Source organism: Pteropus medius, unplaced genomic scaffold (assembly GCF_902729225.1).
Source record: "Pteropus medius unplaced genomic scaffold, Ma_sr-lr_union100, whole genome shotgun sequence".
NCBI classification, from domain to species: domain Eukaryota; kingdom Metazoa; phylum Chordata; class Mammalia; order Chiroptera; family Pteropodidae; genus Pteropus; species Pteropus medius.
In genome coordinates, this window is record NW_024349519.1 from 28,529,349 (window position 1) to 28,597,681 (window position 68,333).

Below are 68,333 nucleotides of genomic sequence, written 5' to 3' on the forward strand. Positions count from 1 at the left end.
TTATTTTTACCTCCCTCCAGGCCGCCTGGGCGACAGGAAGTAAGCGCGCGGCCCGCCAGATGTGGGGAGCCAGGCAGCTGGGAGCAGCCACAGCTGGACTGGCGGCGGGCCGCAGGCGGTGGGAGGCGGGGTGTGCGAAGGGTGGATCCCAGGCCTCAGGTCCCCCTTTGTTCCCCGCCGCCCCGGCATCTCTTCCCAGGTCCCCTTTCCCCCCAACCGCCCCCCCTTGCTCATCCCGTTGGTGGCCTGGCTGTCTCCCAGCTTTGCTCCAGTCCCCTCGGTGCTCACGAGGCTCTCGGGTCCCGGGCGGGGAGAGGGACCCTTCTCCTCACCCTGGGGACCCCTGGGTCCCAGCGGAGTGAGGGTGGGAGAGGGAGACAACCCATAGCCGCCCCGCCTGCCACTTCCATTGTTTACTCGTCGGCTGCCTCCTTGGAAACTTAACCCGCCCGCGGTAATTTTATTTGGGAACTTCGGCCAGTTGCCATAGCAACCCCAGTGACGTCGGAGGGGCTGGGGCCCGAAATCCCCGGGAAAAGGAGGAATGGGATTAGTGGGGGAGACCCCCAGGAGGGATCCTCCTTAACCCTGCGCCTGCCGAACCCCAGTCAGAGCAGAGAGGGCCGCCAGATGTGACACCTCTTGGGCACCCCCATTCTGGCCCGGTGCCAAGTCGGGGTGGCAGGCCAGGCCCTGATGTCATCCGGTGTTGGGTGGGTGGTGAGTCAGTCCCCCGGTGGGGGCTGGGCCAGGCCTGGGGGCTATTCCCATCTGACTCACCCCTTTGTGCCCCCGAGCAACACCCGGACTCTGCCCTGGGGATGACAGGCACTGGGCTGGGGGTCTCCCCAGATCCCTGGGGCCTCTCTGCCCTTCTGTAGGTGGATAGACAAGCACTTTCCCGGAGCTCCGCACCAGTCTGAGGTGTTGAATGGAAGGGTTATTGGCAGTGAACTAAGGCCACTGCCTCAGGTCCTTCTCCTGATGGGGGGAGTGGCTGGTGCCCTAGTGAGGGGGCAGGTGGTGGGATCCCTGCTCAGTCCATAACACAGCTTGTCTCCAGGACAACAGTAGGCAGGGGCCCTGACTGACAAGGAGGACAGCCGCCAGCCCAGGATCAGGCTGGGAGGAGCCACCCTAACCACAGTGACGTGGGACTTCCTCGGCAGGGCCTGTTTGATGTCTCTGTGTGGTGCGTTGCCATGGGGCCCTGCAGGCCAACCCTGGAGTGTAAGCCAGGATGACCTACCAGGCAGCTGGGTCTGTCAGGGGCCCTCGACCCAGGCCCCTACCCCATCCCAAGCCTGCCGTGTGTATCTGGCGTTCCTATGTTCATATCCCATCCCAGGCCTTGAGCCAACATTTAGGTACATCTCACCTTAGAATCCAGGAACAACTGCAAACTATACATTTTCAGGCCCATTTTACAGACAAAGAAACTGAGGCTCCGAGAGATGTGATCACTGGCCGAAAACATTCAGCTAGAAAGTTGGGGAGCAAAGATTTGAAACTTGGTGTTTCTACTCCCCTCCCCTTATCCATCACACTGTTCTCTCCGCTGTTTCTCAAATGCCCTGGGTGAGTTCCTGCCTCGGGGCCTTTGCACTGGCTGTTTCCGCTACTTGGAAGTTTTCCTCCAGATGTGTGCATGGCTCCTCCCTCACCTCCTACAGTCTTTCTTCAAATGTCACCTCCTCCTCAGGGTGGTCTTCTCTGACCTGGCCCCTACCCCCTCGTGCCTCATTTCTTTTGCTCCCTTCTCCTCCTAGCATATACCATCCAACAGAGTACAGCTGACCCTTGAATAGCGCAGGAGTTAGGGACACCGACCCTTCACGCAGTCAAAAATCAATGTATAATTTTTGACTCTCCAAAACTTAGCTGCTAAAAGCCTACTGTTGACCAGAAACTTTATCAATAACATAGTCAATGAACACGTGTTTTGTATGTTACATGTATTATATACTGTATTCTTACAATAAAGTAAGCTAGAGGAAAGAAAATGTTAAGAAAATCATAAGAAAGAGGAAATACATTTACAATATTTATTGGAAAAAAATCTGCATGTAAGCGCACCTGCACAGTTCAAACTTGTGTTGTTTAGGGTTCAACAGCATATATATCTTCATATCTATCTGTTTATTGTATGTGCTTCCCCCATACGTGACAGCCCCTCGAGGGAAGGGACTTTCTTGTTGTCTACTGTGTCCCCAGTGCCAAGAACAACACCTGGCACACAGCAGGCACTCGATGAATGTTTGAAGAATGAACAAATGGGTGTGCATGTGCGCCCTGTGCCACCTGACCTGTCCTTACCCTGGTCCTGAACCCCCACCCCTCCCTGTCATGACAAAGGATTGATTGGCGGTTTGGAGAGCTCCTATCCCTGGTGGCTGCTGTCCTGGGTAAACTGGTCAGCTCAGGGCCAGGGAATGGGGACAAATGTTAAGGGATTAGGAGGAATGGCTGGGCCCAGCAGGAGGACCCTCCAAGCTTGGACTGAGTGATGCTAAATGAGCTGAGGTGTTCTGAGCCACATGCAGAGGCATAGCTTACAAGGTCAGGGGCCTTGACACAGGTATCCCAGGAGGCCAGCATGGAGGAGGCCTTTCCTCTAAATGTAAGCCTGATTGGGCTAATGAGGCGAGGGGAGGGTTCTGGATGCGAGACCTTTTTCTGGGGTGTAAAGGGAGCATTCTGGATGGGCAGCGTGGAGGGGGTGCCCCATTGTAATTTTATCACTTTCTACTTCTGGAATGATGTGTGTGTGTGTGTGTGTGTGTGTGTGTGTGTGTGTGTGTCTCCACAGGGAGACACCAGACCCTGGGAACTTCATTCCTCTGTAGCTGTTCCAGCGGCCATGTGGCGAGTGCCCCACCCACCTCTGGGCCCCACCCTGGGTTGGGGAATTCTATGCCACCCCAAATCTTCCCTGGGGCCCCATGGGCGGCTCTGCCCCCTCCTGCCCCAACCTGCCAGATCATGCATCCTGAGCTAGCCTGCCTCTTGGGCCCCACAGAGAAGAAGGACCCAGGAGCCCCCAAGGGCTGGGCCCCATGGGATAGGAGCTAGGTGTGGCTTCTGCCTGCCATGCCCCCCCCCCCCCCCCCCCCCGGCCAATCCACCAAGATCTAGGTGGGAACCGGCTAAGCTGTACTGAGGAAATAAGGGTGCTGGGGTGCTTGGTGACCCAGAAGTATTCAATCAACTCCTTCAGTCCCCTGCCTGGGCCTGCTGCTAGGTCCCCACCCTCCCTAGAATGACTCTTATTGCCCAGGAGGTAGGTGATGAAAAATTTGACCCCCAGCCCTAATTATATGACTTCAGGAATGTTTGAGGTGGGTGGGGGAAAACTGCCTCACCCCCCCCCACCCCAGATTAATGTCCATACAGGTCTGGAAAGAGTCCCTCTGGTTCTGGAACACTACTGGGGCATGATGTTGGTGATCTGGGGCCCACCTGCCCCTGTTCCAACCTGGAGAGGGCAAAGTGGCAGCCGGGCATGCCCGAGGAGGCTGGCTTGGCAGCAAAGGGCACCCCGCCCCTACTTTACTGCATTTTGTTCCCGGCCCCCCACGTGGGCATGGGGCCAGGCCCCAAGGCAGGGCTCGATCCTGGGGAACAATGCCTCCGTGTTCCTCCTGGTGGAAGGGAGGTCTGCGGAGGATGAGGTGGGACAGACAGCAAGCAGGGCAGGAGGGAGCAATCCAGGGAGGGCCTCTCTCCTAGTGATACTGCAGGAGCTACAGAGGCCGGGAGTTTCCCAGAGGCCCTGAGCCGCCCTGGAGCAAGGATGCTGGGAAGCCTAAGAGGGGAGGGCACCTAAATGCAGGGACCACCTAGACCGGGGTCAGAAAGTCTTCAGTGGCAGCAGGAGAGAATTGGATGGAATAAGAGGTGGGACTTCTGAGGCTGAAGAAAGCAGTGTGAGACCGGAGGAAGTGAGGGTTCATGTTTGGCAGGATCCCAGAATACCCAGGCTCCTGCCCTCCCCGGGAGGGGTCCACAGTAGCAGTGTGTCCTGGGTCTGGCACGGTGCCCGACCCACCATCTCCCTTCCTCTGGCCTCCTGGGTGTCTCTTCTTGCCCCAAGGACTTAGGCCAAGACGGGTTCGAAGGTGCAATGGGGATTAGGATGCCTGCTCTCCCCCTACCCCTCTAGGGAGAAACTTCCCTGAAAAAAGGCTGGCCCCGGAATCCAGGACCCAGACGGGGAAGTTGGGCTAGGTTTGGGGCACAGGCCGAGTCGGGACAAAGAGGGCGAAAGTTGGGGCTGAGTTAGAGACGGGACACAGTTGAGGGACCGGAGAGAGAAAATGGGGGAGGACCGGCCCACCTGGGGCACATGATTTAGGCGCCCGCCTCCCCCGCCCCGCCTGCCCCGTCCCACTTCGCGCCGCGCCTGCCCCTGCCCGGCCCGGGGGAGGAGACGGGGAGGTTTTAAAAGCGATTCGGCCTCGCGGCGGGCCGGCCAGTGAGTGGGATGGAGCGAGGCCGGCCACCGCCCCCGGCCCGGGCCCGCCGCCCGCCCGCATTCCCTCCGCCCGCCCGCCCGCCGGGCCCGGGCGGCGGCCGAGCCCCAAGAGCCGCTCCCCTCCCCCGCGGTGAGTCGGGAGGGACCCGGGAGGGAGGCGGTGGCGCCGCGGCCGCAACTTTTCTGCGCCGGACTCGTGGGCGGAGTGGGGGTGCGCCCGGCAGGTCCCCCGGCCCTTTGCGAGCGGGAGGGAGCCCAGCCTCTGGGGGCTGCAGGGACAGCGGAGACGGTGCCTCTGGCGGCGGTGGCGGTGGAGTCCCGGGGCGCCCCCTACGGAGCGGGAGAAGGGCGGCCCAGCCTCAACCCTCTCCCCAGGTCTGGGGGCCCCAAGAAACTCATGAGAGCTGGTGGGGAGGGCAGGTTCCAAGACGACTGTGGCAAGTCAAAGTGGGCAGGGGGTTGGCGGCTGGCTGGGAGGGCATGAACCTAGCTTTGGGTGAGGGAAATGGATCTGTGGGTGCTTGGGCTCCTGTGAGTGTCTGCCTGGGCTTGGTGGGAGTTGAGACTGGAATAGTTGGTAGGGGTCTCCTAGAGTTCTGTGGATAGAGGCAGGGAACAGTGGTTCAAGTTCTTGACATGTCAGCCAGTGAGTGGGGGTGGAAAGGCCTTCCACTGAAGAGGTGCGGTGGGGGCCTAACAGTGCAGACTGGGTTTGGGAGGGCTTGGGAGACCCCTCTCCTCCCTTCTGGATCCACCTGGCCCAGGAGAGAAGGGCTCATGGGAAGGGAGCTAGGTTTGGGAGATTCCTGGACGGCTGACTCCCCAGCCCTGTGTATTTCGGGGTCCCTGTGCCCTTGGGCTGTTGGAGGAGGGTGAAATGCCTAAACTGAACCCACATTCTTCCATCCTAGCCCCAGATTGACCTCTGACCCCAGTACTGGACTTGACTGCCATCAAAGCCTACACTGACTTTACTACGAAGCCGAGACAGGCCCAGACCCAGTAGCTTCCTAAATGCCTTGGAGGTTCATTTGGTTCTTTGTCACCTGTCCCCTCTCTGCTCCAGCCCCAATCAGCTGCCTACCCATGATGGGTGGTATATGAGGGTGGCTGGGGGATGTGGGACCCCTGGAATGAGGGGTGTCCTCTGTCAGCCCTGACCATGCCAGTCTGAGCTAGAGGGCAGTACCTGACAGGTGCCTGGGCTTAGAGGAGAGGTGATGTGAGACACACCCTGCCCGCTCACCCACGCACCCTGCCCAGACCAGCCTGGTACATGTGTTCACATGCTGCCATCCTTGTGCCAGCTCTGCCTGAGCACCCAAGGGGGCACCCCCTGCTCTCCACCCTTGCAAGATGTCCTCTAGGAGCTCCCTCAAGGCCCCAACTGGTAGGCCTTGTCTGTGGGCCTGGTGGGGGCCCTAACTTAGCTGCTGGCCTGGCCCAGGGCTGGCACGCAGAGCACATGCGTGACAGGGCGTGTCTGGGGGTTTGGGCCTGTCTGTGCTGGCCCGGCCTCTGAGTCTCCGCAGACCCTTGCTCAAGAGAAAGAACGAGCAGAGATGAATGCTTCAGGGACCCCCATACCAACCTTTGCTCGTTGCAAGTGGAGGCCAGATGTGTGCAGGCCACAGCTGTAGGGCAGACCCCCATCGCATCCACAGTCCCCGGGTAACTGGCTTCGTGGATGCAGTGGGATGACCAGCTTGTCATGGACCCAGGTGGTGCTTTGATATACCTTAACACATTTTTCAGAGTTTGCCCTTCACCTTAAAGGCCGGGTGGCGGAATCTGTTCGAAATGAGTAATGCTGCCAGGAACGCTGGGCCATCTTAAGAAAACTCCTTCCTGTCCCTCTCTGTCTGGTCCTTCCCCACTTTGGATGCACTCTGTGCCAGGCTCAGGCGTGGCATTTCCTTAGGGTTCCTTTGTGACCTTGAGCCTGGCCCTGAATCCCTCTGAGCTGAGTTTGTCCATCTGTAAATGGGGACCATTGGGAAAGCGACTGGGGAGAAGTGCGCACCCCCTCCCTATTCAGGCGCTCACCATCAGATCCCTTTGGGGGCACTGTGGACGTCTTCCCGCTTGCCATCAAGTATCCTGGCTGGACACAGAGGTGTGTCTGGGGAAGACTTGTTACGCGGGAAGGACGTTCGCAGAGGGCACTGGGTGTGTGAGAATCCTTGGGCAGACAAGGACGCCGCCATGCTGGGCACGGCTGAGTCATGCTCCAGCGGCGCCTTGCCCCAGGGTGCTGGAGCTGGCGCCACCCTGGGTGTGGTCACTGAGCTGTGACCCTGGGTAGAGTGGGCCTGGGTGGTCTGGGATGGGGGCCTGGATGGTGAGGGCCCAGGGACTTGACTTCTGAGATACTAAGCCCCTCGGCCCCTCCCTGGCTTGGGTCTGGTGTCACAATTCAGGACTGTGTCAGCCCCATCCTGAGAATGCCTTGGGGAGCCTAGGGACCCCGAGTCTTGGGCCTAACAATGATCAGAGTGCCAAAGGAGGAGGACAGGGCCTGGAAGCCCGTGACTGCTCTCGAGGCCAGCAGCCCCACAAAGGCACGCCAGGACTGGGACATGGACCTATCTGAGGATAAGGCAGAGGTGGACATGGAGGTAGGGTATACCCCTCAGTTAAGAGCTCATAGCATGAATTCCCAGGGGGCCCCTGGGAATTCCGTCACTGGCCTGAGGGGGATTACAGTTTAAGGCAGGGGTTGCAGTATGGTTTGGTGTGGCTGGGCGTAATGGGGGCTGGGATGTGACTTGCATGGTTCCCCTATTTATAACAAGTGATTCAGTCCTCACTTACTCACCCCTTCCTGAGCCCGCCCCCTTCCCCCAGCCCTGGGTGGGCAATGGGGCCCACCCACTTACCAGTGCCCTGCCTTCCTCCACCCTGGTGCCAGCCTCTGAGGGCTGCCCATCGGAGGGTTGTTATGGTCACGGTGATGGGATCGGGTGAGGGGGGGTGGGTGCTGGTGGTCAGGCGGCCCTTGGCTAGGCGGCCCAGGTTGGCGGCTGGCTCAGGGGCCCTAGCCAGGGAGCCTCTGCGGAGAGTCTGGGCCCATTAGGCAAAGCGTTAGTGACAGGCTGGGAGGGCGGGCGGTGGCGGCCGGCAGGGCGGGGCCTGTAGCCCTTGGTATTTTCCGATCCCAGCTGCTCTGAGAGGGTGGAAAGTATTTGGGGACCAGGCTTGGGGGCGGCGGTGGTGGTGGCGCCCCCGGCGGAAGCAGCCCATATTCATTCTTGGAACATGGGGTTGAGGGGGGTGACAAGATGGTGCCTGTGTGTCCTCATGCCTCCACGCCCTGTCTGCAGCGCATTCTCAGGCACACGTGCATCCATCTGTGCAGCCCAGGGCCCACCCTCCCCCCACGCCTTCAGCTGCCAGGAGCTTGGCCCTCTCTGGACACCATCTCTTGAGAGTCTGAGAGGCAAGGGCCCTGGCTCCTGGGCACCTGCGTGGCAGTGCCCCCTCTATGCAAGACCCAGGCCTTTTGTGCCTGCAAGGATGGGGAGTGGCCTTGGCCCCAGCCCGGGGCTCTGTGCAGGGGAAACCCCACAGGAAACGGGCCTGGCCAAATGGCCGCCCTTCCCGTTCTCGTCCCTGGGACATGATTGTGCTGTCTCACTTCCGGAGGAGGCCCAGGGAGGCCGGCTGCCCTTCGGGGCCTTGTCTGCTCCTGGTTGGTGCCCCAAACCCTGAGGGGTCAGGGCTGGGCTGGGGCCCTATGAGACAGTGGGTGGCCAGTTATGCGTGTGTGTATGGAGGTTGGGGGACAGAGCAGGACATCTCTCCACCTGTCTCCTAGTGGTGGGCACCACCAGATCTGGGCGCTGGGGTCCTACCCGTGAGTGGTGTCCTCATTTCCATTATCCTTCTTGTTTCTTCCTGGTTCCTGATGACAATATAGCACTGTCCTAATTACATGTAATCCTCATGGGATCCTTACCACCACAGTATCCCTGCTTTATAGACGGGGAAAAGGAGGCCCAGAAAGGTGGATTGACTTGCCCAGCCACCCGGCTAGGAAGCTACAGAGCTGGGATTCAAATCCAGCCAGCCTGGCTCCGGAGCTGGCTCTCTCTCAGCCACAGAACCCTGCTTACTGAACACAGGGCTGGTTGCGTGCTGCACCCCCCCTCCCCCCCTCCGCCTGCCCCAAACCCTGCAAAGGACCTGGAGCTTGGTTTAAATATTCTGCCGTCGACATCTTGAAATTCCTAATTTCTGAATGAGGGCCCTGAGCCCCACAAATTCTATAGGTGATCCCGGTTCAGGGCCCTTGCTGAAGGACGTACATACTCTCGGTGAAACCTCACTGTGCTATGAGGTGGAGGCCCTCGGCTCCATTGTATAGATGGGGAAGCTGAAGCTGGGTAGGCATTTGGGAAACCGCTGAGCTTGGCTTTGCACCTCAAACCTGTTCCAGTTCCCGGGTGCCCACTGCTGGCATCTGCTCCAGTGGGGCGAGGGCTGAGGCCTGACTGCCGAGGAGACGGGACCACGGGGGGAGGCCCTGGTGGTTTCCTCCTGCCCTTCAGGCTTCTAGGAAGTGGCGCCAGCTGGGGTGAGATCACTTCCTCAACCGCCTGCCCGCCACCCCCTCGGCTTCCTCTCCCCATGGCCCCATTTAGCCTGCCCAGGGCTCAGTGGTGGTGATGGGGGGTGGATGGGAACAGGGCATTGTTGTGGTGGAGACCTGGCTCTGGGAGTCCCTGAAGCCTTCCTGGCTCAACGGGACCCTCCGGCATCTCTTCCTCTCTGGGCCTGGGACAGAGGGCATGGCTGGGACAGGAGCATCGAGCCTGGTGGTCTAGCTCTCCCTTCAGCTGCTGGTGCACATGGGGAGAGGGTATCCCTGCAAGGCTTCAGAGGACAGCAGAAGTCAGGACATGGAAGGCAGATGTCCTCAAATCTCATTATCTCCTTTGCTCTCTCCTCCCTAGGTGCCAGCCACTGGCCCCGCCCAGTGCCCCCCTAACCCTGTGCCATGGCCGGCTGGGGTTCCTGGGGATGGGATTTGCTGCCTGTCACAAATCACATTGCCAGGGATTTCCAACCGACCCTGAGCCCTGCCTCTGGGGCCATCGCCACCGCCACCAAGGATGCTGCCCAGGGATGAGGTGGCAGAGAGGCCCCCACCGTGTACATCTGGCCTGGGGAGCAGGGCTTAGCTGCTTGTGAGCAGGGTCTGCACCAAGTCGTGTTCACAGTGGCTAAGTTCCGCCCCCCGGGCCCTCACCTCCTCTGGCTCTGCTGCCTCTCCCCGCCTGTCCCACCACCTGGGCCTTCCTGGGCTCTGCCTCCCGTGCCTACTGAGCTGAAACACAGTTGATTTGTGTAGACTGGCTCAGTTCAGCAGGAACAGGAGTCAAGCCCCCTCAGAGCCTATGGCCCCCACCCTCCCTGGGTTGGCTGATGACGGGAGCGGGGTCGGGGGGGGAAATGAGAATCCAGACCTAGAGCTGTGTCTGGAGAAGGGACTTGGGGAAGGATGGGGCAGATGCGGTGGGTGGACCCAGCTGTCTGCAGGTCACCTCTCCCAACTCTGCACTTGGGGACCACCCCCAGTCCTACCTCCAGCTGGGCTGTGCTTCCAAGGAGGCTAGAAGCAGGGGGCAGAGGGGTAGGTAGCTCTTCTATGAAAAAAAAAAACTGTGTCCCCACCTGGGTGACCCTCTGGGCCTGGAGACTTGGCCCCTCCTCTCCCAAGCCTGGTGGGGGCATGGGCCAGGCCCCACCTCTCTAGCAGCCAGTTACCCAAGAGGAAACTGCCTTGGGCCCCCAGACCGTTAAATGCCAACTCCAGGCTTCCGGAACCAGGCGGTCTGACCTGAATGTGCCTGGCCCCTCTGCCGTGGGTTCTGCAGTTTCCTAACTTGGGGAAGGAGCCATGCCCCGCACACAGGGTGGGTAATGAAGCTCTTAGAGACCCCAAAGGGACACAAGCAGGCCTGTTCAGTCCTGGGGTGGTCCCAGAGTGTGGAAGAGCAGAGTGAAGCCCCCAGGCTGTCAGGACTGGCCCAGTGTACCCCTTCCCCACCCAGGGCCAGTGGCAGACAAGCTTGGGGCAGAATCAGTGCTGTGTATAATGCTTGCTGTCCAGTCGAATAAAAGTTGCCCCCCCAAACCTCATTCCTGAAGGTCTAGTGGTTTGTGATTCATTCCTGCCTCCCATCCCTGGATGCTTTTTGGGTGGGGAGTGTGGATTGACCCAAACTTACTGTCCAGGCACCCTGGGCTCCTGACTTCACAGAACCCCTGCCCCGCCCCCCACCTGTCCTAAGGAAGGAGGCAATTTAATCACAGGGGCTGAGAGGGCTCCTTGGGTGTGGAAAGGTGACCTTGTGGGGTGTCCTGGGATTGTGAGGTAACCCTGAAGGAAACCCTGGGGTGTCCTGGGATTGTGAGGTAACGCTGAAGGAAACCCTGGACTGGAGGGACTTTCTGGGCTGATGTGACAGAGAAAGCCTTTCTGGGAGGGATCTAGATGGGGTCATTATGAGTAATGCCACATGCCAGAGACCAAGGGGGGATAGAAATCAACCTCAGGTATGGGTGGGGAATGACCCTGGGGGAAACGCTGCGCATTCAGAGATAACTGGGACCTGATGGTCTTGAGCTAGTGACATTTGGGAGTGTCAGGCCTGGGGGGAAGATTTGGGGTGCCTGGTATCTTGAGAATGCTAGTGGAGAACTTGTACTTGAGGGGGACATTTGTGAATAAGTTTGAGAACTACGTGGGTACCGTAAGGGGAGCCTCGGGTCTCAGAACGGCATTTGGAGGTGGCTGGGACCGACCACAAGGGCTACTACCTCCACCCTCCCAGGCCTCTGGGCGGTGCTAAGGGCGTGCTGGCAGGGTCTGGATCAACCCTCACATACCTGAGGGAACAGGCGGACAGGAGGTGGGGCCGTCTCCAATTGGTCCCCTCGAGCGCAGGGTGGTGCTACAAACCAATCAGTGCCCAATACTGCCGAAGCCCCACCCTCGGCACCCTCTAGTAGCCTGCCCCGCCCAGCCTCCCAGGGAACCCTGTCCTCGCCTGCCCGGGCCCGAGGGTGACCCATGCAGTCCGTCAATCCCTAAAGGAAAAGTCTCGAGAGAGGTCTTTCTTCTTGGGGAGCAACAGAAGGCAATCGAAGGCCTTCTTGCTGTCCCCTAGACCCCACTCTATTTGGAGACTGGGAGCCTCATCCGCGGTGTAGGAGCCCAGACAAGCTCTGGCAGCGCCCCCATCGACCACGCACACCAAGGCCTAGCTTAAACCCAGGGTTTCCAGCTTTGGGCAGGGGTGTCTTCCTCACCCAGCTGCACGCAGCACATGCGACCCCTCCCCCGCGTCTCCAGCTCAGCAACTTGGAGGCAAGTACCCCCAACAGTGGGCTGTAGCCAGGGCACCCCCTAGTGGTCATTCCCAGCGGTGCAAGGGCCATGTAGCCTGGGGTGGGCAGCGGTCTTTCAAGGTACTAAATCAAGCTTTCTCTTCCTAAAATGGGTGCCCTTTCCTTAACCTTTGGAGTCTCAGTCTTCTCGTCTGTAAAATGGGAATGATCCTACAGACTCACAGAGCTATTGTGACAAGTGTAACATGACAAGTGTAAAGCACTCAGTGGAGGACTTGCTCATAGTGACCTCTCCACCCTGCCTGCCATTATGCAGCCTATTACCACTGGATAAAAACAGCAGTCACTCCCATTCTGTCCTCACCTGAAGCTGTGCCCACAGGCCAGGCTCGAGATTTTCTATGGAAGGAAAATGGAGGGGCTCTCGCTGGGGGTGGGGCACGCACCTCAGTCTCAAAAGAAAAAGCTGTGTTCATGCTTTAAAAAACCAAAAGGAAAAAGGAAATACAATATACGGTTCAATAAATAGAAAAAAAAAGTTACAAAATGATGTGATCTTTTGTCCTTAATCACAAGAAGGGAAAAGATAGAGGGATGTGGGGGTGGGGAGGCCAAAGAGACAGCAGCTGAGACTTAAGAGATGCAAATAGAAAAGCAGGTTAAATTGAGAGAAACGTGGAAAGGGAGAGTAAGGTGAAGGGGCAGAGCAGGGAGGAGGAGGAGAAAGGGAGAGACAAGACAGAGCCAGAAAATGCCCACATGCCAGCCTCTTTCCTTTCCAGATTGGGGACGTGGGTCCCTGGCTCACTCGTGCTTGTCTCCCCTGACACCGGGTTTGGAGGACAGCGTGAGCCTGGCTCGGTTCCTGAGTTGTATGTCCAGTGACTAGCAGGTAGGGGGAAGGGACAGCAATGGCCCCCCCAGCCTGCCCCGAGACCCTGGCACCCACAGGAATGGGAGTCCTGACCAGGTGGGGGGTGAGGTATGTGGCCAAGGCCTGAGGCCTCTTCAAATCCTTCAGTAGGGGGAGAACCATTGGTCCCAGCTGGACAGCCTGGAGCGGGTACAGGACTGTGGAAGGGGGCCCCTGAGGCAGTGAGGGGAGGGTACGAAAGGAGATTTAGATACCCTAACACAAGTCCCATGGGCACCCAGAGTGGGGCACCAGGAGGGTTTGCTACATTGACTTTGAGAGCTGGTTAGGGAAAGTCCTGCCTCCCAGCTCTCCTGGAGCCCACATCAGGCCTGTGAGTTTGGGAAGGGGTAGTCTGCCTATTGCTTTTGGGGTACACAAGGCAGGGTCATAACTGCTACCCAAGCGCACACCCCTTTCCAGTGCTCTGGGTGGTGGTATGGCTTCTGATCCTCACATCTCGCAGTCGTTCGCACACTCCTAGGCACGCATGTGACAGGACACCACTCCCCCACATCTAGCTGGGTTGGGGGGACGGCAAGCAAGACCACCTAGCTCCAGCTGGGCTTCTTCCCTGACTTAATACTGAGATGTCACATGGGCCTCCAGTCCAGGCCCCTGATGCAGAATGGGTGCCACAGAGGCAGGGGCAATGGGGGACCCCTCCCACCACCTGCCTGCTGCCCCTCAGCCAAAACGTTCCCGCACCAACAGCATGAGCTTCTTCTTGCCTTTGTAGGTTTGTTTGAGGTTCTCTAAAAACTGGGCAAACTGAAGGTGCCCATCAGGTGCCAGAAGGAAAGTCTCGCGGGCCTTGCCCAGGAACTCAATGAAGTCACCGTAGTGCCGTGGGCTGATGTGCGTGAGGCGGGAGTGGCTGGTGTTGATGTAGGCTGCCACTGCAGCGTCTAGGAGTTGGCAGAGCGGCGCCCGGTCAGTGCCCATTGGCTTGGCCGCCCGGCGGGCCCCTAGGGGACCCAGGCCAGGCGCTGAGAGGGTCCAGCGGCGCAGGATGTCAGAGAGCATGGGGGCACAGTGGATGCTCCGGATGATGAGCGGGACAATGGCAGAGAGCTCGTGCCGGCCTAGGGAGTGGCTGAGGGAGCAGGCCCAGAGCACATCATTGACAGCGGGATGGCTGTCCTGGTTGAAGGCGATGCTGAGCTGAGCCAGGGCCAGCGTGGCCAGCTTGTAGGCCCGCAGTGGCAGGCCACGGTGCTCCATGTAGCGGGCCACGGTGAAGAGGTGGGCATGGCCCAGGCCACCGGCAGCCGCATCCAGCACTATCTGGTAGGCCGCCTCGAAGGCTGCATGGTTCTTCTCACACAGGGTGAGCGCGGGCAAGGCGCAGTTCTGCGGGTCTTTCATGGCGCACTGCAGGGCCAGGGTGCGGGCGCAGGCCCAGAGCTCCTCCCGCCGGGGCGCATCAAGCTGCAGGCGCAGCAGCGTGGCATGAGTGGTGCTTGTCACTGCCACAATGGTAGCCGCTTCCACTGGCGTGAATAAGGAGTACCAGTTTTGCATGATGTTCATCAGGGCTTGTGGGCCTAGGGAACATGAGTGGGTGACATTGGTCAGGATAGGGGGCAGGGATACGGATGTGCATCCAAGGGTTTATTCCCTACACTACCATCCCCAGAAGCCAGGGCTGAAGACACATCCCCTTTGTCTCACCCCCTGTGTTACCCTTCCAAAGGAGCAGGAGCAGGAGGCAGCAGGACTGGGTGGGAACTCTGTGTGTGTGTGTGTGTGTGTACACGTGCACGTGCATGCAGGCGTGTGTGTAGAGGTTAAGCTTTGGTGCCAGTGGCCCTTTTCCAAGCCACTTTAACGTGGCCAGACTCCGAGCTTTTGTCCATCATGGTCCCCACCGCCACCCATCTGCCTGACATTCCCTCTCGGCCTAGCCCTGAGCACAGGATGAGGCCAGAGAAAAGTCTCTGCTTCTCTCTGTGCCCTCCTGATACCACGGGGAGATGGGTGGTGGGTCCCCTAGGGAGCTCTCACCGATCTCTGTGGCACAGCTGACCAGCCAGCGTACCATCTCCCTTCGCCGCCAGGTCATGGTGCTCAGAGTCATCCGCATCACCTGCAGGGTGGGAAGGGGGAGAGAAGGGAGTTACCCAAAACCTTGGGCAGGCAGAGGGAGGGATGTCAGGGATCCTGATGGGCCCAGGGAGATTTGGAAGGTAAGGGCTGAGTCAATAAGCCATACGACCTGGGCAAGTGGCCTCATCTCTCTGGGCCTCAGTTTCCTCATCTGTAAAATGGGGGTAAAAATCGTATCTACCTCACAGGGTTGTGAGAATTGAATGAAATTATGTAGTAAAACTCTTTGCACAGTGCCTGTCGCCTCAAAGTGCTCAGCTAACATCAGCCATTAGTATTACTGCCGTAGTTGGTGTTATTCTGAGGCTCTGTGGATCCTACTCTAAATAATAAGCCAATCTGTCCCTTCTCTCCAGAAACTTCTACGCTTCATGTCAGCAGATTCCCCTCTGTAGCCCCCAACAGAACACCCGCCCTAGACGCCCCACCTCTATAAGCACCATCCTCGCTTGCCTCTACCCCAGGACCCTTCCCCAGTCCTATCTGGTGGATCTTGCCTTCTGGAAGCTCCTAAGCAGAGGGTCTCCTCTTCAAACCTCTGCTCTTGTCCCGCCACCCTCCCCCCAACATTCCTCTAATGGCTCCACCCACCACAGGAAGTTGGAGGGACACAGTGTGCTAATGACTGTGTTTTGGCTAATTCTGTCCGAGGGCCCCTGCTTACTAGTTCTACCTGTGAGGGACCCACCCCACCCAGCAAGCCAGCCCCAGGCTGTTCTTTATCCTCATATTTCACTTGGGCTGCCCTCTGAAGCCCTGCCCCTTCCACATGCCACACCCTACAGTTGGTTCCTCAACTACAGGCTGAACCCATGCAGGAGGATCTCTGCCTTGCCCTGGCAAGACTGGACACTCACCCGCAGGACCCGCCCCCAAGACTTTCAACCACAGACCTCCCCCACCCCCAGAGGTGGCTCATCACCTTCAAGACTGTCTCCCCAAGCCCGCCCCTCAACAGCGACTGGTCCCTCTAGGCTGGATTCCCCTACAGGCCCTGCCTCCAAAGAAGCTACTTATTGGCAGGCTTTGCCCCACCCCACCAGATTTGACTCTGCCTGCCTGTAGTCCTAAACTGTAAGTCCACCAGCCCCAGGCCCCATTTCCAAGGCCAGAAGCCCTAGGTCCTGCTCCCTCTTGTGGCCCACTCTTTCACCTGCAGGCTCCATGACCCTCCTCCCTGGCCTCAGCCACACCCCCAGATTCTCACTTTCAGACTCTGCCACTGAGTCCCTCATTCACAGACTCACACCCAGTGATAACCTCATTTGCTCACTCTCAGGACTTACTGACTCTGCTGCTCTGTGCCCCTGCCTCAGAGGTCTCACTCACTCTCAGGCCCCGCCCACAGGCGGCATTGCCCTCTCCCATCCTCCTGGGGGCCCCCACCTGCAGGCCCAGCTCCAGCGCAATGCCCAGCAGGGTGGTGTCTGGTGGTGCGCTGGCTGGGGTGGCCGTCTTGCAGGCATCCTGCGCCAGTTTGAAGAGCAGGGCTGGAGAGTGGATATTCTGCTGGATGGAGCCCAATACTGCATGCAGCCACTTGGGGTCTCCTGGAGTGGGGGAGGAACAGAGGCACCACTGGCACATCAGGCACTAGCCCCTGTCACTGCCTGACCTGTTCATGCAGGTTCCTCCACACAGGGGCACAGGTCTGTGTGCAGAGGGACATGCACCTGGCAATGATTCTGTGAAGATCTAGAACACTCAGCACTCTCAACTGGTTCACCTCCAGTGGGAGGAAGCCACGTAGGGACCCACTGGACGCCTAACAGTCAAGGGCATGGGGAGCCAGTATGCCAGGGTTCAAACTCCCACCTTGTCACTCACTAGTTGTTTGACCCTGAGCAAGTCACTTTAACTCTCTGCCTTGGCTGCCCCATCTGTGCAATGGGTAATACTAATACAGTGGTGTCTGTCTCACAGGGCCGTGGTGAGCCCATACTTGTAAAGGCCTAACGTGGCAAAAGCTACACAAATGTTAGCTATTGTCACTATTATCACTGGCCCGGATCCTACAATTCTCCATCACTCCTATCCAGCCACATCAGCCTACTCTGTTCCTCAAACAACTAGGCACAGTCCAGCCTCAGGGCCTTTGCACTGGCTGTTCCCTCTACCTGGAATACTCTTCTCAGATGCTAAGGACTTAACTGTATTCCTCCAAATTCTATGTTAAAGCCCTAACTCTCAACGTGATGGTATCTGGAGGTGGGGCCTTTGGGAGGCAATTAGGTTTAGTGGAGGTCACGAGGGTGGGGCCCCCATGATGGGTTTAGTGCCCTTCTTAGTAGAGACCCGAGCTCTCTCTTTCTCTGCCATGTGAGGACACAGTGAGAAGGCAGTTGTCTGAACACCAGAAGAGAGTCCTCACTAGGAACGGACCATGCTGGCACCCTGATCTTGGACTTCCAGCCTCTAGTACTATGAGAAAATAAATTTCTGTTGTTTAAGCCACCCAATCTGTGGCATTTTGTGATGGCAGCTCGAGCTAAGACACCAGATGTTGGCATGGCTGTCTGCACTTTCACGTCTTGGCTGAAATGTCAACCTGATTTATCCCCCTTCATTGCACTTGTAACCTTCTCACTTACCACATAACTATCTCCCTTACCTTATTTATTGTCTGTCTGCCCCCACTAGAATGTAACACCACAGGACTTGGGTCCGTTTTGTCTACTGCGGCATCCTTAAGACCTACCACAGTGCCTGGTCCATCTAGAAAGTGCTCCAGGAAAACTGGTAGAATTTAGTAAAAGGACAAAAGGAGGGAGACAAAGGAAAGGAGGGAGAAGGCAGAGAAGGAGGGAGAAGGCAGAGGAGGAGGACTGGGGGACGGGGGCAGTACCATCCTCACCCTTGGCAGCAGTCAGCATGGCGGAGGCCAGCTCACACTGGCGGGTCTCCAGATGGCCCAGGATGAACCAGCGGGGGAAGTGGTTACTCATGACGGAGTCCAATGGGTTGGGGTGAGGCTCTCCAGCTGGAAGCACTGTCTCCAGTACAGGCAGCCTGGGGTGTAGGAAGAAGCAAACCCACAGTGAGGTGAGGCTGGAGTCTCCATCCTCCCTAGGAGAGAGACGTTTCCTGCCTCAGCCAATGCCTCCCCTTGGGCCAGCACAGCCTGAGGACCTAGAAAAACGGAAGACGACATGTATGCAAGATGTTCACTGCAGTTTTTTTGTTTTTTTCTTTTACACCTAAAGCACTTAGTCTTCCTAGGTGGTCTCCTATCCAAGTACTAACCAGGCCCGACCCTGCTTAGCTTCCAAGATCAGACAAGATTGGGCTTGTTCAGGGTGGCATGGCCGTAGGCTGCAGTGTTGTTTATGCCCATCACGATGCTCTATTCGTGCACCAAAGGCCATGTGGCTGATAGAGATGATGGGATTATTTGTATCCTGAGAGGGCCTTAAAAAATTCTGCTTCTGCAATCTGCTGGTGTACTGTGGGAAATAAGGTATTTTATTGTAAGGGGTGTGTGTGTGTGTGTGTGTGTGTGTGTGTGTGTGTTTGCAATGGCTCCAGATTGGTTCTTTTATAATGCATCCTTACAGTGGTTTGTGTACCATGTAATACAACCAAGCCTTTAAGATACAAGGTACAAATGAAAACAAGGTGCAAAGAATAGGTATAGATGTATCATCTATGTAAAAGGAAGACCGACTTTCAGTTTCCAGATTATAGGTTTGCAGAAATCTCGACTCTTGCAGGATAGATAAGAAAGCGGGAACATTGCTTGCCCCAAGAGAGATTTGGTAGGTTGGGACAAACCGGCCTAAGAAAATACTCTGACTTCTGTGCCACGTAGATGTCTCTCAAATTCAAAATAATATTACACATTCATACGTATATGTTTTTTTGAAGGGCATGATAGTTTATTTTTCAAAACTGTATCACTGATCGTAATGATGAGCATACACAGGATGGGTTTTCACTTGGGTATTAACACTGCAGTATTTTTGTATACTAAAATGTTTCAATAGGACCAAGAATGCTAGAGAAATTACACATTTATATTTAATAATCAAGAGCACAGGGCAGCCGGGAATGCCAGCATGGGAATTAAATTAACCAGCTGTGAGTTCCGGCGGGAGGATGGTGTTGTGAGCATACCTCCCACCCCCCAATCCTGACTGAGAGGAGTCCCCAGCTATCTGCCTGTCCTCACCTCATGGCTCGCAATGCTAGGCGGTAGGCCAGGTCGGGGTCGTGGGGCAGCAGTGCGGTGAACAGGTAACGGGCACAGGTGTGCATGGGCACGCTCTCCCGGAACAGCACCTCACCGAAGCCGCTGAAGGGACCCCCTGCAGGGTCAGCCTGAGCTCAGCCCCCAGGTGTGGGCTTGCTTCTGTGTTTCTTCCCCTCCCCAGATCTTCCCAGAACCCAGGCTGAGTGGGGGATGGGCAGACCCCAGGATAGAGTGGCTGGGACTAGGGCTGAAGAGGTCCCGGCCTTGGGGGAACAGGGCTGAGACAGAAAAACTCTGTAAATTCACAACGAGGAGCCCCTGGTTACCACTGGGTCGGGGACAGGACTCAGATGCAGGGTGAGGTCATGGAGGTGGGGGCTGCACCTGATTAGGGGCGGGGCCAAGCTGGCTCCCGGCTGCAGTAGAGAGCTGGGCCTCAAAAAGAAGGACCACGGGCAGAGCCAATAAAGTACAGCTGGGCCTCAACGACTAGGCTCATTGGCTTCCAGGTAAGCAGGGGGAGGGGCCTAAGCACTCGCAGCTGTTATTGGCCACCAGAATTTGCTAGGGGGCGGGACAAAAGGCTGGATCTCACCTTTTAGGAAATGCTCAGGTAAAGACTGAAAGGGAGGGTTGGGGGCGGAGCCTCCGAATACAGCGGCAACCAGTCTAACTTAAACCAGGGGTAGGACCCTATTTTCAAGAACACCCAGGCCTAGGGGAGGGAGCTCACCTTCCAAAAGCAGCCCTGCCTGCTTGCGCATCACCTGCACAAGCCGCTCGTCCAGCTCCACCTCTTCCAGCAGCGCCAGCAGCTGCTCCTCATTCCGCACCACTTTGTCCTGGGCATACAACCCCTCGGGCAGGGCCCGCTGCTGTCCCAGGCCCAGAAGTGCCACCTCCAGCGCCAGCGCCAAGTAGGACTCCCCAGGGCTCCCAGGCACCAGCACGTGCTGGTAGGCCGCCTTCCGCTTCTCGGAGCCTGAGTCTGTGGGAGACCGGCACCAAAGATCCTGGAGGGGGACCTCCATTTCCGGGACCCTAATGGCCCTTGACCCCAAGCATGGAGACTGGGAGGTTGGGGTATACAGGGAGCCCAGCTACTCCCAGCACTGACCAGGGGGTGGGGCCCATCTTCAAGTAGCAGATAGATCTACGGAGGCCTCACTTTCAGAAGCTAAGCCTATTGGCTCCTGGCATTGGCAGGGGTGGTGGGGAGGAAGGCGGTGGCAAGGGTAAAGGTAGAGCCTCATTTTCTAGGGGTACTAAGTCAGGGGGCTTGGCCAAGGGGGTGGGGATCACCGCACCTCCTCATGGGGTCCCCAGTGTTTGTACCTGGATAAAGGGCGAGGGTCTCCTCCTCCAGGCGACAGGCCTCCAGGAGAGCCCTACAGAGGCAGCCAATGGGGTCCAAGGGGTGGCCCACCCATCCTTCCATGTTGGTGATGCAGGTAGAGCCCTTCTGTAGCAGCTCTGCAGGTGGGAAGTGGAGCTCAATGCCCAACCACCCTCCCAAGCCCCTAGAGGGGACTTCCTCTCCCTGAACCCCCAGCCCACCACCTGCCCCCCACCCCCCGTGGCCATCTTCTCCCCTCTACAGCCCTAGCCTCCTGTCCCACAGCCGCACCCAGGCCTGGCAGGACACCCAGAGGAAACTGGGCACTTTCTAAAACATCCAAACAGTATCATTCCCTCTTCATAACCTTTAATCCCGCCCAAATCGCTCAAGCCCGACCAGCTTTCAGGGCCCCATGGTAGTCACCCACCCACCCCACGTGGCAGTCCATCCTCCAATCTCCCACGAGCTGTGTTCTCTCTTGCCTCTGGGCGCCTGTCCACGCTGTTCCTTCTATCTGTCCTTTTGAGAACTACCCCAGTGGAGGCTGCAGGCTGCTGTGCTTACTGTGCTTCTGAAGTTCAAGTTCTTGAACTCAAGCAGTGGCTTCTATGACTTTCAATCCTGCAGCACTTCCAATGGTTTTGTGAGCCTCAATCCCCTGTATTAAATCTTTTCTGCTCAAGACACCTAGAGTGGTTCGGTTTTCCTGATGGGACCCCAAGTGGTACCCACAGACTGCTTGGGTTGTCATAGCCCCCAGTAGTTGGCATCTACATCTGCAGCTCCCAGGACCCAATGATAACATTAGTGCCCACCTTTTTTCTGCTGCTTGTAGCTCTCAAGCTGGTGCCGCCGCTGTAGCCGAAGTGTGTTGATTATGGCACCTGCTAGCCTCAAGGCCTGGCGGGGGTATCCATGAGCACGCAGGGTGTCCACACGGGCACAAGCAGTGGGGAATGGCTCCCCAAGCCAGAGGGGGCGACCCTGGGGGTCGAACGTCAGCTTGTCGCTGCCCATGTGGCCTGTGAGGCTGGGGCCATAGCAGTCACTGGCCAGGATCCTCTGCAGGTGAGTGTCACTCCAATGCAGCAACCCAGCCTGTAGGGCTCGGCCAAACACGGTGTGGCGGGAACTTGCAGCCACCACCTCCTCCTCCTCCGGGCCTGTGGGAGAGGTGTCCAACCCGGCCTAGCAGTTGGTTCATGGCCAGTTCCCCGCACTGAGTGCTGGCTTGGGGCTAGACTCTGGGTGTATTGATGGACATACATCATTTCCCCAAATCCTTACAGCAGCTTTTAAAGGTTCATGTGAATGTGAGCGTGTGTTGGGTGAGCTACTATAGCCCCTCCTACAGGTAGACAATAACTGTCTGTCCATTCTCCTCCGCCCCACATTCTATTCCTTTTTTTCTCTTTATCTCTCTCCCTAGTCCCCCTTCTTCCTTCTCTTCTCCTGTTTCTTTCCTTCTATTTCTGCCTCTCTCTTCTCAATATCTTTCTTTTTCTTTCTCTCTGTTCCCCCTACCCGTGCCTCCATTGCCAAGAGAAGGCTGAGTCAGGAGACCAGCTCAGAACTACAGGTGTCTTAAGCATTTCGCTTCACTGTCTCTTGGGCTGCCCACTGCCCTGCCCTGGGCACTCGCTCCCTCCTGGTTGGGAGGACAGGCAAGGGCTGGGGCCCCCTTTGCTCTCCCCCAGAGCACCATGATGGGGAGATTGGGCCACCAGCAGAAGTGATGCTTTTTGGGGAGATGGCAGGGATCCCTTTCTTACCTGGGCTGAGGGCCATGGTGGGCTGCAGGCTGGGCCCGTCAAAAGAGTAGTTGCCTTCTTCCAGTGGGCACACGTCCAGCTTGTCCCACTTGTCAAGCAGCTGGAGCCAGCTTGCCTGCTCCTCTGGTTTGCAGTGGGGGCTCAGGACAACGCACACCCACAGGGCCCCTGAGGAGGGAGGGAGGGCAGTGAACATGGGCATGGAGACGAGTCAACATTTATGTCAAATGTCAATAGTAGAAGCATACCTGTCTGGTGTGACTACCACTGCTGGGCACTACCCTCTGCTTCACCCTCACCTTGGGCCTCTGAGGTTACAACTAATGGTCTCTTCGCTTTACAGGTAAGAAAACCGAGGCATAGAGAGGTGAAGTTACTGCCTCAAGGTCACACAGCTGAGAAGTCAGAAGCAGAATTCAAAGCCAGGCCGCCAAACTCGTCTTTTTTTAACCCATCGTGCTTATCACCATGTATCACAGAGGTCAGCCCCTGGTGAAAATCCACCCTCTTTTTGAACTGCCTGCCAGCTAAGATTTATTTTTACATTTTGAATGGGGTGGGGGGGGAAATAAGAATGTTTTGTGACTTGTGAACATTTTATGAACGTCAAATAAATAAATAAATAATGTCTGTAAGTGATTCTATGGGTGTACTGCCACATCCATTCAGTTACATGTGTCTATGGCTGCTTTTCCGCTGCAACGGGCAAAACTGAGGAGTCATGACAGAGACCAAATGGCCTGCGAAGCCGAAACTATTTGACTATCTGGTTCCTGTGGAAAAGGTGTGTCAACCCCTGGTCTGATGGGTTTGTAGTATTTTCTTATCTGTTTCCCTTACCAGGTGTCAACTCCACGAGAGCAGGTATTTAAATCTGTTTCTTGCTGTAGCTCCAGCAATCTGGACAGTGAATGCCTCGTACTGGAGGTGCTAATGAATGGAAGAAGGACTCAGGGGCCAGACCCTAATCTCAGGGAGGACAAGACTGGATGCTGGAACCCTGGTGCCCGCCCATCTCCAGGCCTGGGCCTTACCCAGCTCATCCCACAGCTGCCGGCACTTGTCTGTCATGCCAGCGCCCTGCTGCCGCCACAGGGCCAGGCGTGGGTCCTGCAGAAACTGCTCGGTCATGAGGATCAGCATGCGTGCCCCATTGGAGTCCCGCATCCGCAGCATCTCCCGTACCTGTGTGCGATTGGGGTGATGAGGATGTGGCAGGGCGCCGGCACCAGGGCCTTTCAGCCCCACCGCAGCCCTGCTGTGCATGCCCCGCTGTGTATGCTATGCCCATGCAGCACCTTGCAAAACATGGAGCGCAGCTGCTGGCTGGCACCGTAGTAGCCGCCATTGGACAGCAGCTGCTTCACCTGCTCCTGGATCTGCTCCTCGTCCAGGTGCCAACAGTTGGCATCCTCAATGCCTGCACCCGCTGTGGGGTCTGGGGCACCTGTAGGGAGTGAGGAAAAGCTGAGGCTGTAGTTGGGGAGAGGGGGCCTCTGCCCCTGCCATCATTCGGTCCTCCAAACCACTCGACCCATCCCAAAGTTCCATCCATCATCCATCTATGAAAAGCCACGTATCCATGCACCATCCGTCTGACCATCGTCCCATTTAAAATGTCACTTACCTATCTATCCATCTATCCATCCTTCCCACCCAAAACATCACTAGCTCATTCACTCATTCATCCATCTTACCTGAGAAACCACCCACCAATCTGTCCATTCACCCATCCATCCTTCCATTCATCCATCTCATGCAAAATGCCACCTACCCATTCATCAACCCAACTATTCAACTTGTTCAAAACATCACTAGATCATCCATCCCACCTGAAACATCACCTGTCCTTCTACTCATACATCCATGCCACCCAAAACATCACCCACCCAACCAACCAGACCACTCGACTGTCTATTTACTCCCCATGTCATGCCATGCATCTACCCATCCACACATCCATAACTCGTAGCATACTTACCTATCCCATTAGTTCATCACCTGCCCTATCTAACTTCGATCTGCTCATCTATTATACCCATGCCACTGATTCATCCATCTAACTACCCACCCCCATTTGTTTTTCAACTCATTTGTACCAACCACTCAAAATACCCACCAATCTATTCATCTGTTGATCCACACAACTGCACTATCCATCCACCCAACTAACCTCAACTTTCCATCTATACTTCCCCCATCAAACCATCCATTCATGTCTCCCAAAACACTTACCACCCCATTAGTCCACCCATCTGTCCTACACAAAACATTCACCCACTTAATCCGTCCACCATGTCAGTCCACACATACAAACATTCCATGCACCCACCAACTCATCCCCAATCCATGTACCCATTGGTCCTTCCAGTTTTCTACCAACCCCATCTGTCCACCACCATCAATGTACCTCAGCCCCCTCAGTTACAGCCCATCCTACCCACCCCCACCTTCAATTGCCACCAATTCCCCATTTACCTACCATCTTAGTTAATCACCCATCCACTCACCCCATCTGGTATTCCGCACCATCAGTTCACTCAGCTCCCTATCCTGAACACCTTCTGTATCCACCCACCCTTACCCTCAATTATCCATCCATGTCTGTACCTACTACTCATCCATCTATCCACCCCTCATCCTGCTCCATTCTCCCCACCATTATAGTTAGGCGACTGTAGCCCCAAACCTTCCCAGAGCTCGTAACACCTCCTAGTCTATCTCCCACCAGCACCCACTCCTGACACCCACGTGCTTTTCATGCCCTCTACCCACACAAGCAGGTCCGTCCCTGGGATCTTGGGACACCCTTGGCCCTGGGGCCTGACGTCCTACTGTTCCGTCAACTCTCATTCTCCCCACTGGCTGATTTCCACCATTCATCTGCCCATGGCCATTCAGGATCTTCCACCTAGTAGGCGTGAGACTTTGACCTTAGGTGATGGTACTGCCCCCACCCCTGCTCATGGGTCAAGGGGACCCAAGAATTCCAAGACAATTGCCGGTTCCACGACAAGTGATGTGGCTGTGCGCTGGGGCCTCATTGCCCCCATCGGACCCCTGGGCACCCTCACCGTGCACCAGATTGATCTCGGAGCCCAGGAGGAGGATCTCGTCTGCCAAGCGCTGGGCAGTGGGCAGCACCTCGGTGTGGTGTGCGCTGATGAGGTACTGCACGAACTTCTGCAGCTGGTCCCGGTTCATCTGGGAGAGTGTCTCAGAGATGGGCAGCCGCAGCTCTACCTGGCGGGCATGTCGAATTCTGTACAGCGACAGGGCCACCACGTGGGCACAGTAGAAGAGGTCTCTATTGTCACAACCACAGCTCACAGATGTGATCTTGCAGCGGTCAAAGCTGATGGAGACATGGTAGAGGCGCTCGGGCTCTCCAGGGCCTCCTGGTTCCCGGATGTTACCGCTCAGATGAAACCCTAAAACAAAAACCAAACCATCGCTGCTGTATCACCCCAGGGACGGCGGTACTCGTCCACGGTGCACAGCCAGACTTGGGTGCAAATGCCAGCTGAGTAACCTAGTACAAATCACTTACCCTCTCTGTGCCTCAGTTCCCTATCTGTCAAATGGGAATAAACAGTAACGTCCTCCTCATATGTTTGTAATGAGGATTAAATGAGTTAATAGTTTGCAAGAGCTTAGAACACTGTTGGTATACAGTAAGTCCTAAATAAACAAAAGTATGAATAATATTAAAATAATGTCAAAGATGGTTTTCTCAGCCCTTGAGTTACCATGGATACAGCCCAGGGTCTGGATGCCCTCTAACTTTATGGGAACATGCCAAAGGCCTGTAACACTTGGAGGTGAGGGGCTGATGTGGTAGGCCAGAGGCCAAGTTACCCCATCACCCCTTGCCCCTCCCTGGCCCCTGGGGAGCCCAGATGCCAGGCTCATCCAACTGGTTGGGCAGCTCAGGCCCCAGCCAGCCCATGCTGCGTCATGCGGGGAGACAGTGGCTTCCTCATACCGGCTGGAGGTGGCCGAGCCTGTGGCCAGCTGGGCCATGTCCAGGCAACGGGGCCCCCAGGCTGACAGGGTTCAGGGAGGTCAAGCCCCTGCCTCCAGCTGGGGGATGTGACCTGCCCCCATGGAGGTGTGGTGTTCCAGAGCTCACCTGTTTTCTGGCTCAGCTTCTGCTGGACCCCTTCTGAGCCCCACTGCCTGAGGTCTAGAATTATCTTTCACCTCTAGCTTTAAACCTCAGCCCCTCCCCTTCCCTGGATGTCGCTCCCTGAGGTCTAAGACCACTCCTCACAGCTGGTCCTAAACTTCTACCCTCGACTCTCACCCGATGCTCATTGCCTTAGGTCTGAGACTATCCCTAAATCTCTGATCCCAACCTCCACTTAAGTCTCTCTGCCTGAGGTCTAGGATCATTCTTACCTCTAGCCCTAAACCTCAGCTCCAACGCCTCACTGGGTCTCTCTGCCTGAGGTCTGGAACCTCCTCTGATTTCCCGTTTACAGCTGTTCCTTGATGCGGCCTTGGTCCTGTCTTCCTCCCCGTCTCACCACCTCTTCCCCACTCTCCAACTAAGTTGTCTGAGCTAAGAAACCACCCGTCCCCCCACTCGCCCTAATCCACCATCTCAGCCTGCTGCCTGAGGTCTAGGCACACCCCTGTTCTTTAGCTCACAATATCGTGTCCAACCCTCCCCAGGGATCTAGAACCTTCCCCCGGCCAGGCCTTCCTCCAAGCCTGCTCTGGGTCTCCTGGCCTCCCTGGCAGGGGTGGGGACACGCACTCACCTACTTGGAGCACGCGGTCAACAGCCCCGCTCTGCAGCAAGTGCAACCCACGGGTGAAAGGCACCCGGGCATCATGCTCGCCTTCTGGGGGCTGGTAGCCCAGCGATGAGTACATACATATCTCCCGTTCGCTGCGTGGAAATGACCAGAACACAATGCGCTTTTGGACTGGCTCTGGCACCCGAGAGAACCGCTCCTCGACCTGCAAGAAGGGCCGGTGGATTAGAACCCCAGCTTGAGTCCTGGCTCTGCCACTTACAAGCTGTTTGACCACAGGCAAGTTGACTTGCCTCTCTGAGCTTCGGTTATGTGAGATGGGGATGTTAACAGCACCGGCCTCCTGGGGAACATGATTAAATGTGCATTAATCTACACGAAGTGCTTACAATAACACTAGGCCCATAGTCAGTGTTGTAGAACTTTCTGCACTTTCCTTCTCAATGTCAGGTCCCAGCGTCCAGGTGTAAGGTAGTTTTACCTCCCAGACTTTGAGAAGGCAGGAGGAAGGAAGATAAAAGTGATAAGAATAGTGAGTGACCAAGACGACATTTTTTAGCCTACACTAGGCTAAATGCTTCATATATGCAATTTCCCTTAATTCTCACAAAATCCTAATGATACTCATTACCCCATTTTGCAGCCTGAGGAATGTGAAGCTCAGACGTGGCTTCAATTCACTTGTTCAGGGTCCCAGAGCTGGTGAGCTCCAACTGCCAAGAGAGATTCTTCCCAGCGTCCAAGGGTACTCAGGAAGGGTGCGGGATCCCGGCCACCCCCATGAGCTCTGGGCAATGAACTGATCTGGTTGAGCTTGTGTTTCATCTGTGCTTGCTACTCACTGGCTGGGTGACTTTGGGCAAGTTTCTCAACGTCTCTGTGCCCCAGTTTCCTCAGAGTGGGAAGGAGAACCACAACTCCAAAGGGTTGCAGAAAATTCTATGAGCTTCTATGGGGCAAGACCTTTCCTAGTGCCCGGCCTGGCCAGGGCTGGTACGTGGGAGCCCCGGAGATGGTTTAAAGATCATTCTGGGCATCTCGCACACAATGAAGGGACAGGGAGGGACCCTCTAGAGCCCAGGGTTTCAGGGGGAAGTGGGAGGGCCAGTGACTGGCCCAGGCCTCGGGGACAGTTGGCAGATGACTAAGGAGGGATTTTCCAGGCCCTGAATCAGAGCCTGCTCCATCTACACTTGGCCCAGACCCACCAGTTTCAGCAAGCTCCCTAACTGTGGAGAGGCCAGTGGCAAAGAACAGCCCCCTAAAACTGGGCAGAGCCACTGAGGGCTCAGAAGGCTTGGTCAGGTGTGGGCCACATCTCCAGGTGCTTGGGCACCCATAGGGAGGCTGGGAAAGGGGAAGTACAGGGCCCCAGCACTGGGGCATCCTGGCAGAACCCTCAGAAGCCACAGAGGTGGGGTTCCAGGTGCACTCGTTTAGGCATCATCAAGACCCAGACCCCAATCCTGCTGCCCACCTCTTGAAGGATGGGGATGGCTAGGGTGGGGAGAGAGAAGGGTGAGTAGTGGGGGATCTGGGTGGGGACCCTGAAACTGGAGTAATCCCTGCAGCCGGCCAGGAGGGGCTCGTAGCCCCAGGGGGAGGTGGTCTCAGGGGTTCTGGGGATGGGAGTGGGAGACCAGGCCTGAGGGAAAGATCTGGAGAGGGGGCTCCTCATGGGACAGGTGGGTTCTGGAGGCTAGCAGAGTATAAAAAGGTGTCTTAGACTGAGATGTCTGGAAACGGGGGAGTCCTCCATTGGGGGTGGAGGGAAGAGATCTGGAGGACAGGAACAGGGGAGGGCAGGTCTTCAGGAGCAATGAGTGGGCCTTGTAGGAGTTGGAGAGAGGAGTGAGGATTGAATGGGGTGCCGTAATTTGGGGATGAGGATGAGGTGGGGAGAGGGATACTCAAGGTTGTGAGAGGACCATGGGGAGGAGAAGGAAGTGTCAAGAGTTGGGATCTGGGGTGGTGAGGGCATCCCTGGGTCTTCTGAGCTGGAGGGCACCGCTGGCGGAGAAGGGATGAAGGTGGGTCATGGGGTTTGAAGGAGTGAAATGCGAGTATAAGGGGCTGCCCCGGGGCAGGATTGAGGATCTTGGAGGGCATTTCTGATGGCGGCAGGTCCGGAGGCTAGGGGCCGGTAGCGGGAGGAGAAGGCATGTCAGAGAGGGGGCTAGGGGTGCGACCCTCCCCCCTCCTCCTTGGTCACCTGCTCGAAGGCCCAGCTCTCCGCCACTCGCTTGGCGCTAAGGTCCAGCAGCGCCTCGGGCCGGCCCCGGCTGCGCACAGCCCCGGCCCCGGCATCACGCTCCTCCGGTCCAGCGGGGCAGCCCCGGCTGCGCTTGGCCGCGGGGGGGTCCATCCGGCCGGGCCGGGGCCGGGGCCGGGGCGGGGCCTGTTGGGGGGGTCGGTCCGATGCCCGCTCCGCTTCGCCGGCTCCAGCGACCCCTGCCCGTCTTCCGGTCCTTTCTCTGCGATCGGCCTCCCCCGGACCCCCGCCGCTCCCACCCCCGCCCCGCGCCGGGCCGGCCAGGTGATGCGGCCCCTTTAAGATTCTTCACAACAATGAAGCTGCTTCGGCCGCCGCTTTATCCTCCGCCGTCGTCCCGCCCCCGCCGTCCCGTCCCCATTGGCCCCCCCGTCAGCTTCCGAGACCCTCCTCCGCCATTGGAGGCACCGCCAGACCCGTCTCCAAGTCGCCACTGCTCATTCGTTATATGTACTGCCTCTTTTTCCGGAGACCCAATAAGAGCGCTCAGCGAGCCACGCTGTCAATCAAGCGGTGCCGAAGGCCAATCAGAGAGGGAGAATCCCCGGGGCGCAGGCCTTATGTAGAGTTTCGGGGCGGGCTCTGGGTTCATTCACAACATTCCTCCCCCGCCCCCCTTGGGCTGGACAGCGCGCCCCGGGCAGCTGGAGCTGCGCCCACACACGGCTTTGTTTACTGAGGGTCGCTTCCGGGCGCCGCAAGGGGACAATCAACACGGCTCTGCCGGGGAGCGAGACAGAGCGGCTGGATCCCCAGGCAGCAGCTTAGCCCCTCCTTCCTCTGGGCTGCGTGACGCGAGAAACTCTCAGTCTCTCTAGGTGCCGGGTCGTTTTGATTCTTTGAAGGGTGGGGAGGTCACAGGCCTCTTACTAGAATGCGTGGAGATCACAGGCCTCTTGGTAGAGCCTCTCTCTTGAAATAGAGCTCAATTCAAGTACATCCTTGAGCCCCAAGCTAAGAAGCCGCAATCCATTCTATGCCCTAAATATTACACTGAGTCATATGAAATTGCTGACAATTTCATAAGGTTCAATGTAATACATGTCAAATATGACTACCTCTTATTATTTTTTCTGACCCAGTTTGTCCAGGCCCCATCTTTGGCCTGGAAGTCGTCCATAGTCTTTATCCACTCCTTGTCCGTAGAGAGCCCTGCATTTTCCCTTCACCATACCTCTCTCCATTATCATTATATTTCTCTATTTCAGCAGTTGTTCAATTTCTGTCTCTCCCTCCCTACCATGAGCCCCAAGAGACTAATTGGTGCATTGCCGTACCACCAGCACCTGAACAACACCAGGCGGAGAGCAGTCACTCAGTCTATAACTTGTTGAGTGAACCAATTCATGCTTTGCTCCTATTCAGGTGAAATGATCTACAGAACAGGAAAAACCCAAGCTGGCCCCTAAGTGGCCTCATTGCTGCCCCTCCCCCTATGGAAACGCTAGCTTTCTCCTTCCAGGAATTTTCAGTTTCACAGCTGCACTTTCTGGCCAGTCCCCAACCCACCATTCAGTAAACTCTCTCCAACCTGCACTGTCCAGTATGGTCATCCCTGGCCACAAGTGGCCTTGTCCTTGAAATGCGGCTGGCCTGAATTGGTCTGTGCTGTCAATGTGTGTTTCAGAGACTTAGTTGGGGGGGAAAAAAAAAAAGTAAAATTTCTCAAAATTTTCTATATTGATTAGATGTTAAAATAATATTTTAAATAAATTTGGGTTAAATAAAATACAAAATTCCACCCATTTTATTTTATTATCCCATTCCATTCCATTTTATTCTATGCTATGCTATCTATATTTATGCTATGCTATTCTGTTCCATTCTATGTGGTATCAGGATATTTAAAGCTAAATATGCGACTTGCATTGTAATTTCTGTTAGAGAGCAGTGGTCTTCAGAAACCAGAGCCTGCCACAATGACAACAATAGAAACAAAAATAATAGTGTACTGACTGACTGCTCTAGCTGTTTAGATATGTTATCACAGTTAAGCTTTCCAACAGAACTGCAAAATGAGGATGGTCATCTCCATTTCTCAGATGGGGAAACAGGCTTGGAGAGGTGGAGTCCTCGCCTGAGCTCATCCAGGCTGGGAAGCCATAGACTTATTGGAATAATCCTTTCTTGCAAAGGATTTGAGAAAAAGACCCATGGGGAAGGAGTAACTGAGGTCGGGCAGAGGCAGGGAGAATGTTTTTGAATCATGTGTTTCAGATGCTCCCCTTGCAAACAGGACCCAGGGTCCAGCTCTCCCCAGTGGCCCTCTAAAGCATGTGATACGTGCTGTGTCATCTAAGCCCAGGTCCCTGGCCCTGAGGATGCTTCAGGTGGGAGTCCTAAGATGCTGAATAAGAGAAGTCACTCCCTGCCAGTGGAAGAAAAGATGTTTAGGAAGAAGAGAGAATCTGTTCACAGGGTGAGGATGTTTTACTTTATGCTCTAACAATAGAAGCTAATATTGTCATCCCTGTTACATGAATGAGAAAAACTGAGGCACAGAAAGGTCAGGTGACTTGCTTAAAAGGTCCACAGCAGGAAAGGGTAGGGCCAGCATTCAAGCTTGGGTGGATGGGCTGGTACTGTCACATTGGCTGAGGATCAAATGCCGAGTTTGGGATACACCAAGATTCTATTCTGATACCCTGGTTTTACAGGTAAGGGGAATGAGGCCTAGAGAGGCTCAGAAAGTTGCCCAAGGTCACACAGCAATCCTGAGACAATGCAAGGTCAGAAAGGCCCCAGGAAGATGCATATGCCCTCAGGATGAAGTCTCTAGGCCTATTTCAAGCTTGTTCTCTTCCTGGAAACACTTTTAGGAAAGTTGAGGTTGGGAAAGGGTTTCCAGCTACCTGCGTGGCCCCCTTTCCCAGTGCAGCCAGCAAGCTGGGGCTTCAGGGAAATAGAAGCCACATTTATCCCACCAGTCCGCCATGAGCTCACTGTCTAGGCATCCCCAGCTCCTGACCCCAAACCCACGTGTATGTGAGACCCACAGGAAATGGGGCAATTCTGGAGGCTCAGATGAGGAGGACATGGTCCCCCAGCTCTGTGGCCACCCCACCCTAACTTTCCAAGGGTCCCTCTCTCTGCCGGCCCCCTGCAGCAAGCACCCTCTTGCCCCTGTTGACTCAGGCAGGAAACTAGCCAGGGCAGTTTCACTTCCTGGTCCCCGCAGCCCCTCTGGCCTGCCCAGCTGGCAAGATTTGCTTCTTACATTTCTTTTCTTTCCTTTTAGAACACAAGTTCTTGGGCAAAGTGTCAGGGCCTTGCCGCAAAAAAATGGGCATTCCAGGCAGAGGGGGAAGGTAAAGGGAGGAGAGAAAAAGACTTGGGGAGGAATAATTGTGTCTGAAAAGCCACATTTAATGATCGCCCTGCCCTTGGGGGAGAGGCCCAAGGGGATAGGCTGAGAAGACAAGCCTAGAGATGGAACTTGGGCTCCCTCCTGCCCCACAGAACACAAGGGCAGCTCATAATCACCCCTGCAAGTCCTCTGGCCTTCGGGCTCCCAAATTCTCCAGTCTGAGGTAGGGGTGTTAGGACCCCCATTTAACAGATGGGGACACAGGCTCAGAGAGGTGAATGGACTTGCTGACAGGGATAGGAAATGACAGAAACTGGTGTAGGATTTTCCAAAGTCTGGGGCTCTTGGCTCTAGCATTTATGGGGGAGTTTGTGGACAGGTGAAAGGATCAAGAAAAGTCATGCAGGACAGTGGCCGCAGGGAAAAATGTGGCTGTTTGGGGAGCATGGGTGGGTGGGGTAATGGGGGAACGAGTGGGTTGACATTCCAGACCCCATACCTGTCACACCTGAATGCCTTTCCTTGCCCCTGGGGTCCTCCTCAAAGGGGCAGAAGTCAGAGGGAAAAGCGAACCAGTAGTTTACAGGAACCCTTCTTGTTCAGGCGAGTGCCAGAGTTCGAGGTACCTCCTGGTGGCTGAGGGAAGAGCCAGAGGGCTCACCTTGTCCCAGCCCTCACCTGCCCTTCCAAGATTCCAGAAAGGTTCATAGATAATTTCCAAGAGGGTGAAATTTAGTCTCACAGACATATAAGGATCAACAGGTGTTAAACATTTAATTGAACATGTGTGGGACCCAGGCAGATGTTATGTTATACATATGGAGGCAAACTGGTTTTAACATGGGGGAGGAGGGTTATCAGTAGATCTTCTGCTGGAAGGGCAGGAATTTGCTGGTTTACAGGTAAGAGTGGTTTGGTATTGCTATCAGCTGCTTACAGCTTACAGAGTTGTAAAATTGGTCAAAGAAAATGCTAATGCTATGATTCAGACAGCCTGAGAAGGTGTATTATATAGAGATGATGCATTGAATGATGGTAACTGAGTCACTGAAACACAGACTTTTCCTTGCAAAAACAATTCATTCCTTCCTTCATTCGACAAACACCTAGAGAGATAGAAAGCAGATCAGTGGTTGCCAGGGATGGGGGGAGGGAGAATGGAGAGTGACAGCTAGTGGGGACATGGTCATCTTTTAGGTGATAAAAGTTTTAGAACTTGATAGAGGTCATGGCCACAAAATATTGTCAATGTACTAAATGCCACTGAATTGTATGCTTTTAAATATCAATTTTATGTGAGTTTTAACCGCCCCCCCCACCCCACAAAAAAGAGCAATTCCACAAACACAAAAATCGTACATCTTGAAAAATCTGGAATTGTGGCAGCAGAGCCCGAATTTAATAGAGAAACTAGTTTGGAATTTCCCTGGGCCCAGCCTGGTCCCTGAACAGTGACCTGCCCCTCACAGGAGCGACAATTCCAGGGAGGGTGTGCTCAGCATGAAACAGGAATCTTGGTGCAGGAAGAGAGGCAGGGGATGGTCAGCTGAGAGCACACACCAGGACTCAGCCAGTGGTAGGTTCAACTCCCGACTCTGCAGTGTTAACCCAACCTGGGATGAAGTGACGGGCGGAAAGCACTAAAACAATGGTTGGTCCACAGGCGGTGCTAGGTAAATACTAGATGTTATGATTTTTTTTATAGATCGAGGTGGCACTGAGCAGTTCCTAAGTGCATTCTGGTTTAATCTGCACTGTGACCCTACCAGTGGTGTCAACATCTGTCCTATGGATGGGAAAACGATGTTGCCTGGCTTGCCCCTGGCGGGCGATGGCGGGGGGGAAGGTGTGCAGGTTAGTGAGTCACCCGGGGTCGAAGGGAGGTAAAGACTCTCTACTAGCTCCCAGGCTGGACATGCAGAAGCCTAGCCGTCCTTCCTTGAGCACGTGGTTGGTCTCCTGTAGAAATTGCTGGGGCTGACCGGGTTAGAGCACCTGGCCTGCGGCCTCAGCGCTGACCTGCTCACAGGAGCATGTGACTGCAGGAAGAATGACAAAATCAGGTTTATTGCTCTGGGTTAAACCAGTGGACACAGGAACTGGGGAGATGGGGAGGGGGTACATAGAAAATTGGTGAACATATCCTTGGGGCCATTGCTGAGTTCTTGGAACCCAGGAAAACTGAACCACGCACAATGGATGTGCTGGTCACCTGCTCACAGGCCAGGCCACCACCCCCTGAAGTTCAATCTTCAACCCAAGGGTCTGGGAAGCAGGGCTCCTCCTGTCCACGATGCTGCCCATGGGGTCACCTGGAAAGGTCTGAGCATGGAGGCAGGGGCTGTGGTGATGGCCTCCACTGGGCTGAGTCCTTAGGAAGGTGTCTTGGTGGAGGAGGAGGAAGCTGCCTCCCTCTTCTTGGTGGGGCCCTTCAGCAGCGCCAGCTTCTTGGGCAGGCTGGTGCTGGCTTTCATTACCACGTCATGTTCAATCTTCTTCCGGATCCCGACCTCCAGGTCCTGAGGGGGCAACCGCAGGGGCATCAGACTGTGTTCCGAGGTAGAGGGAGTGATCTGGGGTTGGATCAGCAACTCCCCCCGAAACAGCACCCGACAGTCTGGTGGCTGGGGCTTAAGTCTTGAACTCTTTGGGGTGTCACGTACAAAAGCCCCCCACTCATCTCTGGACCTCAGTTTCTACACTTCTGCATAGAGGGGAAACTGAGGCTCCTGTAGCGAAGAGGCAGGCACTTGCCCAGTGTTCCCAAACCACATGAGGGGAGACTGGAACCTGGTGTGGTGTGCACAGAGCCTCTGGTCTCAGCCTCCAGGTCTTACTGTCCCACGTCATCTCTGCTTTGCACATGGTGAACTGGTGCTCTGAGAGGCAGGGATGTGAGCAGGTAAAGGCACAGGGATTGGAGGCCAAGTGCATTTGGGTCTCAAACTAGTAGTTTAATCATATTCCCCAAACCATGTCCTTGCCCTGCCCATGTGAGTTCCAATGATCACAACCACCATAACTATCACCATATGCCTGGGCGCAGGAGACACAACAGCAAACAAGACTCAGAAATCTAGGAGACACAATAGCAAACAAGACTCAAAAATCTAGTGGAGCTGACACTCAGTGCATATACGGGGACAATATAAGTGCCAATGATACACTGACAAACTGTTAAATGATGATAAATGATAAGTTCTGCTACAGAGAAAACAAGGGCGAGGGAGTGAGGGGTGGGGCTGTGGGGCTGCCATCAGGGATGACCCCTCAGAAGCAAGACTTGCAGTCATACTTGATGCAGAGGAAGGGAGTCATATGAATTTCTGGGAGAAGAATCTGAGCACAGGAAATATCCAGTGCGAATGTTCTGAGGTGGGACAAGGAGCAGTTAAGGGGTCAGTGAGGCTGGAGGGGACAAGGGGGAGAGTAGAGGGAGAAGAAGGCAGGGAGGTGACAGGGGCAGAGTGTGTAGGGCCTTGTGGAGGACATGGGTTTCTCCTGAGTGAGGTGGGAGCTATGGAGGATCCTGGGCAGAGAAAGGACAAAATCTGACTTTAAGTGCTCACAGGTGCCTCTGGCTGCTACAAGTGGGGTTGGGAAAGGCAGATCAGGGAGGATGTGGAGGAGGTCAGGGAGGTGGTAAATACGCAGATCCTACATTAATCCTAACAGCAAAAAGGATGGGATCCTACCTGCATGTGAGAGAAAGGGGAGAATCAAGGATGACCCCAAATATTTTGAAATTTGGAAGGACAGTCTCCTGAATGGATTCTGTCAGGAAGGGGGAGGAGAGAATTAAACGTGGTTTTGGACATGCTGAGTCTGAGATGCCCATGAGACAGCCCCGCTTCCCAAGGCCAGATGGAGATAAGCAGGTGGCTGGGTAGCAAGGTCTGAAAAACCCAAGGCCCCCACGGAAACTAAAACAATTTGCTCAAGATTACACACTAGTTAGTGTGGATTACAATTCGAATTCAGATCTGACTCCAAAACCAGTTTTAATCCTCTGTAACTTCTTCATAAACTAATCTCCTACCCATTTATATAAAAAAGCTGCACTTAGAGATAATCACAAAAAGGACAAAAACCAACTCGGCTCATGTTTATTTGTGGCCTGTGCTGGAACTGAACCCTTTCAACTCTAGGAGAAAGGTGCTATCACTATGGCATTTCACAGGTAGAAGCTCAGGTGAACACATACTAGACATCGATGGAGCCGCGATTTGCACCCAGCACTGCCTTTTTGGAAAGCTGGGGTTTTCAACTGCTTTCCCACGCCACATCCCCTCCAGAATTCTATTAAAGAAGACAATAACAGCCAAGGCAGCTAACGTGTGTTGAATATGTTTTGCACGCCAGGTCCTGCTTCCGCGAGGCCCTTTGAATAGGTGACGTTCCTGTACCCACTGAACGCGAGAGGAAAGTGAGGCTCAGAGAGCCGAGAGTTCTCCAGCCTCGATCCTCGGCCCCTCTCCCGTTCCAGACGTCATCCCACAGACCTCCAGGCTCCATCCCCGGGCCCTCCGCAGGTTCCAGACTCAATTCCCGATCCTCCGCGCCGGCCTCCAGCATCCATCCCCGGTCCCCCTCTGTCGCCAGGTTCCATCTCTGGTCCCCCGCGCCAGTCCCTAAGCTTCATCTCTCGCCCCTCGCACGCCCTCACTCACCTTCTTGAGCTTTTGCTGCTGCACAATGTGCGCCTTCTTGGGGGCGATAACACGACCTGGGGAGAGACGCACTCGTGTGAGGCCGGAGAGCCCCGGGCTCACCTCGCCCCGCAGCACCCTGATCGCTCCTCACCTCCTTTCCTTGGGCCCCGGTTCCGTTCCGAAGCCGCCACTGTAGCCGTCTTGCTCTTCACCGGCTTCCGCGCCTGGAACTTGCGCTGCCCCTGCGCCATGATAGAGCACCGGAAACAGCCGGATTGGGAGCCGTCGTAGCAGGAAAGCGAAGGGCACAATGGGATACAATGGGGCGGGACGCGTAAGGTCTCACGGGAAATAATGTGGCACAACTAAAGTGACAGCGACCCACAGCGGTAGTTGATCCTAAGCCGTTTCGCAAAAATTTGGAAGGAAAGGTCACAAGCTAACATTTATTTACTGGGAGCTCATTTGTTTCGTAAAACGTATATTATTTTATGCTCTATACATGAAATTCGGCCTAGGACAAGGGTGAGATGAGTGAAGTACTGGTCTTAAATTTAAGGGTGCCCAAAATTCCATAATTAAAGAGTGTTTTCAACACTTAAAAATAACGTTTTACTCTAGGTGGTAATCACACAATAGAATATATAGATATCAAATTATGATGTACACCTGAAAATGATATAATTGCATTAACTAATGTTACCCCAATAAACTTAAAAAATAATATTTTAATATTTTAAAAAGTCAAATCGTCAAACTACAGCCTTTACTGGCAGCCTGATGTTGTAAATAAAGTTTTACTGGAACAAAGGCTGGTTTACTTCCCAGGTGAGGTAAGGTCAAGGCTTGCAAATGTAGGGTTCCATTCTCTCTAATATCTTAGTATTTTGTTCCTTATGGATTTCTTTTTGCATTTTGATTTTAAAAAACATTGCATGAAACTTTATCTTGGTTACCGAGCTTTTTGGTGTCTCCTTTAAAAATCTGCACCTGAGGTGTCACCCCTCGTTCCAGTCCTGAGCAACCTAAGACAGTGAGTGGTACTAGTATTGTCCCCATTTTATGAAAAAAACAACGCATAGAGAGGTGAAGTGACTTGGCCAAGATCACACAGCAGGAAAAGTGGCAGAGCTGGAAGGTGACCTCAGGCAGCCTAGCTCTAGCTGCTGGGCTCTTAAGAGCCATGCGAAGGTCTTGTCTGCTTTCCCTGCTCTAGGCGGAAGTGTGGTTGGGGGAAGAAGGTCAGCTTTGGGGCAGGCCATTCAATAAGTTTTATTATAAAACCTAGGAGGATGGAGGTAGGGTATGGAGAGCCAGCCTGGTTACTTCTCCATCTAAGGTCTCTGCCCTCAGGAGACAGTGGTTGTGGTACTGAGGGCTGCCTGGAGCTCTTTGGGAGCAAACACGCCCAGCTCTGTGATGATGCCGCCAGTGATGAGATCATGGGGGGTGACATCAAAGGCAGGATTCCAAACTCCAATTCCTGCAGGGGAGAGAGGGGAGGCAAGAAGGTAGGTATTTGGCTATGTGAAAGTTCTCAAGCTGTCGCCTGTCCACCCCGCTATTGTTGTTCGAGTTACTGAATCCTTGAGAATCTAGGGATACTCACCCCAAAAGTGCACGAAAGCAAGGGCTTTGGCACCCACTAACAAGTTTAGATCCCTTTCCCACATGTCATTCCTGGATTGTCACTGTCCAAGAAGGTTTCAAAATCTTATATTCATCCATCCCACTTCTGCCTGCTCCAAAGACCTCTTGAAGAACCTCCAGGAACCCACCGCAGAGCCTTTGCATGGGCTGTGCCCTCTGCCTAGACGCTCTCCCTCATATATGGCACATGATTCAATGTTTCATTTCCTTTAGGTCTTTGTTCAAACATCGCCTTCGCAGTGAGGACTCCTTTGATCATCCTATTTAAACCCCCTGTAGACACTTTCTTGCCTCATTTATTTTTCCTCAGCCCATACCTCATTCTATAATTGTTATTTTCTTGCTCATTGTCTGTCTTCCCTGACCAAACTGTCAGTTCTGTGAAGGCAGAGACTTTTGTTTTTTTTACTCCTGTATCTGCAAAACTTAGCATTAGTCAGGAACTCACTGACTTAGCTGCCAGCTTTCAAAAGGTGGGAGATTTCATATGTAAAATAATGTAAGGCTTTTCTTGGAAAAATCACAAGAACCATTTTCTTGGGGTCTGCATTCTTGTGACCATTGGCAGGAGCAGAGTGTCAGGGCCTACGGACTGCATGTGGCCTGTGTCACTCATGTCCTACTGTCCTAGTTTTATTTTGGGGGGTGTGTGTGTTGTCAGCTCTGCTTTTGGCAGTCTTATGAACTATGATCAGTGCTACTTATGCCTCTAGGAAAGCAGAGGCACCAAAAAAACAATGAGAAAAAAAATTCAGAATTAATGTATCCATTTTTAAAAAGCTGTAAGAAATCACAGCAGAAAACAACAGAATTTTAGGACTTCCCTCCGTTTAGTTGTACAGTGTTATTTTTCCCCTGACTCCATACTTGGACTATGGGGTGGTGGCCCTATAGTATTTTCAGTGCTCGGGGTTTTAACTGGTCCTTTTTATGTTTTTTAATCATACTTGTTAATGAGTACTAAGAGCCAGGCTGTTCTCCATGTCACGTGAGTTAATTCACTGAAAGCTGTGGGGTTTATGAGGCAGGTCATAATAACAGCTCATTTTATAGACAGGAACACTGGAGCTCTTAGAGATGAGAGAACCTACGCAGCCTGCCCACAGCTACACAGCCAGGAAGTGTGCAGAAGCTGAGAAATATCTCTCTTCATAGACACTTGGCTGAACAGTGTTATTTCTTCTTCAGGTGAGAAAATAGAGGTGGAGATTGGCAAGACAGTTTGCTCAAGGATTCCCAATTCATGGTTTGGACATTCTGACCTTGATTTTGACCTCCAATATGCTTCCGTTCCAAAAACTGGTTTGAAGAAGCTGCCTGTACCCCCGAAAATTGATGATACCCCAAATGCTACCTGCCCTGTGAAGGGGCTGGGATATCTAACTGTAGTTGCCCAGATGCCGTGGTGCACCCACCCCTCATCCCCCCGCTCTGAGTGATGGCGTACCAGGTGCTGCAATCCTGACCCCGTTGACATCGGTCAGCTCTTGGCCAGGGCGCTCCTCGATGACAATCTGCTGGCCAGTCTCCAGATGGAGGTCACATGAGGAGCTGGGGGCGGCCACATAGAAGGGGATGCCATGGTGCTTGGCAGCGATGGCCAGCTGGTAGGTGCCCACCTTGTTGGCTGTGTCGCCATTGGCAACCACGCGGTCAGCTCCCACGATGACAGCTAGGGAGCAAGATGTTGGGGGTCAACACCTGGCCCTGGATGCCTGGAGCCCTGCTTGCTGGCACCCAGTCTGCTGACCTGACACGCCCTGGTGGGCCATGGCGGCTGCTGCCATGCTGTCGGTGATGAGGGTGGCAGGGATTTGTTCATACACCAGCTCGAAAGCTGTCAGCCGGGCCCCCTGGTTGTAGGGCCGGGTCTCTGTGCAGAAGGCACGCTCCAGACGGCCAAGATTGTGCAGCGAACGGATCACACCTGCAGAGCCCGACTCACCAGGAGAAGGCCAGGATGAGAGAGAAAGGGACAGATGGGCAGGGTGTCCCATTGGTCAGGGGAGATCTCCAAAGGCTCACCACCTCCAGGCCCTTTCTGTGGCTATTCCCTCTGCCCAGTACATGTCCTTCCCTGACCCCTCCATCTCACATAGTAACCCCCATACCTCTTTCCCTGCTCTTCCTTCTCAGCGTTTATCACCTTCAAACATGTCATACATATTGACTTGCTTTTGTCTATTCCTCCTACTTTCCTGTCCCAATGGCTGAAATTTTGTTTGCTTTGTTCACTGTTGGGTTTCCAGTGCCTAGAACTGTCCCTGGCACACAGCAGGTGCTTAATAAATGCTGAGTGAATAAAGAAGTGCATGTATGCATGAATGGTGGGGCACACAGTAGATGCCTAATAAATATCTGTTGAGTAAATGAATGTCTTGCCATCAGGGCTTCAGTCCCCAAGCCCCAGGGTGGGACCCAGGTAGGTAGGAAAATCTGGAGAATTTAGGGTCAAATGGAATGTACTGCCTTGAGCCCCTTTCCTTGGGGGTCACTCCAAGGAGAAGAGTCCATTCCCCTCAGGACTCTTCAAGTGCACATTCTGCCCACTCAGGCCAGGCCCACTGAGTAAGTGATCTTGGATGTGACGATAACCCCATCAAAGCCCCTGAGATAGAGACTTTTCTGACACTGTTGGCATAGAGACCCTTGGCTATCTTCCTACTGATCTGAACATTGGCAGACCATCTGCTGATTCATGGAACGTGGGCAGGAGGGCAGAGCTTAGGGACATGAAGAGATGGGTCCTGACGCTACTATTTGAACCCCTGGATCCAGCCATACCTGAAGCTAACATCCTAAGCATTCCGTACAAGAATTAATCGATTCCTCTTTTTTGGGGTGGGAAGAGTGGTTTGGGTTTCTTGCATCCAAAAGAGGCTCTCCTCCATTCCTATGGATACCCACTCACCGAGGGCTGTGCCGTAGCCAGCAGTGGCCAGTGCACCGGTGTTACAGTGGGTCAGCACGGTCACCTTGCCGCCCTTGGGGGCTGCCCGTTCCAGGAGGTGGTGGGCTCCCAGGTCCCCAATGCTCCGATTGTCTCTGAGGTCTTTCTCCAGCATGTCCTCAGCGTAGCAGATCACTCTGGGTCCAACAAGGGTCTCTTAGCACCAGCCATCATGCCTCCGGCTAGCTTCTCTTTCCTGCCCAACTCTCTTGCTGAAAGCCTCTAACAGCTGTGAGGCCTGGACCCTTCTGTCATTGCCACCTGTCACTCCATTCCCTCATGCAACACAACTGAGCACCTCCTGAGTGCAAAGTGCTGGGGGGTACACAGCAGTGAACAAGACAAAACTCTCCGCCCCTATGGAGCTGATACTGGAGTGGGGGAAGCAGATGATAAACAGTAAAGTGAAGGAAAAAGCAGCAGAGTCAGAAGGATGGGTGGGGTGGGTAGGAGTGGGGATGAGCTGTAACACGTGGGGCTGGGAGACAGAAATCTGAAACCTGAAGGATAGGGCATCTGCTCTGTGGCTATCTGGCCTGCACAATGGCAAGTGCAAAGGCCCTGAGGCAAGAGCAAGGCCCATGGCGTCAAGGAATATGAGGGTAATGGTGTAGCTGGAGCAGAAGGGGAGTAGGAAGAGGGCAGTGAGCAGATCGGGTCAGGAAACAAAATTCCTCAGAAGAAAAAACCAGGAGAACAAGTTGGCACTGAAGAGAACCTCCAAGAACCGGAGGTAGTGGGGGGTGGGGGAGCTGGGAATGTTCAGGGGAGGCACAGTCAAGGGAGTGAGTGCCAGGACCTCGGGGCCGGACTGCCTGGGGTCGATTCTCAGCCTTGCTGTGTGGCTTTGTACCAAGCGCGCCATGCCTGTTTTCCATCTATAAAACGGGTAGCTGTGCGCAAAAAATGAGTCCGCCTCCGCTCAGAGCAGTGCCTAGCACAAGGCCCCCTACCTCTCCCGGACCGTCTCCTCCGTGGCGCCCTCCCGCTCGGCCTCCCGGGCTGCGGCTTCGGCTAGGTCGCGGGCGGCGCGGGCCATATTGACCGCGGTGGGCCGTGCGGTGACCAGGAAGGTCAGTTTGTCGCGCACGAAGGCCACGAGCTCGGCAAGTCCCGGTCCCCCGGCGCCCGCCTGCAGCTCCACGGCGAGGCTGAGGCAGCCCACGAGTGCGATGGCCGGGGCGCCGCGCACCTGGAGGAGAGGGATCCCGGCGTCAGGAGCGCCGAGCTCCGGCACTCCACATCCCCAGGCACCCCGCTGCGCCCTACCTTCATGGCGCGGATGGCCTCCCAGGCCTGGCGCACAGAGCCCACCCCCTCGTAGTGGCTCTGCTGGGGCAGCAGCAGCTGGTCGAGGATCTGCAACGAGCCCCGCGAGTAGCGGATAGCCTCCAGTGGGGGCATAGTACAGCCAACCGGCTCCTGCTACTCTTGCGCGTAAAGGAAGCTGGGCTGAAAAGCAAGAGCAGGCTTCCCCCGGAAGCAGGCGCGTGCGCATACCAAACTGGCAGTTTCCCGCTGTCCACGTGGCCCACCCACCCCCATCCTCCGGTCAAGTTCGGCCAGTTAGCCGCCTCCTTGGAACCATAAAGGTGGCACCATTAACAAGGCACCTTCAGGATGCCAGGCCCTGTGTTTCGCGTCTGGCTGACCAGAGTTAGGGGGTCATAGGATGACCCCCAAATCCCGGGTGGGCACCTTTAGCCTGACTTCTCCAGCCAGAGCGAGTTGCTGGCCATCCTAATAGGGATTCCAAGAACGAACGAACGAACGAACGGGTTCTTACTTCTGCCTTGAGACCTTCCCATCCGCGCAGGGAGCAAGGGCTGGTGGGCTGGGGACAGCCTCTGTGGCCACCACATCCGGATTATAGCCACAACCTCAGCCCCAGGAGGCTTGGGTCTGCTTTGTTCACAGCTGTACCTCCAGTGGCTAGGATAGTGCACTGCAAGTGCAAATGATCTTCCCTTTACAAGGTTTAGGGGGCGGTAGCAGGCTGAGTCTCCTGGTGTACATGTGCAGCTGTTTTGGGCCATTTTCTGCTGTTTATCAGTTTCCTTCAAAAGAAGCAACTCACTAGGGCCTTTTTCGTGATCTTTCTTAGGGGACAATGAACAGTTCACACCTGCATGGGCACCCCACATGACCCCCAGTCCTGGTCTCCCTGCATGGTTCCTGCTGCCCCTCACGCCCAGTCTGTGCCACCTCCTCTGGGAAGTCTGCCCCGATTGCAGGCTGACCTGAGCCACTACCATGAAACCCTAACCACACTGGGTAAGGGCCATGGCTGTGGTCATAGTTGTAGCCCCAGCATCACCATTTGCTAGTGGCCTGTCAAGCTTGGTTGGGTGGCGGGGTAGGGGATGGGGACAGCCCCTGGGCCCATCTAGTAACCCGAGGCAGGGGCAAAGAAGCAGGGCTTTAATTTCGGGGGTCCTACAAGGCACACACATCGTCTCCAGGACCCAATAAATAACAACTCCATCACTGCGGAAAGGCGAGGTCTGGGGAGGGGGCGGTGTCTAAGCTTTCCAAGGGCTGGTGGGTGAGTCAGGCTACAGTCTGTGAGGGGCCCCCTGCACGTGCCTCGGCCTCTGGAGGGGGTCCAGTCGCCATGCTCACTCACTCGCTCTCTGAGTCTGAGTAGTCAGCCACGAGGGAGGACCTGAGGGTACATGGCTGTGGCATGTCTGGAGGGACAGGTGCCTCCTGAGAAGAGCCTGGTGGGGACTGGGGCCTGTCCTGAGAGCTCCCATCCTGTCCCTGAGGCCTGCTGGTCTTGGAGGTCTTGGCTATGTCCTGAGAGCAGTCTCGAGGGGATGTGGGCCTGTCCTGGGTGGTGCCCTCTGACACCTGTGGGTCCCCAGACTTGTGGGTGTCGGCCAGATGCTGGGGGCTCTCTGAGACCTCCCGGGACAGCCTTCGCACGATACCCAGGTTCCCCACGGTGATGGGGGAGCCGGGAGGCACAGATCTGCGGTTCTGGGCCAGCTTCTTCAGGACGCTGCTGGCTTTGCTGCTGCTGCTGCTGCTGCTGGCACCGGGTCCCAAGGCGGAGGGGAACCAGGAACGGCTGATGATCTCTGTCCGCTTGAGTTTCTGCTTGTCTTCGTATGCTGGGGAGAGGCAGAGAAGGGGGATGGAGGTCCAGAGCCACCCCCTGCCTGGATCTGCCATGGTCCATTCACAGCTGGGACCCCCAACTACCCCCACCCTAAGCCTGTGCCCACCATCCCCACGCACAGTCCAGGGTGTGGAACGTGAGCAGAGCAGCCAGTTTGCGGTCGTCCTCTGTCTCGGGCACCAGTGGGATGGCCAAGCTCGCTTTAGCCTGCAGCGCCTGGTCTCTCTCCTCCTCCTCCTGCAGGGCTTTTTTCTTTTCCTGTTGAGGGAAGGGATGGTGGGTGTCAAAGCTCTGCCTCCTCCATGCCCGCTGACCCCGGGGGCATCGCTCCAGATCTCCGGGTCTGCATTTCCTCCTTTCTAAGCTTGTGGGAGAAAAAGTCTCAAATAATAGCCAGGGCACAGAAGATGCTTAACAAATAAGAGGAGCAATCAATCGTCATTAATACGTCATTAATCGTAATTAACACCACTGTTCAGTTCTTCATTCATTCATTCCACAATTATTTACAGCATGCCCATCTTGTCCTACACCTTGTTCTAGACACTGGGAACACAGCAGAGAGCAGACAAAATCCCTTTCCCTCATGGAGGTCGTGACATTCTAGTGGGCGAGAAAGATAACAGTGGTCAGGAGAAAAAGAATGCTGGGAAGCGGGCAGGGCGTGGGTAGGGCTCAACGTTAAATATGACCTGGGATGGAGAGGAGGGTCAGAGACTGTCTCTCTGAGACCATGTTTGAGAAAAGACATCTGAATGAGGGAGCCATGTGGGCATCTGGTAGAAGACTGTTCTAAGGTGGGAAAACAGCCTGTGCAAAAGCCATCCTAATAGGGATTCCAAGAACAAACGAGGCAGAAGCATGCTTGGAGTGGCTGAGGGACAGTGAGGCCAGTGTGGCTAGAGCAGAGTGAGTGAGGGGAAAGAGGAGTTCATTCAAGCCCACAGAGAGGACTATGGCTTCTACTTCATGTTAGTGGGAGCCACAGAGGGTTCTGAGCAGAGGGGCAAGGTGATCCGACTCAGGTGTTGAGATGCTCCCTGGTGGCTGTGGCGGGTGGGAGGGTGAATGCATGGAGACCAGGCCAAGGGACTGTGCTGGTCCAGGCAGGAGATGATGAGGGCAGTGGAAGTAGCCAGATACTAGACATCATCTGAAGGTAGAGGCTGACAGCATTACTAAGAGGAGATGGGAGGGGTAATCAGGGCCAATTTCAGGCTTTGGGGACTTGGTACATGGGAGGACAGGTGCCTTCTTTATCCAGAAGGGAGGATGTGGGCAGGGGAAGGTAGGGACTGATGTGGGTTCCTTGAGATGTTATGTTTGAGGGTCCCTAGACCTCCCATGTGGAGACACCCAGAAGGCAGGGGGCACATAGCTCAGGGCACAGGCCTGGCTGAAGAAATACACTTTCAGTACAAATAATTAGTAAGAAAACGAGTAATTTTACTGCTAATAATAATGACCATGGAATGATCAGAAAAGGAGACAGGAAGATATGGGAGCTATAGGGTAGCCCGTGGAGTCGCCCAAGATGCTCCTGCCTGGGCTATTTGCAGTGTCCAGGGGTACAGGCCACCCCACAATGCAAGAGAAGAGGGAGAAGATGCTCACAGCCCGCAGGACTTAACAGTGCCCTGCCAGACGTCTGTGAGGGTGATAAACCTGTCTATATTACACTCATTTGAACCCCAACTCTTTGTGACATAGCTTCACCAAGTATTTCTGGCACATCTTCAGTAGCCATTGTGGTCACTGACTGTAACACCCCCAGGGTGTCCTTGAATCAGGATCAAGACACACAGGGTGTGAGTTGGCACCTACACCTGCGCCCTCAGTGACTCTCCACGCGGGCACAAGCGTCTTGCACAAGGAAGCACAGACTGAAACATGTACTATTACATTTTTTTAATAAATGAATGATTTTCCCTTTTTTTCTATCGCAGAGCATGGCAGGGATGATTTTAGAAATTATTTGGGGGCAGGTGGATAATATCTGGATTTCATTTTGGGATGGCCAAGGGGGCCCATGAAATGTGTGTTGGGAGCTGAGTAGTAGGTCGGTGTCCTGCGGGCCTCCACCCGAGGTCCACAGCAGGACCAGACCTCACTGTACCCCAGCTTGAGGTTCCCCACAGGAAGGGGCTACGTGCTTAGTAACAGCCGCTGGGCTAGGTGCCTCCCGTGGGCACTGTTACATCCCCACAATGCAGATGGGGAGAGGCGGAGAGGGTGAAATAACATGCTTGCAGCTAGGATGTGGTGGGGTGAAGGCTGGACCCTACAATGTTGGCGACACCAGGTGCCCCCTGACCGCCTGTGGTCCTGACCCCAGGCCAGAGCCCACTCACCCGGAACCTTTTCCGTAGCATGCTGTTGAGGGCGAAGTCATCCTTCCAGGCGCTCTGGGCCTCCTGGATGTGGCTCAGGGTGGGGAGGGCCTTCCTGAGCGTGCTCCGGTCGGCCTCTCCATGCTCCAGGCGGAACATGGCATCCGTCTCCAGCTTCTGCTTTTTCTCATGCTCTGCAAGGGTGAGAGTGTGGCTGGGCCTTCGAGGCCCTGGCTCAGCCTCAGGGTGGGGTCAGGGCCGGCTTCACAGCTGCCCGCGGCGCTCACCTGTCGTCAGCACCTGCTCATTGTCTGCCATGTCCCAGCGCTCCTCCTTGCGCTGGGCGCCACTCACAATCACATAGTCACAGTTGGCAGGGTCTGTCTGCATCTCGATGTAGTTGACGCAGAGGTGGCATTTCATCCGGAACCTGGGTGGTGGGCAGAAATCAGACTCCCCCAGGCTACCTTGTGACCCCTGCCTGCTTTCTTCCACCTGTGTGTCATTCAACAAGTGTTCACTGAGCACCTACTACATGTCAGGCACCGTATCTAGGGTTACGGCCATGGGGAAGACAGATGTGATCCTGTCACTCCAGAACTGACCTTCTGCCTAGAGTTTGCTTGTTCATTCATTCATTCATTCACTCACTCACCAAACTCTCCTGAGCTAGGCTTCTCTGTAGCAGGCTTGGCACCAGCTGCCATGGATATGGCAGTGAATCCAGCCAACCTGCTCTCAGAAGAACTAACGTTTGAGCAGGGGCCATGTGGGCAGCAAAGGCACAAGCAATCACAGTGTCTGGTGGTGCTCACCACTTTAGAAGAGGCCTGAGAGGTAGTGTTGGAGTAGAAATCTGAGGTGAGGGATGGAGCCTCGTAGATGTCTGGGGAAGACTAGTGTTCTAGGCAGAGGACAGAGGTTGGGAGCCTCTGTAGGGTGAGGGACAGTAAGGAGGCCACGTGGCTGGGGTAGAGTGAGTGAGGGGGAGAATGGGAGGAGGTGAGGGCAGGCAGGGGGCAGAGCAGAGTGGGTGGGGCCTTGTGGGCCATGGGGAGGACTTAGGCTTTTCCTCTGAGGAAGGTGGGAGCCATGGAGTTTTCTAGGCAGAGGAATGTATCCTGATTGACAGACCAGGACGGTTTCCGGGACAAGCCTACAGGGAATAGCCATCAGGAAGAGGGTACAAGCTCTGCTCCCACTCAGATTCCTTTGTAGCCCATTCACCCTGTGGCCACCCGTGTCCCTGAGACACCTGCCAGGCTGCTTCTACCTGTAGATCGGGGTCGTGTAGTAATTGCCAACCTTCTTCTTTTCTGCATTGTAACGAACACCTGGGTGGAGAGGGAGAGAGTGGAGGCTTGAGCTCAGGCCACCCCGGTGTCTTTTCCCTGGATAGGAGGCAGACAGGGTGGTATTCTGCTCCCCTGCAAGGGAGGCACCTTAGGAGGGCACTGAAATTCAAGGGAGGGCAGAACCATGTTCAGGCTGTGTGACACGTGCTCCGGCCACAGAAGAGGGTGGGCGGAAGCTGGATAGCTTGGGTTCGAATCCTGACTCCACCATCAACCAGCTGTGAGCGCTCAGGCCAGCAGCCTCACCACTCTGGCCTCAGTTTCCCCATTTATGTAATAGGGATGATTATAACACCTACTACACAGGGCTGCTGTGAGAACTACAGGAGTTAAAAATACACATGATTGCTTAGAACAGGGCCTGGCTCAGCAAGCTCTCAAAAAGAGTTGGATTTATTATTTTTCTAAGAGAATGTATAGGTTTTTTAAAAAATTATTTTGCTGGTTAGATGATACATATTCTTGACTCTGTCTGATGTTGCTCATCAGCGGAAAAAGAAGAAACTAGAAAAACAGCTTGGGCCAACAGGTGGTGTGGCCTGGCTCGGGTTTTCCTTCCCTGGGTGGCTGCTTCCATTCATGGGCCTGAGGGTGACCAACATCAGGCCAAGCCTCACTTTTTGTCCTCTGAGTGCCTAGTGGCATTTGGGGCAGATGCCCTTGGCTGGGCCTGATCAGGAGGATGTGATGGGGGCTCCCTCGTCGTCCTCAGCAGTGCGATGGCCTGGCCTCCACCTCTTGCATTTCCTCAGCCCCCATGAGAAGGACTGGACTCTCTGGCTGAGGCACCAGCTTCTGTTACAGAGTGAGCTGCCGCCCTGGCTCAAGCACTGCGTGAGGAGCTGAGGGGTACACTGTGAAAACCCCAGAGGAGGAAACGAAGTTGGGAGGGTTGAGTCACCAGCCTGAGGTCTCGCCACTGCTGAGCATGGCCTTGGACCCATGCCTGCCTGTCTGTTTATCTGTTTATCTGTGACTATACCTGTGGCATAGTCAGGGGTCTGAATGCTAACAGTAACTGCATAAAGACAGTGACGGCAGCAGATTGAGCCTTCCTGTATGCCATGTACTGTATGCTAAACACTTTATATGTCACACAGGTGGACATTCAAACCATCCGAATTTTACAGATGGGTAAACTGAGGCACACAGAGGCTCAGCTGCTTGCCCTGGCTCTCCCAGCTAGGAAGCAAACCCAGAGCCCAGCCTCTTCACTGCTCTCTGAAAGGAAGCATCTGCAGCCCACCAGTCACTTGGGGCGCCATCTCCCCTTCCCCTGACTCCTGATTAGCAGCCCCTGGTGGAGACAACGCTGGCGGTTATGCGGTTTCAGTGTCTGCGAAACTGAATGGTGGGTGCGTGGGAACAGGGGTGGGCAGACGCTTACCCATGCCGATGTGGTTCTTGCAGCCATCACACCAGATGTTATATGGCATCTCAAATCTAAACAAACAGAAAACAGCTTATCTGCCCCTGTCCACTGGGCTCTTGCTTGGTCTCCATATCCCAAACTGCAGCCACAGCTGCACTGCAAAGGGTGCACACATGGGGAGGATAGAGAATGGTGGGCGAACTGTTCCCATGGCCGGCCCTGTCCCAGCCTGCTGCTCTCCAGCTGGCTGACCCAGTCTGCGGGGAGTCTCTGAGGGCGCTGCCATGTCTTCCATGTCTCACCACGGCAGCTAAACAGCCTGGAACAGAGGAGGAAGCAGGCCGTAGGGAGCACTGCTGTCTATTTGAGTTAGTCAAGTGGCTGTATGTACCGTCACTGGATATTTTTTTACAGTTCTATATATAACATGTGATTCTGGTTTTCCTTGAATGGCAGTGATAGAGCTTCTCTTTTAACATAAAACCTTAAGTAAAAAATAATGAGGTGAATTAAAGACACTGCACAGAGTGGGTGAGAGCTCGGCTACCAGCGTGGACGGGGTGGCACACACAGGTGGGCTTGGTCGGCTCTGGAGCACGGACACACAGAGGGAGTCCTGAGGTGACCTTCAGCCCTGTGCCTCTCGAGGTCACAGCTGGGACTTGCTCTTGACTCCTTTTCTATAGAAGCTCCCACCTCTGATGATTATGTCACTGGAGCCTCTGCTTAGGTCCTGGGTGGACACTAGAGACTGAGGTATGAGTTTATGAGTTCACGAGGCAGAGAAAGAAAGAGTAAAGGGTTTGCCCTTCCCAGGGACACACGGATGGCTTCTGCTTCCTGCCACGGAGCACTGGCAAGAAACAAGAGAACCCCAAGGGAGGGGCCATCATCCTGGCTCAACTGCAGTAATGGCTGTGACTCTATCCTCCCCATATCCGTGCCCTCTGCAGTGAGACTCTGCAGCAGTTCCTGTCCCATGCCCCGCATCACAACTTGTTTTGAAAAATCAATGAGACAGAGTGGTGGTGCACCTCTGCTCTCTTTTGGAACCTGATGCTGTCATACGAACAAGCCCAGGCTGGCCGGCTGGAGGATGAGACTCATGGTGCGGAGCCCAGTCATGCCAGCCAAGGCCATGCTGGACCAGCCAGTCCCCAGTCAGCAGACTCCCAAACACGCGAGAGAACCTGGCCCAGGTCAGCCAAGCCAGCCCGAGCCAGCAGACTTGTGAGCAATAATACGTGCTTACCATTTTGTTGCGTGGCAACAGCTGACTGATACGGTGACTTTCTGCTTTACAGAGTTAGGACCCTACAGCACTGGGCATATCATTGCCTTGAATTCTCCTTGAGATTGAGGCCAGGTGACACAAGCGACAGGTATCCTTAGGCCTTACCTGATGATGAGGATGCCCTGGGACAGCTTCCGAGCCCGCTCCCGAAGTGGGTGGCTTTTGTGGTATCGGTTGAGAGAGCCATGCTGTGCAGAAAGGAGGGACAAGGTTAGCTCCTGGCCAGGGCAAGCTCGTGCTCTCACATGGGCCGAGAGGTCTCTTTCTTATGACCTACCAGGGGTGTTCACAGCAAGATGGAAGGCACAGAGGCCCTGGTGAAGCCAGTGGGACACAAGAATACATGAGTTCGAATCTTTCCTCTCCCACTTAGGGACTGAAAGTCACCTGGCCCTGGGTAGTGACCTCACCTTTTGCCTTTCTGAGACTGTTTACCCTGTCAACTAGACTGTAATTACCTCCAGGTGCTGTGGGGGAGAATTAGGTGAGATGACAATATTGGCAAATGTTTACTGGGTATTTTATGTATGTCATCTAATTTTAATCCCCTAACAATTCTGTGAGGACAGGTTGTTTTATTTCCTTTGACATATGGAGAAACTACGGCATAGAGAGGCTGAACCATGTGCCGGGGCCATGAAGCCAGGATGCACTGATTCATTCAGGCCTTACTGAGTGCTTACAGTGTAGTGACACAGCTGTGAACAAGGCAGATGACTGTCCCTGACCTAGTGGACTGAATGTTCTATAGGGGGATACGGACAATACTCAAGTATATGGACAATACATCAGGGACTTACAAGGGCTATGAAGAGAAATAAAGTACTAGGTGATGAGATAGAGAACGAGACAGTGTTCAGGGAGGTCCTCTGTGAGAAGAGACCTAAAGGCAGGAAAGGAGCCTTGTGGTTAAAAAGAGTAAGAGGTTCCAGGCAGAGGGAACATCAGAGGGTACGAGGAGGCCGGAGGAGCCGGAGCCAGGAGAGCACGGGGATCTGACCCAGAGCAAGTGCTGGATCCCATCCTGAGCTCTGCTGGAAACACATCAAGCTGGGCGCAGAGTACAAGGTCACTAACAAGAGCCACAGCTACCACTGGGAATAAAGACTGCCCTGAGACTCATGTGAAAAGTGCCAGGCAGAGAGACCTCAGGGTCGCCCATGCTTCTGCAGTGTGGCTCCGACCTGGACGAGGTGCCTATGGCCCCTGCCCTGTGGGGTCTCTTTGCCGTCATGGACACGGAGAAGGGAGCCTGCCCCTTACCTTTTCAGGGTTGAAATCCGGAGGGTAGTACTTGTTTACACCTTTCCTTTCACCCTGGAAAGCAGAAAAGAGACGTGACTTAGAGAGGGTCCCACAGGAGACCTAGTTGCGCAACCTCAACGGGTGGGGACTTGGATGAGGGAGACTGAGGGACATCATAGAGGATGGCCCTGGGTTCCATGCCTAATTGGGAACTGGTGACCTGGGAGAAAACCCACTGTCATTGTCGAGGAAAATTCCATGAGGGTTTGACTCTCTTAGAGCAATGGCTTTCAGTTTTGTTTTTTTTTTCTTCCAGTTTTTGTTTTGGACCATGATGTATAATAAGACATATTTAACATTGCAAATGGTGCACATATACTCATAATACATCGAGGCACAGGTTCCATGAACGAACACTTACCCTGGCTGGGAGTCTCTTTTTAAATGCTGGCAACCACTCACTGAGTTGACTGAACGACCCATCAAAGCAGTGGGTCTCAAACTGGGCTGCACATTATAACCTCCTGAGGAGTTTCTAAAATACTGAGAACTGGATCCACTCCCAGAAAACTCCTGACAGAGGACCTGCTCTGGGAAGTGGTGCCTGGACACTGGGCTTATAAAAAGTAACCTGGAAAACATGTGTTTAAACAAATCCTTGTATACACAAGTTCACAGAAATATTATTCACAACAGCTAAAAGGTAAAAACAATGCAATGCCCATCAATGGATAAATGGGTACACAAAATGTGGTCCATCCATCCAATGGAATATTATTCCGCCATAAAAAGGAACGAAGCTCTGACACATGCCAACACATGGATGAACCTTAAAGACGTTGTTAAGTGAAAGAAGCCACAAAAGGCCACATGGTGTCTGAGTCCATGCATATGAAATATCCAAAACAGGCAAATCCAGACAGGAAGCATATTGGTGGGTGCCAGGGGCTTGAGCAGGGGGATGGGGAGTGAGTGCTAATGGGGACAGACTTTCCTTTTGGGGTGACAGAAATGTTTTGGAACTAGAAAGAGGCGATGGTTGCGAAACATTATGAATGTGCTAGATGCTACAGAATCATACATTTTAAAGTGGTTAATTTTATGTTATGTGAATTTCATCTCATTAAAAAAAATCAAAAAAGAAAAAAGCTTCCTGGGTGATTTTAGTGTGTAGCTAAATTTGAGAACCACTGCACCAAAAGATCATATATCGAGACTTTGAAAATACTATCTTAGAGCTCGGAGGTTGGGAGGGGACTTTAGGGGATGAAGGGGCTACTGCGGGGGTTGATGAAGACCAGAAGAGAACCTCAAGGAACACAAGCCAGTCTACTCACCATCTTGGAAACTGCCTACTGGTCCTCACCCTCAATGCAGCCAATCTGAAAAGACGACAAAACAGTGTCACCGACTGTGCTGTGTTGACCCATTGCCCAGTCCCACCCTCCTGGGGAGCCTGGCGGAGGGTCCTCAGCTTCCCTGCAAAGATGCGACTCAGAGAGCCTTCTTCCGGGTGGAGGAGGCATCCAAAGGGCGGCATTTGTCTGTTCTGAGACAGTCCTTTCCACTCCCCATCCAACATATATTCATATTTGACATTTTTCTCCCCTCTGCAGCCTCCACTACAGCTCACCTGGACAAGGGCAGTCACCCCTCTCTGGTCTCTGCCCTTGACTCCTACTGTCTGTTCTTCCTACAGGGGCCAGGAGGATCTCTTAACAAACAAATCTGAAACATTGCTCTCCTGCTTAAATCCCTCTGGTGATTCCCATTGCTTTGAGAATCATGTCAAATTTTTCCACGTGGCCTATGAGGCCCGGGCCTCCCTCTCACCCCTCTCCCTTGTGCTCACTCTGTTCCAGTCACAGTGGCTTCCTGGATGCCTTCAGAGGCTCAGCAGGTACAGGTCAACTGCCCTGAATGCTCCTCCACCATCTGTCTGGTCTTTGTCATAGGTCTTAGCTCAAAGATCACCTCTGTCAGAGGCCTTGTCCAACCACCTGATCTAAGTCACTTATCCCCTAGAGTTCCTATCACATCACTGTGTCTCGTTTACTTGTCTACACTGTCTCCTCCGCCCGGTCTCACCATGCAGTATCTCTTGCACCTAGGACAATGCCTGGCCTTTGATAAATGCTGAGGGATGAACCACTAGTGACTGATTGAGGTTCTATAAGAATCAGTGCAGGTGACGCAGGTATCAAATGCAGGGACTCCTTAAAATGGGAGTGGAACATCCCCTGCCCCCTGCATGTTTGGAGGACTTTCAGGTCAAATTAAAGAAAGTTCTACTTTAAAGAGAGACACTATGAGTAAGTGAAAGGTATTCTAGAATGGGGATTGGCACATTTTCTGTTAAGGGACATAAAGTAAATAATCCTAGCTTTGTGGACCAGACTGTCTCTGAACAGCTCAACTCTGCCCATCATAGCTAGAAAGCAGCTATAGATAATATGTAAATGAATGGGTGTGGCTGTACTCCAATAAAACTTTGGAGACACTGAAATTTGCATTCCACATGATTGTCACCTGTCACAAAATAGTATTCTCCTTTTGATTTTCCTACATTTAAGACATTAATACCACTTTTAGCTGGTGGTCTATAAAAGATCAGGAGGCAGGCTGGTTTTGGCTTGTAGGTATAGTCTGCTGGCTTCCTGTGCAAGACAGGAAGCTTGATCAAATTGTTCGTGCCAATTTCATTGTGCGCTCACAGTTACTGTGGCAGGCACTGCACTGAGTCTGACATCATTGCCTCATTTATTCTGTATTATGCACTATGATCTCCAGTTGACATGGGGGCTTAAGTAACTTGCCCAAGATAAGAAGCTGATGGGGAGGCAGAGCTGGGGTGCAAAACCCCAGATGTAAACTGTTTCCATTGCCCATGGAATCTCTTTCCATCTTGGGCCCTCTATCTGTAAAGTGTGCCACAGGATCAGATTTTCCTAAAGTCCCTTCCAACCTAAAAATGCTTTTGCCAACAAAATAGCTAAGTATCCACCCAGGCTTTGGGGTCACAGACCCTTGAGCTTGAATCCCAGCTTTACTTCTCACTCACTAGGTGACCTTGACCAGTGTCTGAGCTTCTCGGAACTTATATTTCCTGGCCTGTAAAGAATAGATGAGGGCAATAGGACTGACTTTCTGGGGTTGCTCTGGATGAAAATAACACAGTGGGAACTGCTTGCACACAAGTAAGTACTCCATTTACAGGTCCAGGGGCATCTTAACATGGTTTTACCACCCAGTGAATGGTATAGCTGAGGCTCTAGGGGGAATGTATAGACATTTCTTGTCCTTGGTGTCAAGAGTAATTATAGACTCCATTTGTCCAGGGCATACTCCTTGGTAGCGGCTTGACTTTGTGAGCAAGGTACTTACCCTCTCTGGGCCTCAGTTTGCTCATCTGTAAAATGGGGTTTACAAAAGTATCGACCTGATAGTGCTGCTGTCAAGACTCAGTAATTAAATAAGGATTTCAGAACAGCACTTGACATCGATTTAAACGTCAGTAGTTTTGATTATTTCTCATGTTCACCGTTTTACTAGCGTCATTTAAAAACAATCTTCACCACAGCCCTGAGAGGTAGGAGCTTACTGGTCCAATTTTTCAGATGAGGTAAATCGAAGGGCCCTTCAGGCATAATATGGGCCAGGGCTGAGTCTGGGGTCACGGCCGGAGCCGGGGATTTCGTTCGGCGGTCGTGACGGGATCTGGGCTGGCTCCGGATAGCAGGCTTGCTACTGCAGAACCCCGCGGCCCCCGACACGCAGTCCCCATCTGGCGGCTCCGAGGTCCGGTGAGGCAGGGGCCTGACCCCCGGTCCTCCCCGGCTTGCCCGCCCCTCCATCAGCCACCACTTACCTGCCCTCCTCCTGACGTCACGCAGCGCCCGTGCCCGGAAGTGGTGCTGGGAACGCAAGGGGGCGTGGCGCACTCCCCGCGTGACGGGGACGCCTGCGTGAGGCGGGGCGAGGAGGTAGCGCCACACTGATAGGCTGAGTGCCGAATACGTCTCGTGCCGGAGTGGACCAATCCAGGCCCGCCTCTTCCAACAGGGCACACACCACGATGCCCCACCTCCTACCCCGCCCACTCTGCCTGACCCAATCCGAGGCCCGCATCCCTGACAGCGCCCTCCCAGGAGCTCAGTCTCTCCTGCCGAGACCGTGGAGAGTGTGGTTGGGCAAGGTACAGCCTGTGCGGGCCAAACCTAACTAGCACCCTGCTTTTGAACCGCTAAGGAGCTAAAACTGTTTTTCCACTTGTAAATAGTTGGGGGAAAAAATCAAAAGAATAACATTTTATGATTTATAAAAATAAGTTCAAATTTTAGTGCCCATAAATAAAATTTTATTGTAATAGAACTAAGTCCGTTTATTTACTTTTTATCTATGGTCTCTTTCCCACTACAATGGCAGAATTGAATGGTTGCAACAGACAATGTATGGACTACAGAGCCTAAAATATTTTCTTTCTGTCCCTTTTACAGAAGAAGTGAGCAAGTCCCTGCCTTAAGAGTCTTCAGAGCAACCTGGTTGTGCTTTCTGTTCAGAGGAGCGGCTTTTGAATTTACTTTTATGCCTTGTATGGCTTAACAGAATCTGTATGTTCATTTGTTTATTCAACAACTGTTTATCAGGTGCCAGGCCTCCGGGGTTCCTGAGTAAAGGACATACCCTTTTTTCATTGATGAGGCAGACATATCAAGTGGCAATTTATCAAGGGCGGTGTGAGAAATGATAACAACCTCGTGCAATTATGACGTTGCGTACCGAATCCTCATTACTTACCAAGGATCATAGTGCTTACTACTAACATGTGTTATCTCAGGGAACGCTGCTCCCAAGAGAGGGATATGCTATCATTCCCATTTTGTAGATGAGGAGACAAGCCCAGAGGAGTTAAATAACTGGTTCAAGGTCACACAGCTAGTGAGGGGTGGAGAATTTGACTTCCATCTGCTAATGCTAAAGCTGTTGCCTTAACTTCTGAGCTATACTGGTTGGGTTGTATGCATTAAATGTAAGGGCTATGGGAACTCAGAGGGATCTTTAATGAGGGCGAGGTGTTTGTGAGTAGGCAAGAGTGAGGGTCAGTGAGATCCCTGTGAGGGCTACCCTTGAGCTGGATGAGGAGGAGCAAAGCAGAGGAAGCGGGGAAAGGGCAGAGGCACATTCATGGATCCTGAGCAATGAGATGGAGCTGCTTTCAGCCCCAGTCATCTTGCTTGGAACAGCTGGATTTTGCTCAAGTCCTTGTCTTGCACCCAAATAAATAGTGATTGAGAAGCCACAAAATGCCACCTGTGAGTAATATTTTGGGAAGGGGAGTGTAAGAAGCCTTGGCTTTCAAGGGATGTGTAGAACCTCGCTCTTTTTACTCATACACAGGGTAGGTGATGGCATCAAAACATCAGCCTGAGATATGAAGAGATCATTTTATAATGATTCCAAATGCAGGCCAGTTCCTGTGGGGCTCAGAGAACTGACTTAGGGAGAGGAGGGAAATTAGCCAGACTGGATAGGGTGGCAGGAAGGGACCTGGATTTTAGCTCTGGGGACCCTGACCAAGTTATCTCACCTCTGTTTGCCCATTTGTAAAGGGGATATCTTGTCTCTCTGCCCATGGGAATGAATGCAATAAATGCTTACAAATGTATTTGTAAAACATTTTGAATAAAAGCTGTGGGCTGGGAAGGGCATTTCAAGATCATGGTGTGGTTTTTGGGGACAAGAGAATAACAGGAGACAGGATTTAAGCATCAGGAAGTTCTTTACATAAAGCCGAAACCCACTTCCCTGACATTGGCACCCACTGACCCTATTGCTGCCTTTGAGGGCCACAGAGGGCTGACCACAGAGGGCGGACCACTCTTCCACATGCCAGCCCTTCAGCTCTCCGCCCACCTCTGAGAGCCTGTGATTTAAGCCTAACTCCGGCTTCATCCTTCCAATCACCATCTAAAGCTCAGAAAGCAAGCCCAACAGGTTAGACATTTTATATTTGATCTGTGGCTGTGGTCAAAACTGTTTGGGGAATCTGCCTAGCCCCTACCCATCCCCTTGTGTGAGAACACCCAACCTCTGAGAGGACGCAGCATTTGTACTTAGCCGGCTCATCCCCCACCACAGCTGATTGGGTAGATTTAACCCAAGCTAGGCTAATCGGGTTTGCTCCTGGGAAGTTAAACCTGGCATCCAAACATACAAGGGAATCTGCTGAGGCCTGACCTGAGAACACGGAACTTTGGACTTAGTGGAAAGCCATTTTTAGGCACGTGCAGAGAAAATCAGAGAAGCAATCATATCTTTATCTCTGGAGGCCTTCCAGTTGTTAGGTTCCTTGAGACATTTCTATAATAAACTCTCCTCTTTCCACCATGTTAGTCTGAACAAGTTTCTCTTGCAATCAAAAGAAACTTGACTGTGAGTGGTACTATATATGGTTATGAGAAACTGATTAAGTCAACAGTTATGTTGGATAAAAGATAATTTCAAGGCAATCCAAACTCATCTTCATCCTTTTGAGAGAGCAAAGGGCAAGGACAATGAGATGTTAGAGAAGAAATCCAATTGCTAATTTCTTTTTCCTGCCAGAGAAGATGGTTTATTTAGTAGACAGATTCTATAATGTCCCAAATCCCTGCCTCCTGATGTCCACACCCTGTGTGATCCTCTCCCCTGAGTGTGGGCCCAGTGATTCTATTCTAACAAGTAGAATATGGTCAAGTGATGGGATATACATGGTTATATGTACATAAATATATTACATAAGACTGTAGTGTCCACCTTGCTAGGGGACTCTCTCCCTTGCTGGCTTTGATGAAGCCAGCTGCCATGTTGTGAGCTGCCCTATGGAGAAAATCATAAAGGCAGCCCCCAGCTAACAGCCAGTCTGACAGCCCGCAATAAAGAGGACTTCTGCTAATAACCACACAAGCTTGGAAGCATACCCTTCCCCAGTCGTGCCTCAGGTAAGACACAGCCCTGACCCACACCTTGATCACAGCCCTGCAGAGGACCTACTGAAGCTGTACCCAGACTCCTGATCTACAGAAACTGTGAGATAAACATATGTCGTTTTAAGCCACTAAGTTTGCTGTAATTTGTTACGTAGCGATAGATAACTTCTATGGTTTCTTTCTCAGGCTGTAAATCAACATATAATGAAATGATATGTTTTCAAATCAACTGCAGGCCAAACATAAAACTCAGTTGCAGACCTATATTTACCTCTGTGAGTTCTAAACATGATCAGGTTTCTCGGATATACAACGAATTCTAGAAAATCCTCTTCCTGGTGAAAGCCCGAAGGCAGAGAGGACAGGCCCAGGGCACCAGAGCAATTCTCCGGGTCCTTCGTAGGCCACTTCTTCAGTGGCCAGGCACCGAGCACACGGCGCACCCAGGGAGCCTTGGCGACTTCGCCATGACCCTGCAACTCCAGGGGAAGGAGGAGAGGACCTGCAAAGCGAGCAAGTTCAGTGCCATACCTCCACTCCTTAGTGGCTGCACCTGGCTTATTCTGCAGCTAGTCTTTTGGGGAAACAAAATCTTGGAAAAGGAACATTTGTTTAGAAATATACATTTTATGTGCGGCAAGAGTAGAGTGGTTATGCTAAGGGGCTTTGAGTCCGCGCAGGGGAATGAGAGCTACTTATTTGGCCTATGTCTCTAAAGAGAAAGAAGACAAGGCTGGACTGAAGGAGAAAAGGTGCCTCCCTTCCCAGTCGTGGAAGGGGACCTTGAAGCCATGAGGCCCCAGGGTGCTTTGTGGCTCTGTTAACAGGAAGAGAACACAGAAGAGAACAAGTCTTTACCTTGAAGAGCTCAACGCTATCTGTGGATTACCTCTGAACAACAAGAATAATAATACACTTAACTCAGGCACTACGTTTATTGTATCAAGTTCTAAGGACTTTTAAAAGAGGACCTGTGCCCTTACGCATTTAGGAAAGCTGGATTCCCGGGAGCGGTTGGCTCCTATTCTTGGCTCTGCTGTTTGCTATCCCAGTTGACCTGGTGTGCAATAGGAAGAGTCTCATGATCTCTTGGAACCTACTGTTTTTGAAGTTTGGGAAGAAAGCAAAGTAACAGAGACTTAGAGACACCCCTGGCATTTCTGGTTTTCTAAAAGCTATTGAAGTATAATAACTCAAAGCATTTTTGCTTCTGGCTAGGGGGAGAAGGCCAGGAATGCGTGATGCTGCCAACAAAGACTGCATGAGGAAGGCATTTCCTGTTCTCTATTGCAGTGATCCTTTATTCACGACTAATGTCCAAAACACGTGAGTCTATTTCATGGCTCTCTGATGTCCCTCTAACAGCTGAATTGGAAGGACACAAAGACGAACGAGTGCAAGGTCCTGCAGTTAGTCACAGGCCGATAGTCCAGAATTTGGGCTACGACATGCTTTTGTCTTAGCTTGAAGCCGAAAGAGTCTAACTCAGGTTTGGCAAGCTTTCTGTAAAGGGCCGGATTGTAAATATTTTACGCTGTGAGCCAGATGGCTTCATGGTAACTCCTCAGCTCTGACAATGAATAAGGGCAGCCATAGACATCATGTAAATGAAAGGCCATAGCTGTGTGCAAATAAAACTGTATTTCCAGTAAAATCAGGCAGTGGGCTGGGCAGTTTGCTGAGCTCTGGGCTAAGAGACTGAAAAGATTAAATCTTTGTCTTAGAGCAACTACAAGTCTGACTCCTTCCAATAAAAGCAGCTGCAAAGGCGCCATGGACAGGTTGCAGGGAGGTCCTGTGTTTGAAGCTTGGCCATTTGCTCACTGGTTGTTCAAAGTTCTTAACTTCACATTCAGCGGTTTGAATTCAGGCCTCGGCACTTCCTAGTTTTGTGACCTGGGGCAAATTGTTAACTACTGCACTGCTCGATTTCACCACCGGAAAACAGAGATAATGACACTTAAAATTCAGAGTGGCAGAGGAGGTTTCCACATTGGGAAGGTATTTAGCATGATAACTGGTATTTAGTTTAGAATCTGCAATTGTCGAATCAGAAGTCTTTAGAATAGCAAATAGGCCTTTTCCTTCCTCTATATAAATTCATCGATGTTTATCAGAATTAAAATGAGAAGAGCAGTATTTTTAACTTTTGGTCTTTTGCGTAAATGACATTCAAGTTTGAGTCATTACATCAATTCATGATAGCAGATATTGTAAGAGAAATGGCACCAAAGAAAAAAATTGTGCCCAGAATATCACCCTTAAGATCATGATTTGAACAAATAAAAATCTTTTAAAAAATGTTTTGGAGTTGGTTTTATACAGACAATTGAAATCTGAAAGGGATGGAGCAGAACCTCCCTGGACAAAATACTGATTTTAACTACAGATGGTTCTTCTTCTTAAGGAGTGTGTTGTCCAAAAGAAATGACAATTTTTAAGAGGAAGTCTCTCTTTTCGTTGCTTCCGAGATGGACTCTGATAAAAACACAGAGATGCTAAGAAATAGAATTCAGACCCTCCCAGAGCAGAAAGCCTCAGCATGAAGTTTGCTTGTGAAGTTCCAATTCCAAATGACATTTCTTCATTGTGTCCACCTGTTCTGACTCACTTGCATTAAGGTGATTTTCCAAACAGCAAACTATAAGTATACAGAACAAGCTTCTGAATAAGAGCACAATGCAACGCGGTGGAGACAGGGCACGCAGAAATTAGGTTTAGGGACTACAGAACTGTCCCACCCCACCCCCCAACATAGGCCCTATGTAATAAATTCCTTTTCCTGCCACCAGGGACACCCTCAAGAAAGGTGCTGCTTGCTCCGAGCCGACCCAGAAGAGAGAAGATGCTTTGTTAGGTGAGGGGTACCAACAGAAAAAGGTGCAAAATGAGGGGAAGGGGGGAAAACCAAAGAAAATGTCTAGTAGATCAAGACTTTCCAGAATGTTGAAACATACTCTTAAACCTTAAGCAAAATATTTGGATTTACTTTATTTTACTTACCCAAATGCACCAGTTTATTCATTTGACACCTATTTATTGAGTGCTACAAGGTGTCCAGCATTGTTCTAAGCACTGGGGATGCAGCGATAAATAAAACAGTCTTTGCTCTCTTGAGCTTACATTCTACTGGGTTCAGTTTGGATCATCCTGGGCAGTCCATTCTCTATGAGCAGGATCCCAATTCCTGGTAAGACATAGAATCTTCTGACCCATTACTCCAATTTGACAACTGCAGAATACACAGAAAGGCAGGTGGGTGCTGAAGAGAATTAGTTAAAAGGGATACTCTATGGCTTTTCTTTGTACGAATGTTAGCCAGGTCAGAATAATTTATGTGGATGCTTAGGACATTCCTATAATTTAAGTACTACATCTCGAAGCATTTTAAAAGGACTTTAAAATTTTATTTTGTTTTTCCTCACACAAACATCAGGGTGTCTTGTGCTTCGACATCATAATTTCCACAAACAGGCCCCTGCCACGGCTGTGTTAAACACCACCGTAATTTACTTGTTGGAATCAGAAATAATAATGAGTTTGTCTGAGTGGTAACAATAGCCTGGAAGAACTGACTCTGAAAGATGTGTTTAAGGGACGGACCAGGCTGAGAGGCTGAGAAATATAACAAAAGACATTTGGAGGTGAAGTGAAGGGGGCACTGGGAGGGAGGCTGGGCAGCTTAAGGAACTTCAAGGTGGGAGGCAAGAGTTTGGAGGGATCTTATCAGAAACTGAGTATTTCCACGTCCTTAGAAATCACAGTATCTTCATTTGACAGAGGAGAAAATGATTCCAGAGAGATTAAGTGACAAGGCCATAGAGCATGTAATGGCAGAACTGGGGACAGAATCCACATCTCCTGATTCTTGGCCAATGCTTGTTTCACTCAGTTGAACTGCCTATTACAAGTGTCCATTGTGTTTCAGATAATCCAATTGGGTCAACCAGTTTCCAGAAAACCTGCCTATTTTAAGAATCTCCAGTGAGAGGATTAATATAGTATATGCTTTCTGGCATAGGACAATGATTAAAGAATTCAGAATCTATTTAGGGAAAACTAACATTTATTTATTTTTTAATTTTTTGGCTCTAAGTCACTGGAGCTATTTTCCCTCCTAGGGGATATTTGGCAATGTCTGGAGATATTTTTGGTGGTAACCATTTTGGGGGTGGGGGTGTTCTGGGCATCTAGTGAGTAGAGGCTGGAAATGCTGCTAAACATAAACATCTTACAGTGCACAGGACAGGCCCACACCACAAAGAATAATCTGGCCCTCAATGTCAGTAGTGCCAAGCTTAAGACACTCGGCGCTAGAGGCAGAAACCAAAATGGGAGCTCAGGCTGGAAGCTATTGGGCTGCCTTGATCATGGGGGAAATGCCATGTGGGTAAAGAATTTGCCAGGAAAGAGCTGTTTCAAAAAAGAATTCAAAAAATTTGGGGCTCCTAAATCCAACATTTTTTCCACTCTGTTTATATAGGCCTATATGCTTGATTGTGCTTCACTTTATAATGCTTTGCAGATATTGTGTTTATTACAAATCGAAGGTTTGTGGCCACCTTGCATTGAGGCAGTCTGTTGGTGTCATTTTTTTCAACAGCATTTGCTCACTTTGGGTCTGTCATATTTTGGTAATTCTTGTAATATTTCAAACTTTTTCATTATTATTATAATACTTGTTATAGTGATCTGTGATCAGTCAGCAGCCATCAACGTCAGGATAAGACATTCTGCCAGCAAAAGGATTACGACTCACTGAAGGAGTCGTAATCCTCCTCCTCACTGGATGATCGTTAGCATTTTTTGGTAGCCAGCTATTTTTAAATTAAGGTATATACCTTTTTTAGACATAATGCTATTGCACACTTAATAGGCCACAGTATAACATAAACATAACTTTGATATGCACTGGCAAACCAAAAAATTCGTATGACTCTCTTTACTGGGATATTTGCTTTACTGCAATAGTCTTGAACGAAACCTGCAATATCTTAGGTCAGGATGGTGCTGGGGCATTCTGGATTGCTATTTCTTGCCCTCACTTCTCCCCACTCTCAACATTCATTCATTCATTTTATTTTTCCCCCCACTCCCAACATTTAAATGCAACTCGCTCACTCCTGCCATCCCCAGATTCTCCAGTGGGGCTTACCCCTAGGGTGGGCACCTTCCCCTCCTCCTGCCAGGTACTAGCTGAGCTCCTTAGGCGGGTCACTTCACTTTTCTGGGCCTCAGTTTCCTTCCTTGTAAAATGGAGAGTATAATAATACACACCTCCTCGCTGTTAAGGGGGCTCCTTCATTCTCATCACGAAGGACTACCAAACGCTCAGCACAGAGTCCACACTGTTCCCAGTTTTCTGAAAAATTACCGGCCTCTGAAGTAGAGGCTTTGAACCCCTGTTCTACGAACGGGGAAACTGAGGATGGGAGGCAATGTAACTTGGACCGCAGTCTCACAGCTTGAAGGAAGGGCCTGGAAGTCGGGGGTCTTCTTCACAGCCCCTGAAAAGGTGCTCAGGACCAAGGGGGTGCCCAGATGAGCTTCTTATCCCTTCTGGGCCTCTCCGATCCCGCTCCAGGGATCGGCAACCACGAACAGCCCAACAAGCGGCTCCCGGGTCCACAGCAGTACACGCCTCGGCTCTATGACGTCGGCCCGCGGCGCATGCGCGAGGCGCGCGGGGGCGTGGGAGCGCTGACGTCGCGCGCCTGAAGCACCGCCCTGACGCCGGCGCGGTTGTCAGCGCAACCGGGGCGGGCGAGAACGCGGTTGCGTCGGCTCCATTTATTGGTTTAGAACCTTTTGCTTTAACTTTGGGAATCGTCTCCAGGTTGTTCTTTTTAGTCCTTTCGTTCGTTCACAGAACGCACAGAAAGTTGAACAGAAGCTGACTTCTTATTCCCACAAGCATGTGTTAACTAAATGACAACCACGGGCGAGCTTTCAAGATTTCTGTGTCAACCTGGTTCACATCCGCAGGTCGTTTTTTATTTCCTCTTTTGCTTTTGAGTCCTAATTTATTAACAGGTGTAATGGCCTTCTGAAATGTGAAAGGGTTAAAGAATAATTAAAACCTGAAACTGGACAAAGGAAGTCCATAACTTAGGCCTAGTTTCTGGAACCCCTAACCACACTCTGTTAATCATGAAACTTGTAACAATGAGCTCATACGCTAACTGCCAATTTTAGCCTGTGTAACCCTGCTTGCTTGCGTGGCATGAAAAATAATCAATTGTATATAAGCTGAAAATTACTGTTTGGCCATCGCCCATGGGAACACTGGCTATTGTCCATGGGAACATAGGCAATCACCCATAGGAACATAACATTCTAACACAAGCTTTCTGCTTCTGTACTTCCCGCTTGCACACCTGACCAGTGGGTTGACAGGTAGTGAATAGGAGAAAGATGGACCTTTGTGTTTAAGACAGAATGAGGAATAGGATTTGGGGCTTAAAAACCTTGTATCTTGGCATTTCGAGGCTGCTCCTTTGCAAGGACAGCCGCCGGCTAATAAACTGTCTCCTGGTTAAGAGCACTCAAGTTGGGTCTGGTTATTCTGGACACAACACAGGATCTATAATTTATCTGAGTTCTTCAGACAGATCTTGCTTAAACCAAATAACGAATCTGAGTTCTGCACAGATGAGTCAGTGGTGACTGACTAATTCCACTCTACAAAGGAGTTCGCCGCATTATTTCTTTAAATAGAAAACTTCCTCAGCGCACTGAAAACCATTCACTTTATATAGAATTCATTTAGATACAAGATTTTCCCCTCCACTTTTTGTTTTGCTTTTGATCATAAACCACTGTGTATGGCTGACTGTGCAGGTTGTGCCTGGCTGAGACATGGGAATGGGGCAGAGAAATTCAGCCTAGGCTGTGTTCCCCAAGCTGGAGCACAATGCAACTTCGAACTTGTCTGAGTGGGTGCCTTTTTCTATTTGCGTGAAGTTTCCGTTTATGCCAGCTACCTTTCTGCACATAATAGTTTTACAGTAACGAGTGCTTGGCTTTGGGTCTTATGGAATGCTCACAAACTTTTATAGGGTAGCATTCCATTTCATTTATGTCACAGGACTTGTATGGATCCAAGTCTTTAATTAAAATTAAACATGGTGCAAAGAAGGTCATGTAGGGTTGGATAGCAGTTCTTTTTCTGTTTTTCATTAGCTCATCCAGTAACTCAGATTCTGTCTTGTTGCTCCTCCATAGGTTGCCTTCATATACAAGTTCCAGCCAGCAGAAAGCGAGAGGAGGAAAGCTAGGGCAAATAGCTTTGTGTTTAAGGACATGACCCCCAAACTGCCCTCATGTTTGCTTGGATCTCATTGGCTCAAACATAGTCACATGGCTACACCTGGCTGCTGGGTTTCCTGGAAGATGTAGTTTCCAGCTGGGTGCCATATGCCTAGATACAATCCAAGAGTTGTGTTACTAAAAGGAATAAAGGGAGAGTGGATCCTGGGAATGGTTAAAAGTTGTAAGCCCCTTGAGGGTAAGGACTGGGTCATTTAATTTTTTTGAATAAACAGTAAATATAGTGTAAACAAATGGTCATTGCTACCAATCTAATACCAACAAGAGTTCCCAAACTGGGGTGTGGTAAAAAGATACACTTTGCAAACTGAGGAAACACAACCCCTAGTGGAACTGGAAAGCGATTGCCACTGAGACAAAGGAGATGCCACTTTTATAAAGTCCCTGCCCTAGTCCCTAATTGGTCCATTTGTATGTAAATGAAGAATCCAAGTTTGCACAGTCTGATTGGTCCAAATGGCACGGTCCCCCCCCTTAGTGCATTCTGATTAGTCGTTATGGCGCAGCTCTGATTGGTCAGTGAAGATGCAAATGAGGACATAGCTGTGCAGTTTGTTTGGATGGGTCAGGTCTCAGCCCATTGGTGGAAATACATTACCAAGAACTCCTTTATAAATGTTGACTCTGCTAGCAGGAGGAAAGTGCAGGACGTTGGAGGTTCAGTCTGGTTTTTTTCCCTGAAATATAGTGTATGTGAGAGGCCTCTGTCAGCAGTGTCTGCTAGACTCTGGTTATGAATTTGTGCCCAGTTAACCATGAGTTTTTTTAGCAAATACATTTTGTCTCTGGGTCCACAAAAGTGTTTTGATTTTGGTTGAAGAAATGTCCTATTATATTTGATAAGCAGCATTGCACAGTGGAAAAGGATGAATTCCAACTTGCCTGTGATGCTACTGACTGTAGGCTCTCAACCAAGTTATATCACCACCAGCCTGTTTTTCAGACCTAGAAAATGGCTTACATAACCAGTTTTCAGAAGATGTAGTGAGGGTAAATGGGAGAAATAGATGTGAAAATTTTGGTATGGTGTTCAAAGCTTGTGAGTTCCCTCTTGACCTTTAGCTATAGTAAAAATATCTTACCTTTCACTTTACAATATGCTCTTAATTCCAGGAATCTGCAGAAAAATGTAGAGCCAAAGGGAAGAGAGGCAAGAGTGTTGAAATGTTCGTGTCATATCTTATTGCTATTAGGAAAATATGATGTGGAAGCCATACCTATCATTCAGCTGTTATGAGCAAGAGACTGTCAGTTTGAAAGGAAATAACATATAAATGCTGTCTATTGTCAAAAAGTGATACGAACATCAGACAAACCATCTTGAGGGACAATCTACATAGTATGTGACCGGTTCTCCCCGAAAAAGGATATTACTGGAAAAAGTGGTGGTAATTTTACGAGTCTATAGTTTAGTTAATAGTATTGTACCAATGTGAATTTCTCAGTTTTGACAGACATGGCATGGTTAAATAAGGTGCTGACATAAGGGAAGCTGGGTATAGGGTACATGGAGCTTTGGGTATTGTCTTTGTGACTCTTGAAAATCTAAAGTTATATCAAAATAAAGTTT

The 68,333-nt window shown here is 52.5% G+C and overlaps 4 protein-coding genes, 1 long non-coding RNA gene and 1 pseudogene across 6 annotated transcripts; 1 reads left to right on the forward strand and 5 right to left on the reverse strand.

Moving 5' to 3' along the window:
- Positions 1-13,305: 13,305 nt before the first annotated feature.
- Positions 13,306-29,495, reverse strand: ZSWIM4 (zinc finger SWIM-type containing 4). The gene is made up of 14 exons (XM_039882756.1): positions 29,128-29,495; positions 26,919-27,120; positions 25,227-25,583; positions 23,451-23,599; positions 23,187-23,337; positions 22,153-22,320; positions 21,196-21,543; positions 20,377-20,514; positions 19,775-20,029; positions 19,021-19,156; positions 17,707-17,861; positions 16,239-16,402; positions 14,751-14,832; positions 13,306-14,290 (listed from the first exon to the last, which is right to left on the reverse strand). Exons 1-14 carry the CDS (start codon positions 29,278-29,280, stop codon positions 13,431-13,433), a joined length of 3,318 nt encoding a protein of 1,105 aa, XP_039738690.1. The 5' UTR covers positions 29,281-29,495; the 3' UTR covers positions 13,306-13,430.
- On the reverse strand, positions 18,047-18,165 carry LOC120618694 (uncharacterized; annotated as a pseudogene).
- Positions 29,496-31,717: 2,222 nt separating the features above from the next.
- Positions 31,718-38,347, forward strand: LOC120618507 (uncharacterized). Its single transcript, XR_005657268.1, has 3 exons — positions 31,718-31,731; positions 32,969-32,971; positions 38,261-38,347. It is a non-coding gene; the product is annotated as an uncharacterized LOC120618507 (long non-coding RNA).
- Positions 33,244-37,802, reverse strand: CUNH19orf53 (chromosome unknown C19orf53 homolog). Its single transcript, XM_039882760.1, has 3 exons — positions 37,298-37,802; positions 37,165-37,220; positions 33,244-35,013 (listed from the first exon to the last, which is right to left on the reverse strand). Exons 1-3 carry the CDS (start codon positions 37,395-37,397, stop codon positions 34,867-34,869), a joined length of 303 nt encoding a protein of 100 aa, XP_039738694.1. The 5' UTR covers positions 37,398-37,802; the 3' UTR covers positions 33,244-34,866.
- A 53-nt stretch (positions 38,348-38,400) lies between the features above and the next one.
- On the reverse strand, positions 38,401-43,240 carry MRI1 (methylthioribose-1-phosphate isomerase 1). The gene is made up of 6 exons (XM_039882759.1): positions 43,016-43,240; positions 42,700-42,938; positions 41,708-41,883; positions 40,547-40,723; positions 40,244-40,468; positions 38,401-38,629 (listed from the first exon to the last, which is right to left on the reverse strand). Exons 1-6 carry the CDS (start codon positions 43,148-43,150, stop codon positions 38,496-38,498), a joined length of 1,086 nt encoding a protein of 361 aa, XP_039738693.1. The 5' UTR covers positions 43,151-43,240; the 3' UTR covers positions 38,401-38,495.
- A 912-nt stretch (positions 43,241-44,152) lies between these two features.
- YJU2B (YJU2 splicing factor homolog B) lies at positions 44,153-56,407 on the reverse strand. 2 transcript variants are annotated; one of them, XM_039882757.1, is made up of 10 exons: positions 56,335-56,407; positions 53,804-53,848; positions 52,485-52,538; positions 51,327-51,409; positions 49,943-49,998; positions 48,474-48,534; positions 47,488-47,630; positions 47,222-47,394; positions 44,990-45,128; positions 44,153-44,862 (listed from the first exon to the last, which is right to left on the reverse strand). In XM_039882757.1, exons 2-10 carry the CDS (start codon positions 53,804-53,806, stop codon positions 44,369-44,371), a joined length of 1,206 nt encoding a protein of 401 aa, XP_039738691.1. In that variant the 5' UTR covers positions 53,807-53,848; positions 56,335-56,407; the 3' UTR covers positions 44,153-44,368. The 2 variants fall into 2 exon arrangements, with proteins under 2 accessions (XP_039738691.1, XP_039738692.1); XM_039882758.1 differs by lacking the exon at positions 56,335-56,407 and adding an exon at positions 56,068-56,323 and having other exon boundaries at positions 44,369-44,862.
- Positions 56,408-68,333: the final 11,926 nt, after the last annotated feature.

What these genes read in the sequence shown, in the direction of transcription:
- ZSWIM4 (XM_039882756.1), bottom strand. Translation starts at nt 29,280, where the DNA reads ATGGACCCCCCCGCGGCCAAGCGCAGCCGGGGCTGCCCCGCTGGACCG. An exon ending in TGCGCTCCATGTTTTGCAAG is followed by an intron (nt 23,338 to 23,450) that starts GTGCTGCATGGG and finishes AATCGCACACAG; the next exon opens with GTACGGGAGATGCTGCGGAT. An exon ending in CACCATGGCCCTCAGCCCAG is followed by an intron (nt 21,544 to 22,152) that starts GTAAGAAAGGGA and finishes CCTCTCCCACAG; the next exon opens with GCCCGGAGGAGGAGGAGGTG.
- CUNH19orf53 (XM_039882760.1), bottom strand. Translation starts at nt 37,397, where the DNA reads ATGGCGCAGGGGCAGCGCAAGTTCCAGGCGCGGAAGCCGGTGAAGAGC. An exon ending in CCGGGGCCCAAGGAAAGGAG is followed by an intron (nt 37,221 to 37,297) that starts GTGAGGAGCGAT and finishes GTCTCTCCCCAG; the next exon opens with GTCGTGTTATCGCCCCCAAG. An exon ending in AGCAGCAAAAGCTCAAGAAG is followed by an intron (nt 35,014 to 37,164) that starts GTGAGTGAGGGC and finishes TTGCCCCCTCAG; the next exon opens with GACCTGGAGGTCGGGATCCG.
- MRI1 (XM_039882759.1), bottom strand. Translation starts at nt 43,150, where the DNA reads ATGCCCCCACTGGAGGCTATCCGCTACTCGCGGGGCTCGTTGCAGATC. An exon ending in AGGCCATCCGCGCCATGAAG is followed by an intron (nt 42,939 to 43,015) that starts GTAGGGCGCAGC and finishes CCTCTCCTCCAG; the next exon opens with GTGCGCGGCGCCCCGGCCAT. An exon ending in GAGGAGACGGTCCGGGAGAG is followed by an intron (nt 41,884 to 42,699) that starts GTAGGGGGCCTT and finishes TGTTGGACCCAG; the next exon opens with AGTGATCTGCTACGCTGAGG.
- YJU2B (XM_039882757.1), bottom strand. An exon ending in CAGGGCATCCTCATCATCAG is followed by an intron (nt 49,999 to 51,326) that starts GTAAGGCCTAAG and finishes CTGTTTGTTTAG; the next exon opens with ATTTGAGATGCCATATAACA. An exon ending in TGCTACGGAAAAGGTTCCGG is followed by an intron (nt 45,129 to 47,221) that starts GTGAGTGGGCTC and finishes TTCCCTCAACAG; the next exon opens with GAAAAGAAAAAAGCCCTGCA.